At 39.0% G+C, this 72,089-nt stretch overlaps 5 protein-coding genes across 5 annotated transcripts; 4 read left to right on the top strand and 1 right to left on the bottom strand.

Moving 5' to 3' along the window:
• Positions 1-25,214: 25,214 nt before the first annotated feature.
• On the top strand, positions 25,215-26,711 carry LOC112803477 (uncharacterized). The gene has a single exon (XM_025846969.1). It carries the CDS (start codon positions 25,215-25,217, stop codon positions 26,709-26,711), a length of 1,497 nt encoding a protein of 498 aa, XP_025702754.1.
• A 2,383-nt stretch (positions 26,712-29,094) lies between these two features.
• LOC140184902 (secreted RxLR effector protein 161-like) lies at positions 29,095-29,850 on the top strand. Its single transcript, XM_072238101.1, has one exon. It carries the CDS (start codon positions 29,095-29,097, stop codon positions 29,848-29,850), a length of 756 nt encoding a protein of 251 aa, XP_072094202.1.
• Positions 29,851-35,761: 5,911 nt separating this feature from the next.
• Positions 35,762-39,864, top strand: LOC112801319 (WEB family protein At3g02930, chloroplastic). Its single transcript, XM_025843990.3, has 3 exons — positions 35,762-36,274; positions 36,900-37,194; positions 37,476-39,864. Exons 1-3 carry the CDS (start codon positions 36,258-36,260, stop codon positions 39,702-39,704), a joined length of 2,541 nt encoding a protein of 846 aa, XP_025699775.1. The 5' UTR covers positions 35,762-36,257; the 3' UTR covers positions 39,705-39,864.
• A 774-nt stretch (positions 39,865-40,638) lies between these two features.
• Positions 40,639-43,627, top strand: LOC112801321 (uncharacterized). The gene is made up of 7 exons (XM_025843992.3): positions 40,639-41,057; positions 41,225-41,326; positions 41,529-41,643; positions 41,793-41,908; positions 42,390-42,578; positions 42,660-42,802; positions 43,186-43,627. Exons 1-7 carry the CDS (start codon positions 40,930-40,932, stop codon positions 43,365-43,367), a joined length of 975 nt encoding a protein of 324 aa, XP_025699777.1. The 5' UTR covers positions 40,639-40,929; the 3' UTR covers positions 43,368-43,627.
• Positions 43,628-44,549: 922 nt separating this feature from the next.
• On the bottom strand, positions 44,550-47,177 carry LOC112801320 (transcription factor MYB41). Its single transcript, XM_025843991.2, has 4 exons — positions 47,045-47,177; positions 46,657-46,924; positions 45,379-46,113; positions 44,550-44,895 (listed from the first exon to the last, which is right to left on the bottom strand). The coding sequence occupies exons 2-4, from the start codon at positions 46,920-46,922 to the stop codon at positions 44,859-44,861; spliced, it is 1,038 nt and encodes a 345-aa protein (XP_025699776.1). The 5' UTR covers positions 46,923-46,924; positions 47,045-47,177; the 3' UTR covers positions 44,550-44,858.
• Positions 47,178-72,089: the final 24,912 nt, after the last annotated feature.

The raw sequence follows: 72,089 nt of genomic DNA on the forward strand, positions 1-72,089 counted from the left end.
CAACACCCAAATCAAGGCTCATCACAAGTATTCATTCACAATCACAACTATAACGTGGCAATGCCACTAACAATTCACATAATTCACCCAACATTCAAACATACCAATTCATGAAACTCGCATAATCAACAAAAATATAATTTTCATATCGATATCGATTTATAATAATTCTTAGTAATAAAATAATTTTAAGAAAAAATTCTACCTTGTTGACAGCGGTTCCCAATGTAACACCCTACCACACAGAGCTTTACGCTTAAGCCGTAAAACAGAGGTGGTGTAGTATTACGACCTCTATTATATATATATATATATATATATATATATATATATATATATATATATATATATATATATATATAAAATAGTAGTTGAAAGAATATAATATTCAATGAGTCTTGAAGGTTGGTTAAGCAAAAACATGAAAAATAAAAGCACAACACTCAAGGGTAACGATTACTTGCGTATGAAGAAAGTAGAGATACATGTATATATAATAAGAGTAGAGAGTCAATGATACAAAATATTTGAGCCATGGGCTCAGCCTGCTAAGCTAAGGCTGGCCAGAGAATATCATATACATACATATATAATCCAAATCCTCAAAATACTCAAAAGGGAGTTCTAGTTCTCCATAAAACCTCTATGAGGCACAAAAGCTAAACAGAATAAGGGAAAAGTCTACACAATACATATACATGTACATATACATCAAAATAACCCAAAATACAAAGTCCCAACTCCACTGTGACAGGAACTCCAGACGCCTAGCGATGTGCCTTTCAACTTGTATCTGATAATAACATTTGTATAGGATGAGAACCGGGGGTTCTCAACATGGTAAATGTGTCCACATATATAAGATATAAGGCCCCGGGAAAGTCAGAGGTGATCCTATAACTCCGATACTCAGATTTAAAGCTTATAGTTAAAGTTTAAAATCAACATACAAGGTGAGCCATCTAAGATACCCAGATTCTAACTTAATCCTAACTTAACTCTAACTTATGCCATATGTTTCTCGCCTTCCTCCCATCCTCTAAAACTCCAGTAGAACCACATAGACAAACGAAACAGACAAAGCAAACATAAGTAGGATACAGATACGGCAGGTAGCAATTATAGCAGGTAAGCATAATAATCACATAGGCAAGCCCAATTAATGCACAATCAAACAAAACACACATATGCATATGATGTATACCTTTCCTATTGGCCGTGAGCTCATGTATCGGTTACTTTGCCAGGACCCGACACACCCGATAGGTAACCTGAATATCATCTCTCTGACATGCCTCCACACTCTTGAGATATAATGCCCATCACACTCTCGAGATATAGTGCCTGTTACACTCATAGGATATAGTGACTGTCGCATTTCCTAGGTTAAAGTGTTCCCATACTCTTGGGATATAACGTCCGCCACACTCTCGGAATATAGTGCCCGACACACTCATGGGATATAGTGCCGGACTCACTTCTCAGGATAAAGTGCTCCCACACTCTTGGGATATAGCGCCCGCCACGCTCTTGGGATATAGTACCCGATACGCTTTACAACATAGAGAAAACTCAAACATACTCATCATCAATCATTCTCATTTATCATTATTCATTCAAGTTCAATATTCTTGTTCACCATGGCCAATACTCATTACATACTCAGCATTTCTGCACTTCTAAATCATACTTCACCACTTCACAAACTTTCTTCACTTCCAAGTTACCACTCTCTCAAGGTTTAGCTCCCTCACTATGTCTAAAACTAAGTTTTAGGGTCTTAAAAAGTAAAAATAGAGATTTAGAGGTTCAAAATCATGTTTAAATCACAAAACTCAAGTTGTTGAAAAACAGGGTCTCACGTACGTAGCCATGTTTCCGTGTACGCGACCCCTGCTCACGTACGCGAGCCTGACCCGAATTGATTGCTCACGTCGTGTGCGAGTGTCCGCGTACGCGACCCCTTAAATTCACATCCTCGCGTACGCGTGCACCCTCTTGCGTACGCATGACATCAAACCCGAATAGAATGCCCGCGTCGCGTGTGTGCTCGCGTACGCGAGTTCTGTAAAATGGCTAAAAATTGTTAAGTGCTGCAGGATCCTTTACACACCAAACTTTCGACGCGCATAACTTTTCTGTTAGAAATCATTTTTAGTTCGTTCTTTGAACAGCGTAAACTTTATAGACCTAATTTTTATTTAAGACAAGTTTGGAAAAGTTTGGGGGTTCGGAAGCCGAGTTATGGCTTGCCAAAGTTTGGTCAAAAATAAGTTTTTCTCAAAAATTATCAAACTTCTATTTTCAACAAATCACAATTTCTTACCAATCTTTCACAACTATACACAGCACTAACACATACCAAACCACACTTCAACACTTCACTTTCATATCATGATGTCCCATTCCACAAAATCATCAAGTCCAACTCCAACAATAATAATTCATGTTCATTAATCTCACTACAACATCAATCACCAACGTATCATTATAGTTTATTAAGCTATCACCTCATCAACTATACACCACATTCATACCTTTCACTAACATACCAATTATCCACATCAATCTAACCCATAATATATTGACTAAAATCACTAAATAGGCATCAAACACACAATTCATCTTATCCTGGGTCTTCTAGCCTATGTTTTCACAACACACTACATATTATATACAAGAAACTAAAACCATACCTTAGTCGATTTCTCCTTATGCTAAAGACACCTCAAATAAGCAAGGTCACAAGCCTCCACCACCAAAATTCAGCAACCAAAGCATAACTCAAGCTTCCAATTTTCACAAATATGCTCCAAATTACATATACATACTACCTAATTCATACCATTACATATACACACACAAATTCAATACCCAACCACATATAATCAAGGAATTCACTAGGATTTGAGAATCCTTACTTTATACATGCCTTAATCGAACAAAATCTTGCTAATTTCTTAAGCTAATTGGACCCTAGAACATCAAAGAATAAAAAATTTCAACACCCTCAACATTGAAATTTTCAAAATTGGGGAAGAGAGCGTTGAAACTGAAAATGTGGATTTCTTACTAAATTGAGTACTGGCTTTATAGAGTTTTACGTAGTGGTCATGTAACTGTAGACAGTGCGGCGATCGGAGCTTCGGATTGGAAGATATGATGAGATGAAACTTAGGGTTACGGTTTGAGGTTCTTCCCCCTTCTCCCTTTATGTTTCTAGCGTGAAACTCATAATGTGGGGAGAGAGAGTGGCTAAAGCCATTCATTAATGTGTTGTTGGGTTGGGCCTTAGGCCTAATACAGATCTGGTTCAACTGGTTTGGCTCGTTTGACCCAAATTTGGACCAAAACTTTTAAAATTAGTGTCAAAATTCGTATTTTAATTATTTCTACCTCTTTAAACTATAAAATTTAATTTTTTAATTTCTTTAATTAATTATTAATTTATTGACTAATTGTTTATTACTTTTGTGGGTTTTACACCCAACCCTTGAATTCTCTCTCCGATCAAAACCACGCCTCAACCAATAGCCCCAAGCCTCCACTAAGTGCTCCACAATCAACCCAAGCGTCTAACATGCACTGAAATAAATCAAGCACCCAAGCTACACCATATAATCTAATTACATCAATTATTCAAACATTTATACTAGGGTTTTCACTTAAAATGGGAAAATTAAAGAAAAAGAGTTTTCTTACCTTGTATCACATTTTCATGGGTCAAAACCCCGCTAGAACTCAAGGTTAAGCTTCTCTTAAACATCAAAATCACGATTCTCTCAACATCTCAAATCCAAAACACAAAATCAAAAGAGAAATAAAAAATGGCAAAAGAATCTCAAAATTTCTTACCACAATAGTTTAATAGAAATAAAGAGGAAGTCAAGACGAATGCATAGCCGCAAATAGATCGTCAATCGGAGCTCCGGATTGAGAGAAAAATGGAATTAAAGTAATAAGTGAATAGTATCGAGGGTTTGGTTCTCTCTTCTCCTCTTCTTCACTCTCGTGGCTCTCTCTCTATTTTGGGAGAATAGAATGCCGAAATGCCCTAAATGAAGGCCTTATATATCATGGGTTTGGGCCCATTTGTAATTTTAAGCCCGTTGGCCGACTTTGGGCTAAAATCTTTAAAATAAGTTCAACCAAGGGGGGAGACACATAAGTCAGTATCCACAACTAAGTAACCCCAGGAGGTGGGGGAGGAGGAGGTGGTATTGGTGCTGGAGCTGATGAGGTGGCGGTTCTACATCACAATGCTGCATATGTCAGACTATCACCCATATACTACAGTAGAATCTACGCATGCAATCTCTCAGATGTGTTTTAGGTCCACCTCCCTACCCTAGTTGACGACATATGGCGTGCTAGGCATGACATACTGTGTGTCTGTCAGAATCTATGTGGGTGCAGTAGACTGCTGATCCAATGGTGGTGGTGGTGAGTCACCAAAGTTGTCTTAGAACAAGTCATCCCCAAACTCCTTATACCTGTCCAACTCACGGATGGGACTTGTATCCACCAACGAAATAGATTGGTGGATAGGTGCGTGCAAGGTTCGATTCCTGTCACAGGGTGGTGTGCTTGCTAACCCAAAAGTTGCGCCACTCCCAGATGACCTTTCAACCAACAACTATGCATCCTCGCAATGCCATTTAGCATTCACCGAATACACCTGCCCCAAGGCAAAGAGGTCGTACCAAGCAAAGGGAGGCGAGTCAGGGAGTAAGTGTTAGAGAGCCAAGGGGTACAAGTGGTGGAAAGCCTCGTGGATCAGGTGCTAGACAACAGAGGGCAGTAAAGCAAAGTCATATGGCCAAATAGTGGAGGCAGAGGTTAGACATGGAGTCAGAGGAGGCGGCTGAGTTCAACAAGTATGAGGAATTTGGATGACTTGTTCTAGGACATCTTTGGCAACTCACCACCAACAGGTTATCAATCCATCGTACCCGCACATAATCAGACAAACACACAATATGTCATTCTTGGCACGCCATATGTCATCGACCAAGGAAGGGAGGTGGAACTAGATCACAACTGGACATTGCACGCACAGATATTACTGTAGTACAAGATAAGGGTGTTCAAATCCAATCCAAACCAAAGAAAACCAACCAACCGAACCGAAAATATTGAAAATTGAAAAATCAAAAACCGAAAAAATGACATTTTGCTATTTTTCTATGGTTCGGTTTGGTTTTCGGTTCTGGCAGAAAAATCCTAACCAAATCAAACTGAACTAGAATTCTTAAAAACCTAAAATAAACGAACCCCTCTAACCCCAAGGCCCAAGCCCAAACCTTCTAACCTAGCCGCCACTCTAACTCTAACGCAATAATGCCCTCCATTCTCCACTCCACTCTCAAATCCTCTCGCCCAAAACTTCTCCTCCCACACTCCACAGCGCCTTCGTCCTCTTAGCCTTGACGTTGCCAAACAACACCATCGCAGAGGCGCTTCCCTCTTCTCGGCGTGGCCCCCTTCCTCAATCCCTTCCTCTTACCCATGCTGTACACCACCTCTCTTACTCTCACTCATGCCCAAATCACAAACCTGCTCTGTGCTCTCTCACTCACGGTCACGATCTCACAGCTGCAATCTCCTCTTTCAGTCACAGATTTACAGTCCTCTACTCCTTTTTGTCGTCGATATTTAGCTGTCCAGCTGCCATCTTCTCAAATTGCAGCGCCTTCTTCTTTTGCAGTTCGCAGTATCGTCGTCTTCATAGTTTACAGCACTTTGTATTCGCATCTTTGTGATTCGCAATTTTAAATTATTTTTTGGATCTGACTATTTGTAATTAGTTTTGTTTTCTGGTTCTGATCTAATACTTGTTTATGTTTTGATTTGTTATTTTGATTTTTGGTTATGATTATTTGTTCTTGGTCATGAGTTTTTGTTTAAGGTTTTGGATTTGATTATTTCCTCTTGATTCTAATTGCATGTCTTATTCTAATTTTTTATTATAATTTTTTATATGATTATTTCTTTTAGATTTTTATTTTTGCTTTAGTGTTTTGATTTTTTTATGATATTTACACTAGATATGATTAGAACAGGATATTTTTTAATTAATTGAAAAAGTGAAAAAACTGAATCAAATTAAATCGATTTTAATTGATTTGGTTTGGTTGGCTTTAGAAAAAAATCGAATCAAACAAAACCAAAAAATTAATATAAAATTAGATCGGGTGACTTTTTCTTAAATAACCGAACCAAACCTCACCGTGAAACCCCTAGTACAGGAGTTGTCAGACTGATGTATCTAGCATGGTGATGCAGCAGCCAACACCTCATCAACAGCAACACCACCACCACCTCCTCATCCTCCTCCACCATCTGGGGTCACTCAGCTGTGGATACTAACTTATATGTCTCCCTCCTCAGTTGGACATAGTTACTAAGGATGATCATAGCCAAAGGCAACCTTTAGTGGACTATGGTCGGATGATAGATCCATAGTACTCTCAGTAACTGCGTAAGTATCCACAATATTATCAGAGGCCTACCTGCTAAATTTAACTATAACCGCCAATATGCAGCATCGTTGGTCATCTGCATCATCAGCCTCCCCTTCCCTCCCCATAGGTTATTATTATCTATTAAGAAAGTGTATTATGCTTATTTATATCTTAATTTGATATTGAGTATACAGTCTGAGACTATTTTACAGTTCATACTTATATTAAATTTATACTTTGAGACCATGTTTATTTATATTATTGGACTTTATTATGCTTGTATTAAGTATATTTATATAGTTGAAAGTTATTATCCCATATGTAAAACACGTATCTTGTCTTCGTTAAGCATAGATGCGTTAGTTACGAATGTGTCTCATTCCTCGCATAGACGAAATACGTTCATAAAAATTATAGTATTTTATCTCGTTTGCAAACTAAATATACTGCTAATTCTCCGTTGCTTATCTCATCTATGTTAAGGATGAGATACATTAATAATTAACTCGTCCATGTTGAAGATGAGATATGTAATAAAATGTATAAACGTAACGTAACTTTAACAGGTTTATTAGTGTAATTTTAATATTTATTTTATTTATTTAAAAAATTTACAAACCAATCATTTTATATTTATGTATAAATATTTGTATTATTTAATTTATTTTTAATATATATTTTATATTTAAAAATATATTTTTACAAATAATTAAATTTTAATATACATAGAGAAATTAAGTTGATGTTTCGGGCACATACATGTTGAGATAATAACTTACTATATAAATATTTGAACATGATCATAGTTAAAAAGTCATTACAATTAAAAACACAGAATTAAGTGGGCTAATTTTATGAACGACCTCTCAGATCAATTGATTTTAATTTTAACATAAATAATTAAATATACACCATGAATAGGCTTTTTTTTAATATGAAAAAATAACGTGTTTATTGTTTGTTAAAATGAGATAATTAGGTGTAATTAATTAATTATATATAGATGGACATTTTAGAAGGAACAGATCCGATATGTAGGTACTCCGTACTCAGAGAGAATGAGAGAAGGAGAGAGCGGGAACGAGTGTTTGAGGGCGAAACACAGAGGAGAATGTCGGCCATGCCGTCGGAAGAGATAAGGGGGAGAGTGTGGGTGGGGTGCATCCGGTGCCCAGGAGAATTTTTCACAAGAGGGTTTTTCAAAATCTACAAAGATCTCCTTTAGAGATAAAGTCATTGGTTCAGAGAAATCGAAAGCCTTTGCACTTGCAGGATCTCTATCTGGGGATAGTATAGCGACAGTGGTGGGCAAGTAGGGCGATCCCCAACCTCCATGTGTAAACTTCACTGAAGAAGCCAAGCTTTGTTTGGCAGAGCCTTATCGAGAAGCTTTGGTGATAAAGGTTCTTGATAAAAATTATAGTTACACAACTCTTTCACACAAGCTTCGGATGATTTGGCACATCAAATGTGGCTTTGATCTGCTTGATGTGGGGTTTGGGTACTTCACGGTAAAATTCGATGCAGGTGAAGATCGTGAGAAAGTCATGCTTGGTGGCCCGTGGTTGATTGAGGGACACTATGTTGCTGTAAAACCGTGGGATATAGATTTTCGGCCATGTGAGGAATCCTTTGGGTCTACACTTGTATGGGTTCGGATTTCTGGGCTCCCAATCTGGTGCTATCAGAAACAGGCCATGATGCGTATTGCTTCTGCAATAGGAGTTCCCATCAAAGTGGACTTAGCCAGTAAGTTGGCTGAGAGAGGACGATATGCCCGAGTATGTGTTCAAATAAATTTAGGACTGCCAGTGATCAAGCATATCATTGTGGAAGGCGTAACTCATGTAATGGAGTATGAAAGTTTAAATTTAATTTGTAACTCTTGTGCACGTTATGGTCATGATATGACACAATGCTTGGGTAGAGACTCTAGGGAAGGAAAGAGTGCTGATTCCGATGCCACCAAGTCACGAGACGGTACAAAGGCAGTGCCATATCCTGAGACCAAAATTAACAATTCAACTGAAGTAGAACCTGATGTGGTAGGTGGCGTTACTGGCGAGAATCCTGCACCAAGTTTGCAAAAGGATTTAGAGGCTAATAATTTGGAAGGAAATAATGTTGAAGAGGCTTGCATGCATGATGAACCAGGCTGGGAGCAAGTTGTGAGGAAAGATAAAACCAAGCTGGACCAGAAGCAATCTAACAAGGTCCAAAGAGGCACTCAATCCAGAACCAATTTGGGTAGAGTAATCAGGCCCACCATCCACTTCTCTCACACGAATGGATCCAACTCTTATCGCGCCAGGATCTGGTCATGAGTCAAGGTCGAACACAGCACTTTCCGTGTTGGTGAGATGTCGATCTCCTCAACCCGACACACCCCAGTGCCTTGCGGGTCCTCTCTTCGGAAACGACCAAGGCTAGGGTCCCTACAGAGCTCGCCAGTTGAGAAGAATGGAGGCACGGTGGTGAAAGCATCGTCATGTCTTCCTGCAACCGTGAAGGAGGTTGTTACCGTGGCGGTTCCATTGGAGAAGGAAGGCGCGTATCCGGCTGTTATTGCGTCGGTAGGCAGGAATAAGGAGATATTCCATGGAGATCCGGAAAACCTGAAGGTCACGGGAGTCACTTCTGCTGGGCAAGCCTCAGTTTGAGGTTGGTGAAGCACTTTGATTTCCTTGTTTTATAATTTTATATTTTATATTATGGATAGTTTAAATATAATAGCTTGGAATATTAGGAGTGCTTCTAATAAGTTAGCCCGGTGAATTGTAAAGAGCTGGTTAGGAAATTTAAACCTGTAATTTTTATTGTGGTTGAAACTCATTGTCCTTTTCAACACTTAAAACTGTTTTGGGAAAGACTTGGTTATCACCCTATTGGTATAGTGGAGGCGTCAGGACATAAGGGGGTATTTGGTTCCTTTCTACAATGCAGGGTGTTCACTGCAAATGGGTTGATGCTTTCGATCAGTGTGTTATAGTTGAGGTTCAGGTAAATAATGTGATTTGGAGGTGCAGTGGTATCTATGGCAGTCCTCAATTTAATACCAGAGTTCTGCTATGGGATTATCTTGTTACTCATCAGTCTTCATCTTTCTGCGGGCCATGGATTGTTCTTGGTGATTTTAATGAAGTACTATTCTCTCATGAATCTAAGGGTTGCCTCTTCTCGAGTCGTCATGTAGATCGGCTTGCTACATCTCTAGGGGATAGTAATCTGTTTGACTTGAAGACTATTGGAAGACGGTTTTCTTGGTACAGAAGGGTTAAAAATGGTGTTGAGGTGGCGAAAAAACTTGACCGGGTCTGTATCAATAGTGGCTGGCTATCTCTCTTTCCAGAGGCTTACGCAAAAATTTTAAATAGGTTTCAGTCTGATCATTGTCCTATCCTAGTGCGCTGTGCAGGTCATCCCCAACTGAAAAAGAATAGACCTTTTCGGTTTATTGCGGCTTGGACAACTCATCCGGAGTACAGAGATATTGTGAACCAGTCATGGTAAGCTGGCTACAGAGAGATGCATGGCAAGCTTTCAGAAGTGCAGAAGAACGCTTTGGAGTTTAATTCTAAAGTGTTCGGCAACATTTTCGTTAGGAAATACAAATTGGAGAGGCAGATTAATTTCCTTCAGAAGCGACTTGAAGTAATGGAAGATTTGTCTATACGGCAAAAAGAAAAACAACTGATTGAGAAATTTAATAACACGCTTGTGCAGGAGGAACTTCTATGGTTTCAAAAATCCAGAGAGCAGTGGGTAAAATTTGGGGATAGAATACCGAATTCTTTCATGTCCAGACTCTTGTGCGGAGAAAGCATAAAAAGATTCATGGTCTCTTTCTTCAAGATGGGGTATGGGAAATGGACCCGGATGTCCTTAGAAGGGAAGCTGAATCCTTTTATAAACACCTATTCTGCTAGTCGGAAGATGTAGACTTAGGTTGTCTTTGGTGATGTGCCGCTACCTTCCTTGAATGATGAAGCCTGTTGTAGCCTCACAGCGCCAGTTACTCTGGAAGAAGTTAAGTCGACCGTTTTCAATAAGCATTCTTTTAAGGCGCCGGGCCCTGATGGGTTTCAAGCTTTATTCTTTAAAGAATACTGGGAGATTGTTGGTTTTGATGTTTGGACTATGGTTCGTCATGCGTTCTCTGGTTTGGATATGGATCCAAGGATGATGGAAACTCTTGTTGTTCTTATTCCGAAGGTAGAAAACTCGGCTTCCATGAAAGATTTCCGACCAATTAGTCTCTGTAATTTAGTTTACAAAGTTATAACGAAGGTCCTGGTCAATAGACTTTGTCCCCATCTCAAAGAGATTATTGGGCCCCTTCAAGGAGGGTTTATCCCGGGGAGAGGAACCCTAGACAACATCATTGTAGCACAAGAGGTTCTCCATTTCATGAAGAAGACAAAGTCAAAGAAAGGCACCCTGGCCTTTAAGATTGATCTGGAGAAAGCGTACGATAGAGTGGATTGGGGATTTCTAAAACAAACCCTGGTGAGTTTTGGCTTTCCTCCTCTGACAGTCAATCTGATTATGCGTTGTATCACTGCTTCCTCACTGTCTATCCTCTGGAATGGGGATAGATTAAATAGCTTCACTCCGAGCAGGGGTCTTAGGCAAGGAGATCCTATATCACCGTATCTGTTTGTGTTGTGTATGGAGAGATTGTCTTGTTCTATTAATCAGCAAGTTGATAAGGGCTTGCGGAAGCCGGTTGCGATTTCTAGAGGGGGTCCAAGAATTTCTCATTTGATGTTTGCCGATGATTTGCTTCTTTTCTGTAAAGCTGAAAAACAGCAAGTTCAAACTGTAATGGTAGCTTTGGAAAATTTCTGCAAAGCCTCTGGGATGAAGGTTAATGTGGAGAAATCTAAAGCGCTATGCTCTAGGAATGTTTCAGCGACAAGAAAAGAGATTTTCACTGGAGTCTCCTCCATCAGATTTATCCAGAACTTGGGCAAGTATTTAGGGGTGAATCTTAATCACTCTCGAGTGACACACGCAACTTTCAATGATGTTCTGGACAAGATTCGGGGAAGGCTAGCCAGCTGGAAAGGGAGATTGCTTAATAAGGCAGATAGACTTTGTTTGCTCAACTCGGTAGTGACTGCGATTCCTACTTATCGTATACAAGTATCTCTCTTCCCTAAAGGGGTAACTAATAAGATAGAATTCATGATGTGAAACTTTCTATGGAAGGGTCAAGTTGATGGTAGAGACCTGAATCTAGTTAACTGGAAAGTGTTGGTCACCCCTAAGAAGTTTGGAGGTCTAGGAATTAGAGATCCTTTTTGTGCCAATATTGCTCTTCTTGGAAAACTAGTTTGGCAACTTTTTCACCATCCCGATAAGCTATGGGTTCAACTGTTGACGGAGAAATACCATTCTTCTAAGGATGATTGTCTTAGTCGGTCTCGAGAAAGGAGATCTTATATTTGGAAGAGTATATGTCGAGCTTGGGATATCCTGAAGGAAGGTTTTATTTGGTGCATTGGGGATTTGGAACAGAATTTTTGGTTTTCTAAATGGAGAAGAGAGGGGCGACTGTGTCAGGAGATGGATTATGTTCACATTTCTGATTCGGATCTCAGGATCTTGGACCTTTGGTCATCTGGATAGTGGAACCTTGAGAATATCTATTCTCCTCTGAATCAGTCTTTGCAGAGCAACATTAACTCTTACAACCCAGATGTTCAAGCTAGTTCAAAGGTCGGTTGGTGTTGGACTGGTGCAGCTTCAAAGGTTTATGATGCTCATAGTGGTTATTTGTGGCTCAGTAAGAAGATGTTTAGTTGGGAGGATAGGGGTAATTGGCTTTGGCTTTGGCGTCAACATATTCCGAAAAAGCACAAATTTTTGGCATGGCTATGTCTTCAAGAGGCTCTTCCTACTGCTGCATTTCATTTTAGTAGGGGCATTTCGCACACGGAGAGTTGTCCACGATGTTTCTCAGGTCAGGAATCGGTATTACATTGTATTCGAAATTGTCCAAAAGCCCAACTTGTTTGGCAAGCTTTAGGGATCTCCAATCAACCAGTGAATTTGATGAGTTGGTTCTTACATAATAGCAAACAACACCCCTTTAGATTCTTTTCTGGTCTCTGGTGGATTTGGTGTTCGAGGAATAACGAGATCTTTCATCCTCACGACCATTGGACCACAGACAAGGTGATTGATATGGCTTTGTCCTTGGAAAAGGAGCTCCGAAATATTTTTGAGTTGCAACGACTGTCTATCCCCTCAACCATTAGTGGCTCTTGGATTTCCCCCTCAGTGGGTACCTTTAAGATTAATTGTGATGCTAGCTATCCTGGCAGTGGTGCTCGAGTTGGTTTTGCTTGTGTTAGCAGAGATTGGAAGGGAAGGTGGCAACGAGGCTGTTTGGGAACAATTAAGAGTCGTAGCATTTTGCAAGGAGAGTTGTTTGCTATTTGGAGAGGCTTTCTTTTAGCATGGGACTCGGGACAAAGAGACATTATATGTGAGACAGATTGTGTGGAGGCTTTTACTATTGTCAATAATTTACAAGATTGCTCTGGGTTTATTGATCCTTTGGTGTTAAAAATTCGAGATATCATGTCTTGAAAATGGCGTGCTGATCTTTGGTTGATCTTAAGAGATGCAAATACAGTAGCAGACATCATGGCAAAGAGCGCAATGAGGACCCTTTCTCCCCAAGTGGAGCTTCCGTTGCCTTGGAAGGAATTTGAGAGTAGTATTCAGCGGGACTGCCTTTCTTAAGCAGTTTCTTGTTTTTTTCTCGTTCTTGGTTTTTTTATTTTCTTTTAAGTCACCAAAAAAAAGATCCGATAGGTGGCATGTTAGTTCAGCTTATAAGTTGCGTGTTAGCCACGTATCGCATGGAAAATGGATGCCAATGCAACATATGACCTGTGCATTGAATGTTTTTTCTGTTATCTGAAAGTTCTGCTTATAAATATGAAGTTCGTTACTATTTTATCTTATGGTAAAAAAAATGTTTTAGTGTGTTGATAGTGTAATGAAGGGTAATACAAATATATTGATGTATTATAACTGTGAAATTATATAAAATACACATGAGGGTATGAATTTATGTGTAAGAATTTGTTTTTTTTTATTATTCCACACGTTATATAGAGCTACAATATAGTCTTTATCAAATAATAAAAAATAATATTTTAAAAAAGATAAGTAATATTTTGTACAAAAATGTCATTATCGTATTTGACGGACTAATTAATACAATTTAATATTATATCCATCACTAAGAAGCAAATATGCAACAGATGTTTCATATTCATAAACAAACTCAAATACAAGAGACAAAGATTAAGTTGTATATATGTTGAGTTTCAACATATATTCTAATTATTTATTAATTATAATATTTATAAATTATAATGATATAATGTATATTATAATTATTGAAGTTACAATAATATAATATTTTAAAAAATAATATTCAAAATTATTTTTAAGTATTTGCAGAATATATAATTATTAAAATATTATAATTATTTATTAATTATAATAATATAATGAACATTACAATTATTTAAGTTATAATACTATAATATCAAAATTAAAATTATCTTAAAGATAAAATTTTGAAATTATCTTTAATTATTTGAAAAAATAATTAATTATTAAAATATTATAACTATTTATTAATTATAATATTTACAAACTAAAACAATATTATAAACAATACAATTATTTAATAATATAATATCTTAAAAAGTAAAATTCTAAAATTATTTTTAATTATTTGAAAAGTAATTAATTATTAAAATATTATAACTAATCCTTAATTACAATATCTATACAATAATTATAATATAATTAACATTACAATTAAAGTAATAATAGTATTGTACGGTTGGTTGGTTATCGAACGGTTCAGGTGGAGGTTTGAGGTGGTGGAGACGCCTTGATCTGATTGGTTGTAACGGGATCGGGCCAATTGGGCTGCCGGACTCTTGTTGTGGAGAGAGGGGTGTCACCTGCAAAGACACTCCGACGCTCTAGTCAGTTAGTGTGCAGGCGAGAAATAGCAGGTGGAATGTGTGACGTACCTTGGGGAAGGGCTGAACCCCCATATATACCGTGTCAGGGGTGGGCCCCGCAAGGGCAGAGTCCACCTTCCTCGAAACGTCCTTAGACAGCTGTGATGAGGAGCTGCCCTGGACGCGTGTTCGGGTCAGACTTCGTATGTTTTTCGCCCGACCGTCCGGGTCGGAGGGCCCATGGTCGGGTTGACCCATGCTGCTTTGGGCCAGGCCGTAACAGTGCCCCCAACGCAACAGTAATAGCCGTGTGGTCTGTTATTGGCGTGTTATCCCTTTTTCGCGTGTTGTCGTCAGATCGGCCATCCGTGGAGAGGACGCGATCTTTGCGCGCGTGTCCGTTCGTTGCTAAGGTGACCTTCTATCGCCTCGTTCCTTGCATAGTGCATTAAATGCTCATAATAGGTTTAAAACCCTTCGTGCAAAGACTAATATACCCCTAGGCTTTCGCGCTCCTTTTGGTGGTAGTTTTAAAACAGTTTTGTGATGCTTTTGGTATTCATTTGGCGTTTATCTTTTTGTTTCCAATCTAGCTATCCCCATCTTCTTCTCCCTCAGCAATTTCAGGGTGTTGTTCTTGTCTTCCTTTCAGATCTTTGCAATCAATACAGGTAATTATGCATCCTTTTTACCCTCTTTTTGTTGTTCTTTTACTTCTGCCGTTGTTTCCTTTTCATGCATGCTATTTGTTTAACTTTGCATGATGGTTGATCTTTGGCCTTAAGTAGGTGCGTTAGGGGGAGGTTGCCATTCTAGGGTAGATTTTGTTTGGGTTTTACCTTTTAGTCGTGTTTAATTTTAGTAGCAGAATAGGTTGAGTGTAGTTTCTGCGTTCACTCTGAGCACCCAACCTCTTAGACTAACTGGGTGGTGCCCCCATGTTGGTATGGCTCGCATCGCCTCCCGAGCTTCCCCTTCTCCCGCGGTGTACGACCCCTACGCCTGGGTGGTTTCCGATCTGAAGGACTCTCCCAATCAAATGGGCGAGGAGGAGCTCACCGAGTTCCGTCAAAACGAGTACTTATGCGGCGGAACCGACGAGGAGCCTAACTATGACGTCTTCGTCCCGGCTTCCCACGAGCGATTGTACGAGATCAATTTCAGTGCTCCCCGAGTTGCCGAATGGATTTGGTTTTATAAATCCATGTTTACTCAAGTGGGGGTTCGTATTCCTTTCTCCGCCTTCCGAATGGCGCTCCTTGGCAGGGTTTTCGTGGCACCGTCGCAGCTGCATCCGAACAGTTGGGCTTCAATCCGCTGTTTCAAGATGGTTTGTGAATATCTCGAGCTGCCGGTGTCCATGGATGTCTTCCTTTTCTTTTTCAACCTTACAAACCCTTCAAAGGAAGGGAAAGTGAGGAAGGGGTTCATGTCCTTCTGATCTGCCCAAGGTCGGAGGATTTTTGGTTTGTTTGAGGACTCCAACCACGGGTTCAAAGATAAGTATTTCAAGGTGCGCCCCGTCAAAGGTCGTCATCCATTTTGGATGTCGTTAGAAGGGGAACGCCTCATCCCGACGTATTGGAGCTTCGGGGCAGGGTCTAATGCCTTTATTAAAGTAACCTATAAGAGTATGTCCGCTGTGGACAAGAAGATTGCTGACGAGTTATTGGCAGTCTTCGGGAGGAATCATGTGAATCCTCACCTCCTCATGGGTGACCGGGAAGTCGGTCGGAACTATATTTGTGAGCAGTTTTAACTTGAGCTTTCCTTTTTGTTTCTTGCTTTTTTCAATATTCCATTGCGACTAAACAATCTCTTTTTCTTGTTACAGTGGGGATGTCTGCCGAGGTGACGGGTCTCCCTGACTTGTTCCAAACCTTTTTATGTGCGAGTGACGACGAGGTGGCCAATGAGAAGTCGACTGCCCCCCCAGAGGATAAGAGCAAGGCTTCTTCCGAGCTGGGAGTTGTGGCTGATGAGGTTGGCACTTCGGTTTAGGGTGCTTTAGCTCATGGGGATAAAGAGGTGCGTGTTTCCCCTTTTCTCGAAGTGGTCGGTACTGGGGGTTCGACGTCTAATCCAGTGACCGACGACGACGTGGAAGAGGTGCCCAATCTCAAAACGAGGAAAACATCCAGCAGTCCTAAGGGGGTCCTCACCGTGATGGAGAAATATTTTGACGCAGGGAATTTCATAGACGCTCAGTTGATTCCTGGCACTGAAGAGCACTTCCACGAGTCATCTCTGGCCGGGCAAGCGAGGTGGATGTATCGTACCCTCCTGCGTGGCGCAGTGATAGCTCGGAAGGCCGAGTTTGAGCGGTCCGGGATGGAATCTCTCCGTAGGAAGTTGGAATCTGCTGGGAAAGCCAATAATAATTTTAAACTCAAAATTGAAACTCTTCGGGAGCAACTTACTCAATCTAATGAGAAGCTCCAAACTGCCGAGAATAGGGCCTCCGCTGCCGAGAAAAAAACTGGAGGAGTCTGATGCCACCGTTTTGCGGCTTGTCGAGCGGGAAATGACTTTAGAGGGTCAAGTCGGTATGGCTTATGGGCGGGTGACCGCGCTAGAGAAAGAGCGCAATGAGGCCGTTTCGGCGAAGGAGGCTGTCGAGACTGAGCTCGCATGGTGGAAAACAAAGTACAAGGAAGTCGTTAAGCAGGCGAAATGTGCAATACTGGCGACTGAGGAGGCCCTTAAGGCTCAGGTCAAAATCGTTGCCCCTGACTTCGACACGTCGGCAATTGGTTTCTTCAAGATGATCAAAGATGGCAAGATTGTCGACATGCCCAGGAAATGACTTCTTATGTCTTGTATAACTTCATGAAATCTTTGTGGGTAGTTTTGCTTAGCTCTTGTGAACAATGATTTTTTGGGCCGTCTGCCCGGTTTATTGTAGTTAATACTTTCTCGTTTGTTTGGTTGTGTTCTCGCTATATTCACTGTTATTGGTTTGTTGTTTGCACATGTTCTACCGTACTGATGGTATTCTGGCTAAGCAAGGTCGTGGCTTTTTAGTGTAGCCGTTTGCCATCGTGGTAGCTGGAGGTCTCCCGGGGTGATCAGTCCCGGGACCGCATATTATTGTGTTGTTCGGTGCGCGTTGTGTGGGATTCATTTGCGCAATGGGTTGTCCAAGAAAAGTAAACAAAAGAAACAAAACTTTTGACAAGTATATTTTAGTCGGTAATTGCACAAAAGGTCTATAAGCCATATTAGAAAGTACAATCTCATGAATTGACTACTTAGCTCGTTTGGTCGCTAAATCGCCGCGCGCGTGCTAGGAGTAAAACCTTCTAAAGTTGCTCGCGTTCCACGTTCTTGGGATTTCTTTGCCATCGAGCCTTTCCAACTTGAAGACGCCTTCGCCAATCACCTCTTTAACTTTGTAAGGACCTTCCCAGTTCGCCGCCAGTTTTCCCTCTCCCGGGGTCGGTAGACCGATATCGTTACGCCTTAGGACGAGGTCGTTTGGTTCAAACTCTCTTTTGAGTACTTTAGTGTTGTAGCGCAGGGCCATTCTTTGCTTTAGCGCTGTTTTCGTCAAGTAGGCCATCTCTCTGGCTTCATCTATTAGGTCCTTCTCCACAGCTTCCCCCACTCCCTTCAAAAGTAGTCGTGGGCTTGGTTTCCCGATTTCCACAGGTATTACCGCATCTAGCCCGTATGTTAGTCGGAAGGGGGTCTCCCCAGTGGATGACTGCTCGGTTGTACGGTAGGACCAGAGGACCAAGGCGAGCTCGTCGGCCCAAGCACCTTTTTTATTATCCAACCGCTTCTTAAGTCCTAACAGGATGATCTTGTTTGTGGACTAGACCTGTCCGTTTGTTTGGGGGTGTTCTACTGAGGAGAACTTCTGTCTTATATCCAGGCCGGTGAGGAACTCCGTGAACTTCTTGTCGGTAAATTGTGTCCCGTTGTCTGAGATGACGACCTCCGAGATACCAAACCGTGTTATCACTTGCCTCCACATGAACTTCCTGCAATTGGATGAGGATATGCTGGCCAGCGGCTCGACCTCTATCCATTTGGTGTAGTAGTCAATGACGACTATGAGGTACTTGACTTGTCCTGGACCAACCGGGAAAGGCCCCAAGAGATCGACTCCCCATTGTGAGAATGGTCGGGAAGACGTTAACAAGCTTAGCTCGGAAGCTGGTGCTCTGTGAAAGTTGGCGTTCTCTTGACACTTGACGCACTTTCTAACGAATTCTTTAGAGTCTGCCATCATTGATGGCCAGTAGTATCCAGCTCGGATTAATTTTCTTACTAGGGCTTTGCCCCCTATGTGATGGCCGCAACACCCTTCATGGACTTCCCTGAGAACGTAGTCCGTTTGGTCGGGGTGTAGGCATTTCAATAGGGGTTGGTTGAGTCCTTTTCTGAACAACTGACCCTGAATGATCGTGTACTTGGCTGCTTCCCTTCTCAGTTTCTTAGCATCTTTTTCGTCGTCGGGGAGTTTACCATTTTCTAAGAAGCTGGTGATGGGATCTAACCATGAGGGGCTTAGCCTTGACAGGTGCAGAGTGACTGTCGACTCCCTCATCATACCCTGGATGAGAGATCGTTTGCCTTCTCCCGGTTTTGTGCTGGCCAGTTTTGATAGGAGATATGCCCGTGTGTTCCTCTCTCTTGGAATGTGGTGGATCGTGACCTCCTCGAATTTCTGGCTCAAATCCTTGACTTTCTCTAAGTACTTTTGTAATAGCGAGTCTCTGGCTTGGTAGCTCCCGTTTACTTGGGAGGTGACGACTTGTGAATCGCTGTATATTTCCAACTTCGTCGCTCCAACTTCCTTTGCTAGGGCTAAGCCCCCTATGAGGGCTTCGTATTCTGCTTGGTTGTTCGAAACGGGAAACTCGAACTTGATCGACTGCTCGTATACGACCCCGGCTGGGCTCTCTAGGATGATCCCGGTGCCCCCAGACGTCTGATTGGAGGCCCCGTCCACGTGGAGACTCCACCGTGTGCCCATCTCCTCGGTTGGATCTCCTGTCACTTCTACCAGGAAGTCTACCATTGCTTGCGCCTTGATTGCTTGCCGGGGTTCGTATCGTATGTCATATTGGGAGAGTTCAATGGACCAAGTCATCATCCTTCCCGCCAAATCGGGTTTTTGGAGTACTTGTCGGATTCGTTGGTCCGTCCTTACGACAATCTGGTGACCTTGGAAGTATTGTTTTAACCTCCGAGAAGAGGTCAAGAGTGCCAAAGCTAGCTTTTCCAGTTTGTTGTATCTTAGTTCCGCCCCTTGTAGGGCTCTGCTCACGAAATAGACTGGTTGTTGAACCCTTCCTTCTTCTCGTATCAAAACTGTGGCCAGGGCTTCTCCCGTTATGGCGAGGTATAAGTATAACGGCTCTCCGGCCTTTGGCTTCCCGAACACAGGGGGTGTTGCTAGGATTTCCTTGAAGTGTCTGAAAGCTTCCTTGCACGCGGGCGTCCATTCAAATGCTATCCCTTTCCTCATGAGGTTAAAGAAGGGTAGGGCTTTTGTTGCCGAAGCTCCGAGGAAACGAGATAACGAGGTGAGTCGACCTGCCAATCTCTGGACGTCCTTGACACAGCCCGGACTCTTCATTTGGAGTATCGCTTGGCATTTTTCAGGGTTGGCTTCTACTCCTCTTTGGGTTATCATGAATCCTAGGAACTTTCCAACTTCCATGGCGAAAGCACATTTGAGGGGATTGATCCTCATACCGTGTTGTCGGAGAGACGCGAATACATTTCCCAGGTCATTCAGGAGGTCGTCGGGCCGCGTAGTCTTCGCGAGGATGTCGTCTACATAGACTTCCACTGTCTTGCCTATGAGATCGCCAAATATTTTGTTCATCAGCCTTTGGTATGTTGCCCCTGCATTTTTTAGGCCGAATGGCATTACCCTGTAGCAGTAGGTCCCCCCTGGCGTTATAAATGTTGTCTTGTCCTCGTCAAGTCGGTGCATCGGAATCTGATTGTAGCCGGAGTAGACATCCATGAAGCTCAGATACCAGTAGCCCGCCGCCGCGTCAACGAGTGCGTCTATGTTGGAGAGGGGAAAACAATCTTTAGGGCATGCCTTATTGAGGTCGGAGTAGTGTACGCACATTCTCTATTTGCCGCTGTGCTTTTTTACCAAAACTACATTCGAAAGCCAGGTCAAGTAGTCTAGTTCCCGTATGAATCCTGCTTCTAGGAGGCTGGCTGTCTGCCTGGCCACTTCCTCTGCCCTCTCCCGCGACATCTTTCTCCTCCTCTAGGCTACCGGGCGGGCTTCCGATTTGACGGCTAGGTGGTGCGACATGACTTTGGGGTCTATGCCCGGCATGTCGGCCGGTGTCCAGGCGAACAAATCCCCATTGGCCCTGATCTTTTCTACCAGAGGCTCCTTCAATTCATGTGGAAGGTTTCTATTAACAAACGTGAACTTTTCCTCAGTGTCACCGACTCTGAACTTCTCCAGGTCCCCCTCTGGTTCCGGTCTAGGCTTGTCGTCAACCCTAGCGTCCAGGTCAGCCAGGAATACCCCCGATGCCTCTTTAGATTTCTTCCTTAGGGAGAGGCTGGCGTTGTCGCAAGCGACCGCCGTTTCTAGATCTCCCCTTATGGACCCTACAGATCCGTCGTCGGTAACAAACTTCATGACCAGTAGCTTTGTGTTGATTATCGCTTCAACATCGTTAATCGTCTTTCTCCCCAACATGATGTAGGCTGTGGAATCTCGGAGAACCACGAACTCAGCCATTACCGATCTTCGGCCTTGAGCCTGTCCCACGGAAATCGGCATAGATATCACTCCGTCTGGCTTGATGAAGTGGTCACCTAACCCAATGACCCCGTGCTGGTGAGTCGATAGGTCAGCGTCCCTTAACCCCAATGCGTTGAACACATTGTGAAACATAATGTTCGAGTCTGCCCCCGTATCGACAAGGATTCGTTTGACGAGGCCGGTTTTCATTCTGGCCGTGATAACCATGGGCGGGTTTTCAGGGGCCTCGTTGAACCATTGGTCTTCCGGGCCAAAAGAGATGGATGGGGGCTTCTTAGAGCTTCGCACCAGTGAGGAGGAGACCGCCAGGACCTTGGTGTCTTTCTTGTGCGCCGATCTCGACCTTGGCGCGGTCTTTTTGGCGGTTACTACGTTTATCACGGTGAGGCCGTGGTCTTTGCCTTCTGGCTCTTGTCGCCATTTCACCGACCGGGTCTTGCCCTCCTCATCTTGCTTGCGATGTCGTCTCCTCGACTCCCTTATAAGATGGGAGAATTCTGTTAGTTTACCATCCCTTATCGCTTGTTATAATGCGTTCTTCAGGTCAAAGCAGTCCTGTGTTTGGTGCCCATAGCCCTTGTGGTAGTCACAGTAGAGGCTCTTGTTTCCCCCAGTACGATCCTTGAGTGGTCGGGGCTTCGACAAGATTCCTTTCCCGGCTATTTGCTAATAAACTTCCATGATGGGAAGAGTGAGTGGAGTGTAGTTGGTGAATTTTCCAATCCGGAGAAACGGTCTGGGTGCCTTGCTCAGTCCTCCGTCTCTTGCTTGCTCCTTCTGTCTTTCTCCGTTACCTTGTTGCCTAGGTTGATTGTAGGAGGAGTGTCGTTTATTGGCAGCCACGACTTGGCTGACTTGCTCGTCATTTATGTATTCCTTAGCTACAGTTTGGATCTCGTGCATCGTCCAAACCGGTTTCGTGGTGAGGTGTTTTCGGAAGTCCTCATTGAGGAGGCCGTTCGTCAGACAGAGGCTGGCCACCGAGTCGGTTAAGCCGTCAATTTCTAAGCATTCGTCGATGAACCAGTCCAAGTATTTTCTGATCGGCTCCCCGGGCCTTTGGGTTATCCCAAGTAGGTTGATCGGGTGCTTTGCCTTTGCTATTCATGTTGTGAATTGAGCTAAGAAGGCACGGCTAATGTCCGAAAACCCATAGATGGATCCCTGCGGGAGGCCGTTAAACCACCGAATCGCAGGTCCTTCCAGGGTGACCGGGAAGGCCTGGCACCTCACATCGTCTCCTACTCCCTCCAGATTCATTCTAGCCTCGAAGGCCGTGAGGTGTTCCAGAGGGTCTTGGGTTCCATCATACCTCATGTCCATTGGTTTGTCGAAGTGCTTCGGCAACCAGACTTCGAGGATGGATCGGTGGAACAGGGCGGCGCCCATTATCACGGGTCGCCGTGTCCTCACAGGCCTCTCTTCCCCGTCCTCACGATCTTGTCCCGTGATGCGCGTTTCCCTACCTCGGGAGTAGATGATTGTGTCGTTTCGCCTTCTCGGGATAGGCAAATCTTTTCGGGTGCTTTCCGCTTCCGTTCTGGAAGCGGAGGCATGCCGGGAGCGACTCCGGTGGGCATCTCTCTCTCGGCTTTCAGGAGACGAGGAATAGCTAGGGTCGATGGTTCGTCGATCATGCTCCTGATCGGCTAGTTGTCGTTCCAGGTTCTGGACCCTATGGCGCAGCTCCTGCATTATTCTGGCGTTGTCGCCGCCAGTTCCTCCGAAGGGGCGTGTCTCTCGCGTCCTTGTGCGTGGTTCAGTGCGTTGCCGGGGGACCTTCGTTGCCCTCCCGGTGAGGCGACAGAGGCTGCCCCCTCTGCGCCGGCTGTCCGGCCTTGATCTCCGGTGCCTGGCATGATGTCCATTTAGGCGTCCCCACAGACGGCACCAATGTACGGTTGGTTGGTTACCGGACGGTTCGGGTGGAGGTTTGAGGTGGTGGAGACGCCTTGATCTGATCGGTTGTGACGGGATCGGGCCAACCGGGCTGCCAGACTCTTGTTGTGGAGAGAGGGGTGTCACCTGCAAAGACACTCCGACGCTCTAGTTAGTTAGTGTGCAGGCGAGAAATAGACAGATGGAATGTGTGACGTACTTTGGGGAAGGGCTGGACCCTCCATATGTACCGTGTTAGGGGTGGGCCCCGCAAGGGCAGAGTCCACCTTCTTCAAAACTTCCTTAGACAGCTGTGATGAGGAGCTGCCCTGGACGCGTGTTCGGGTCGGACTTCGTATGCTTTTCGCCCGACCATCTGGGTCGGAAGGCCCATGGCCGGGTTGGCCAATGCTACTTTGGGCCAGGCCGTAACAAGTATAATACTATTTGGTAAATAATTTAAATAGAATATATTTTTGATATATCTTCGTATTTTACAGAATAATAAACTATCAAAATATTTACCTGTAAATACACACCAATTATATAACTCGTGCCTTGTTAAAATTAATAAAGTAATGGGCAACACTAAAAATAATATTAACCAACTATGAAAATAGGGGAAAGAAACTTACAAATTCAAGATGTTCCAAATGATTAATAATATGCTCCGTCTCCAATGTATAATTACATATAATTTTTTTAAACACATTAGTAATTTTTATTAGATATAAACTAGCTATAATTAATTAATTACTCACAAATAAACACTCTCAAATAAAATTATCAGTTGCACGCACACGAAAAACGGTAATTAACTTTTTCTCGAAGATGTTTAATTTTATTACTATAGAAATACTTTGATTATTTACACACATATGAAAAATGGTAATTAACTTTTTTTTTCAAGATGTTTAATTTTATTACTATAGAAATATTTTGATTATATATATATATATATATATATATATATATATATATATATATATATATATATATATATATATACTTTTCTTGAAAGATGTTTAATTTTATTACTATAGAAATACTTTGATTATTTTTTTTCTTAACTTAAAAGTGGCAGGGATGATTTGCTTAATTCTCATTCTATGGAACAAAGTTTGAAAACCATGTAAAAGAAAAAGTACAAGACTTCTTTTTCTTTCCTTGGGCATAAGACTCATTTTCTTTTTGCATTAGTAATTAGTAAACTCAGTCGTATTTCTTTGGCGATTTATATGAATTTGTATTTACATTACGTGAAAAAAAAGCTTGTTTATTTTTTTTATTGGCACAAAGTTTGTAAATATAAATGTGAAGAATAAATATTAAATTAGTATTCGAAAAATTTTAGCGCTGATAAATTAGTATTCGACTTTTATTATTGATAAAATAGTTTTTGAAAGATTTTAAAATTTGATAAAATCACCCAACCGTGAAAAGATGACGTCACAATGAACAAAAAACGTTGATGTGATCGTCGGAAGAGAACTCCGACAACGTTTTCGGCAACCTCCTTCTTCTTCTTTGTGTTCACTGCTTCTTCTTTTTCAACACGCCGCTGCGTCCCCTTCCGTCGTGGCAGCTGAAGAAGAAGACTATCATGGCATGCCGCTAACTCGTCGCGTTCTTCGTGTTCGCCACTTCTGTAGCCAGATTGTAGTAGAGTAGATCAATAGCTTAATAGCATGTATAACAAGTTGTCCCACTTAGTAAATTAACATCAGTATTAGTTAGAGTAGAGTAAGGAATTTAGTTAGGCAGTTATCAAATGTGTGGCTCACATTGAGTGTATATATATCAGTTTACAATAATGAAATCATACTTTTTGCTTCTCTTTGCTATTTCACATTTTCTGAGTCTCCCTCTCTTGCGTGGAGCAACTCCTCTGCCTCACCACCACGCTCTGTAACCGAACAGAGTTTCCACATGGTGCGGTGAGCGTGGAGTGGCAAAAAGAGTGTAACCACTCTGCGCAAGATCACATCTTTGAGGAGATTTGTGTGAAGTAGTGCTTACACGATTCGATCATCAATGGAATCGAGCGTGGATAACGGAGAGGCGAATTCGGAGAACCAAGCATTTTCGGCGAGCGATATGCAGAAATTCGCACGCATGATGGCCCAATTCAACGCGTTTCAAGCACAAGCGTCAAGATCCAACACGAATTTACTGCAAGATTTGTCTAGTCACTTCTATTTGCACCCTAGCGAAACCCCTGGAATTTCACTCACGGATGCTCCATTAACCACCTCGAACTACCATTCGTGGTCAAGGTCAGCGACACTTTCACTCAATGCGAAGAACAAACTCCGATTTATCGACGGAACCCTAGTGAAGCCAGAGAGGGACGACCCTTCCTTCGGAGCCTGGGATCGCTGTAATACATTTGTTCTATCTTGGCTACACAGATCTCTCAGTCCAGAAATTCTCCAGAGCGTCTTATGGTGCAACAACGCTTACGAGCTATGGATGGACCTGAAGCATAGATTCGATCAAGGGGACCTGTTCAGAATTGCAAATCTGGAAGAAGAATTGTTTTCGTTGAGACAAGGTGAACTCACTATCACTTCTTACTATACTAAGTTGAAGAGTATTTGGGAGGAATTAGATGAGTTTAGACCTATTGCATTGTGTTCTTGCCTTCATAACTGTGAATGTGGAAAGAATCTTGAAATGATTAGAGAGCACAGAGAGCAGTCCCATCTAATTAGGTTCCTTCGAGGATTGAATGATCAATATGCAAATGTACGCTCCCAACTCATGCTTGTAACACCCTTACCAACTGTAGCAGCAGCCTTCTCTTCACTTTTACATCAAGAGAGACAATTGATGCACTCAATAGATCATGAAGCAAGAATGATGGCAAATACTGTCAATACGAATGCATTTGGGACTTATCAGAATAATGGAAGTAGTTCAATTAGAGGAAGAGGTAGGGGCCGTGGGGGCAGAGGTAAAGGACATGGCCGAGGAACACCAAAATTATGCTCTCACTGTGGCAAGACTGGTCACCTAGTAGACACTTGTTATTACAAGCATGGATTCCCACCACACATGCAAAGGAATCAATTCAAAGGGAATACTGATGGCCCAAGTGCCATGAACTCAGTAAATTCCATAAATGCTGCGAGTAATGAAGAGGGCAGCATTGAACCTTTAATCCAGAAGGATGAAAGAGTCAGTCTTGATGGGTTGTTTTCGGATAAGCAAAAAGAAGCCCTATTTGCCTTGTTCCAACAACAATGTAGTGACCCCCCAAATAATGGAAATTTGGCATCTGTACATGCACCATCCGCAAGTACCTTCTATCTTTTATCAATTTCCAGCCATATTTTAAATTGTCATGACTGGATTTTGGATACAGGAGCTAGTGCTCATGTGTCATTCTCACTCGATTTCTTTCCATCCGTTAAAACAATAAAACCTGTTCAAGTCATAATGCCAAATGGTTCTAAAGTTGTCACAACCATTTGTGGGACAATTTTCTTTTCAGCAAGTTTCTACTTGACTGATGTCTTATATATCCCTACTTTCAAGTATAATCTCATTTCAATTTCAAAAGCAGCTGATGCACTTTCTTGTTCCTTTTTGTTCAATGCACGATTGTGAGATTCAGGAGCGACTTACCTTGAAGACGATTGGAGCTGCTGATCAAAAAGGGGGATTGTATACAATGCGGATCAAACCTGTTTTGGCAGCAGCACCGAAACTGATGCATACAATAAAGGGTGATGTAGCTAAATCTGTGCCTCTTGTACACACACACACACAATATCATTCATACATTAGATGATGCAACACTTTGGCATCATCGTTTAGGACATATCTCATGTAATAAGATACAACAAATGAAAGTTGCATATCCATTCATTACATATCATAATAGTGATGTACCATGTTCTCCATGTCACTATGCAAAGCAGAAACGTTTACCTTTTAATGAAAGTCACACCAAATCTGAAAATGTTTTTGATCTAGTGCACATGGACATTTGGGGACCTATAGCTATACCATCTATTTCAGGCCACAAATATTTTCTCACAGTGGTTGAAGACAAAAGTAAATTCACTTGGCTATTTTTTTTGAAAAACAAATCTGAAGTCAGAAAATTGATTGAAAATTTTGTCCAACTTGTTGAAACTCAACACAATAGAGTCATTAAGTGCATTCGATCTGATAACGGTCAAGAATTTTTGATGCCCTCATTCTACCAAACCAAGGGTATTATACACCAAACCAGCTGTGTGGAGACTCCACAACAGAATGGGGTGGTAGAAAGGCGACATCAAGAAATCTTGAACGTAGCCAGGACACTCATCTTTAATTCAAACTTACCACTTTGTTTTTGGCACTATGCCGTGGCTCATGCCGTCCACATTTTAAATAGAACACCTCACATTAAAATAGCACCTTGTAGTCCCTATCAGGTCTTATATCATACCTTACCGGATATTAAACGCCTCAAGGTATTTGGTTGTTTGGTTTATGCATCAACTTTGGTTTCTCATAGAAGAAAGGTTGACACTAGAGCTAGAAAATGTGTTTTCTTAGGTTTTAAGTCAGGAACTAAAGGATATGTTCTGCTAGACACAAAAACCCACGAGATAATAATCTCAAGGAATGTGAAGTTTTATGAACAGTTCTTCCCTTTCAAAAATACCACTGGTCCATTTCTTTAAAAACAACTACTAACTATAAATCATATGAACATGTTGATCCTTTTCTCCACCATGATCCCACTTCGCATCCCTGCACTAATACACATCGGCTGGATAATATGGTGCTACCGGCAGCTCTATATCCGCCCCCTAATCCGTCTCCAGATTTTGATTACACTCACACACCAATGGCAGCATCTCAACTCACTCCTCATGCATCATCAACTACCACTAATTCACATTTTTCACCACATTTGCATTCACAAGATTCTGCTCATAGTCGCAATTTAGATACATCACACCCACCTATGCAGAATTCAGCACTGCCTAATGTGCAGCCAGAGGTGCGCCGATCCACTCGAATTAAACACAAACCTGCCTACCTTCAAGACTACCATTGTATGCAATCCACCACCACTGATCAACAGCCCTCCAGTCAATGCCACAAAAAATATCCTCTCTCCAATTATGTGTGCTTGAATTCCCTTTCAGTAGGTCACAGGGCCTTCTCGACTGCTTTATCTACTAACATTGAACCACAAAGTTATGAGGAGGCAATCACTCATAGTTGTTGGAAGAAGGCAATTAGAGATGAACTCAATGCTCTTGAAGAAAACAAGACATGGACACTGACTCCTCTACCCAAAGGAAAGAAGGCGATCGGTTGTAAATGGGTCTTTAAGACCAAGTTTAAGCCTAATGGTGAAGTTGAGCGACATAAAGCCAGATTGGTGGCGAAGGGATTCACCCAAACTGCTGGGTTCGATTTTTTTGATACGTTTAGTCCTGTGATTAAACTAACTACTTTGAGAGTCTTGCTCACCATTGCTTCGACTAAAGACTGGTTTGTGCATCAGCTCGATGTCAATACTGCGTTCTTACACGGTGACTTGCCCGAAGAAGTGTACATGAAGCCACCCTTAGGTCTTCAAGTCCCAATTGGTTCTGTCTGCAAATTACAACACTCTTTGTACGGCCTCAAACAAGCCAGCCGCCAATGGCACCAGAAATTATGTTGCGTGCTCATTCAGTTTGGGTACTCTCAGTCCAAGGCCGATAGTTGTTTGTTTACCAAGTCCACCGCTGCATCATTCACTTGCATCCTTGTCTACGTGGATGACCTGGTTTTAGGCGGGAATGATCTTAGAGAGATTGAGAGAGTGAAACACTTGCTTGATGACAAGTTTAAAATCAAGGATCTTGGGGAATTAAAATTCTTCTTGGGGCTCGAATTCGCTAGAAGCCACAGAGGCATAGCAATGTATCAAAGAAAATAGACATTGGACCTCCTTGAGGAATTTGGACTACAAGATGCAAAACCAATCACCACACCTATGGATTATACAACAAAACTGTCAAAGTCATTAGGGAATCAATTGCAGGATGTTTCTGCATACAGAAGACTGATTGGGCGGCTGATCTATCTGACAAACACTCGTCCGGACATATGTTTTGCGGTAAGTAAGCTAAATCAATACCTGGACTGTGCAACGGATACCCACTTCAAGGCAGCACTCCATGTCCTGAGGTATCTCAAAGGTGCTCCAGCCAAAGGTGTTCTATTCTCAGCTTCAGACAACCTCAACTTGACAGCATTCTCTGACTCCGATTGGGCAGCTTGTCCCGATACTCGCCGGTCTGTGTCTGGATTTTGTTTTTTCCTTGGCAAGTCCCTGGTGTCATGGAGATGCAAGAAACAACAAACTATCGCGCGCTCCTCTGCTGAAGCGGAGTATCGAGCAATGGCGCTCGCCACATGTGAAGGTACCTGGCTTTCTTTCCTTCTTCGAGATTTTCACGCAACACCTCCGACGCCAATTACCTTGTACTGCGACAACCAGTCTGCACTATATATCGCAGCCAATCTTGTTTTTCACGAACGAACAAAACATATCGAGATTGACTGCCACACTGTGAGAGAGAAGGTCCAAGAAGGCATTTTGAAGCTGCTCCCTGTTTCATCAGCAAATCAGGTTGCTGATATCTTGACTAAACCTCTAGCACCTAATCCCTTCTTGTCTTGTGAAGTCAAGCTGGGTCTGATCAATTTTCACACCCCCAACTTGCGGGGGGATGTAGCCAGATTGTAGTAGAGTAGATCAATAGCTTAATAGCATGTATTACAAGCTATCCCACTTAGTAAATTAACATCAGTATTAGTTAGAGTATAGTAAGAAATTTAGTTAGGCAGTTATCAAATGTGTGGCTCACATTGAGTGTATATATATCAGTTTACAATAATGAAATCATACTTTTTGCTTCTCTTTGCTATTTCACATTTTCTGAGTCTCCCTCTCTTGCGTGGAGCAACTCCTCTGCCTCACCACCACGCTCTGCAATCGAACAGAGTTTCCACAACTTCTTCTTCTTCAACACGCCGCTGCGTCCTCTGTCGCTAGACCGCCATGGAACGTCGTTGCGTCCCCTTCCACCATGGCAGTATCTCACCAGGTTCTCGTGTTTGCCGCTTCTTCTTCTTCAACACACCATTGCGTCCCTTCCGCGTCCCCTTGCTATGGAAGTACCTCGCCGTTGCATCCCCTTCTACCATGACAAAGAAGAAGAAGAAGCGTCCCCTCTGCCATGGTAGCAGCATTTCGCCGCTACGTCTCCTTCTGCCATGGAGAAGCGTCCCTTCTGCCAGGACAGCATCTCACTGCTGCGTCTCTTTCCGCCATGGCAAAGAGAAGAAGAAGAAGAAGAAGAAAAGGACCGGAAAGGTCGTCGGAGTTCTTTGCCATCTTCCGACGGTCATATCAGCGTTTTTCATTCACGGTGACAATATTTTTTTACGGTTGGATAATTTTGTCAAATTTTAAAATCTTTCAAAGACTATTTTGTTAATAACAAAAGTCAAGTACCATTTTGTCAGCGTCGGAATCTTTCGAATACCGATTTGATATTTTTTCAAATGTGAAATTAGTAAAAAAAAAAAAAAACTAGTTCACGTTAGTAGGTGTTGGAAGGCCAAACTATTATAGTTAAAAAGACAAATTACGTTTACCTAAAAATATTCAAAAAATTATCCTTTTTGTCATAAAGAATTTATCAATTTGTTTGAGACAGTTTCAACATCATTGGAGTTGCTAATGGAAAAACAAAATAAATTTCATATACTTTTATTAAACAAGAATCTAGAACAGGCAGAGATTTTTACCATCCCTACATCTTTTTCCATTTTCTTCCAACTCAAATAGAAAACAAAATCTGTTGTTACTACTTTTGAAAATCCTCGGTCACTTCACATACCGCCAAATTTTTTTATAATTCAAAAATTTTGAAAAGTGAATTACGTTATATTCTCTAATCCCATGGCATGCAAAGCTCAAATTAGGAATGACCACCTTTCCTAAAAAGAAGGGTCACATACCCACACCCAGGCTTCTGAGTCTGATAAAGTTTCCCATTTAACAACCCACACCTTGTTTGGACAAATAAAAAAAAAAAAACAAGACAACTACTATTTTAAACTTAAGAAAACTAATTAAAATATTCTCTTGAATTTAGATAACTGAATTATGGTGCTAAAAATAATTATTACTAACTTAACTATCAAAATTATTATTTTAATGTCTAATTTGAGCGAAACTTTCGCGTTAATCCAATTTCATAAGTAGTACATAATCTCAAAAGGTTCGATTAGTTTCTAAATTTTTGAACATTTTTGTTTTAGACATTAGAAAATAAAATAAAAACATTACTAATTAGAAATTACAATAATAATATTATATATTATACATGTGTTAATTTATATATTTTATCAAATATCAACCATGATATATAGATCAAATTATATAAACAGACTATTAGGGTTTTAATTTTATATGAATGTCCTAAATGCAAAGAACTAACATAAAAGTTCTAGAACTATGTAAATCGAAGCAATATAATTAGATTTATCTTGATTACATATAAATCGAAACAATATAATTCGATTTACTTTGGATTCATAAAAATCAAAGTGATATAATTCAGTTTACCTTGGATTCATATAAATCAAAGCAATATGATTTCATTTACTAAAGAAGCCCGTTATGTATATTAAATCGAACAAACTTGTTTCAATTTACAGCAACTGATAGAGCATGGTAAATCAAATATAATTGATTCATTTAATTCGATTCACTAAGGAGTATGTGCTATTTAAATAGGATCAGAACGTGTAGTGTTCAATAGAGTGGATTTCACAAGGGCTAGTGAGGGTAGTTTTTAGTTCTAGTGCACTATCGAAGGACGATTAAGAAAAAAACGCTAGAGGGAATAAAATTTATTGATAAGGATCCGTTGAGTGTCTTATCAGACCTTCTACGAGCTTTGTTGATTTTCAGAATACCATATTCCAGAAATTGGGACTGCATGGAGTGAAACGGGTAGAGAAGTTATTTTATAGAATTTCGATTTTCTGTTGGTCACGATGGGGTGAAGTACGACTCGTTTGTGATAGACAGTGATGACGATTTGCAAGTTTTATTTCACTGTTGTCGCCAATTTCCTGAGATGAGAACCCATAAACTATTGGCCAAACTTGGGATGTGGTCTCTAATTTAGGAGGATCAAACCGGAATCATCAATCGATGCCAATGGTAGCAGCCTCTAGTTCAACCCCCTGTTATTGCGTCTTTATCTCTGTCTGTAATGGTATCTGCGAGAGATTTGGTGGCATCTCTATCTTTCGCAGCTGATCTACACCAGGATGAGATTGTAGAAATATGTGATAACAGGAATACTCCTATTATGATTCCGGTTTCTAGGGAGGTTGGAGAACCAGATGCCGTGAAAGATGTATTGCGAGATGACGATGATGTGGAGTCCACCATAATTAATGACGATAGTGATGATCATCTAGGGAGGAGTATTTCTGTTGGGGCTGGTGGAGCATCGAGCTTGGAAACTCAACAGTACCCCCCACACTTTTCGACTCTACATTTAGAGGCCATGAGATAGTAGGGGGTTTGCGGATGTAGAATACGATTTCGGGGTCAGAGATTCATAGGATACCGTAGGTCTAGCTAAGTTCCAGGTTGGTCAGCAGTTTTAGGATAAAGAGAAAGCCATCTTATGTGTGAAGACTTATAGCATCCGCCATAGGTTGAGTACAACGTGTTGGAATCGAATCATGCCAAGTACTAAAAAAAGTGTAAGGAGTTCAGAAACAGTTGCAGATGGTTGATTCGAATCACTCTTCGGCAGCGGAAGAGTATTTGGGAGGTCAAACGGTATAACAAACCTCATACATGTCTAGCCACGTCAATTTCTAGTGGTCACAAGAAGCTTGCTTACCATGTGATATCTACTTTCATCCTTCCTATGATCAGAGCTGATGCAATTATGTCCATTAAGGTACTGCAGAATGCGACGGAAGCACATTTTGGGTTTAGACATATGTACAGGAGGGTTTGGTTGGCTAAGTAGAAGGCCATTGCGTAGATTTATGGGGATTGGGATGAGGCCTATAATGAGTTTCCAAGATGGGTACTAGGTGCAGATAACGATGCGAAGTAGTATTGTAGTACTGAAGACGAGTCTTGTGCGAGTTGGAGGCCAGGTTGATGAGTCATCAGCGTTTTTCCACCAACCTTTTTAGTCGTTCCCACTGTGCATCGATGCATTCAATTATTATAAGCCATTGGTGAGTATTGATGGGACCCACTTATACGACAAATATAAAAAAATATTGCGGTTGCGATTGCTCAGGACGAAAATTCTAATATCGTTCCTATTGCTTTTGCCCTAGTAGAAAGTGAAAATACAGAGTCATGGTTGTTTTTCTTGTCTCACCTATAATAGCACGTGACTCTTCAACCCAGCATTCTCGTGATATCCGATAGGCATAATGGAATCAAGGCCACCTTGGAGGTTCCTGATGGTGGATGGCTTCTGCCTACTGCTTATCGTGCATTTTGTGTTAGGCACGTTCCAGTGAATTTCGCACTGAGTTTCAAGGAAAATGATGCAAAGAGATTTCTAGTCAATACTGCTTACGCAAAAACTGAGGCAGAGTTTGATTATTGGTTTGATATTCTTCGAAATAAAGACCCAGCCATGTATGACTGGGCCAAGAGGATGGAGTACAATAAGTGGACTCAACATCGGGACGAGGGTCGTAGATTTGGCCATATGATGACAAATATATTCGAGTGTGTTAATTCGGTACTCAAGAGTGTCAGAAACATTCCAGTTTGTTCCTTTGTAAAGTTTACTTATGGGAGATTGGTGGAGCTCTTTGTATAAGGAAAGAGAGGCTGAGGCACAGTTGGAGACATGGTAGCAATTTAGTCAGCCACTGATGAATACAATAGATGCAATTTTGAAGGCATCAAGGTGATTCACGGTGACCTTGTACGATAGGGATAAATTTTTGGAGGCTTGTACAAACTGTCTTCAGCACTCTCATATGAATCATGAGAGTCATTATCATTATCAATTGGAGTTGCCTTAACTTGCCTTCCGATCTTGTTTTGGTTGTATCTTTCACCTTCTGATTAATGTTATTGGCTGGTGAAGGCTTGGCAGAAACTTTAGCAGCTTGGGGTTTAGTCCAAGGCTTGGGCTGATGGATGGACTTTCTTATGGGATTATGTGTGGACTGAGGAGTGGGCTTCTGTGTGGGTTGAGGAGTTGGTTTAAGTGTGGGCTAAAGTATGGGTTGAGGAGAGGGTAACTTGGTGGGTTGAGAGTTGTTCCTTTTTGGCTGAGAAAATTTTTTTGTGGTCTTACAATCTGGTTGAAACTTTGCTTCATTGTGGTCCTTATTCAGTTTCTATGGGAGTTCAGGAATGGTTGACAACTGTAGTACATCATCATCATCCTCACCCATGTAGTCAACCACGTGTGGCTTAGAAACTACATGCTCAAAATAGATGTTCATGAGGTGATGATTCCTCCTGCAGTCCTTAACCAATGCCAACAGATCAACATCATTTTCTAGCCTCCTCAAGCCATCGTCCAGACGTGTTCCAGGAACCTTCCACAAGGAATTGTTCATCTCAGCATATCCTAACTCCTTATAATATCACTTCACAAAAAACGCATATAGAGTGTCTGCTTCTACACCCATTAACACTTCAGTATTATCTGGTTCATAAAACAGATATCCTGATTCATCTGTTTTGAACTTTCCACCATAGTGAAATACAAAGGTCCTAGGGAGACCTTCTATCTGCAACCAAAATAGCAACACATTGAACTATTGGAATTTTTTTTTTCAAAAACAAGCAAATCAGAGTCATCATCAACTACAAAAATGAAAATAAAACACACACATGCAGCTATACAGAACACAAACATTGCTCTCAAATCTCGAAAAATAGAATCATTCATGGGTCACCACGCAAGTCCTAAGCCTGAATATATTTTTCAAACCCTAACATTACAAACAGTAACAATGGATTTCCAACGATCATAGAAGTACATTCATCAACAGATAAAACCACAATCAATCGCAGAAAATAACAAAGAAAAGGTAACCTACCTCTCATGCAAGGCGATGGTGTGCGCTCTTCGCTTGACCAAGGTTGTTGCAAACCGGTCACCTTCAACTCCAACACAATGTTGTCGTCGGTCTAGGTTGATAGTCGCTGTTCAATGCTCCGTCTTTGTGGAGGTGAGAATCGAAGATGAAGGGATTAGAGAGATGTTTTGTTTTCAGAAGAATGATAGAATTAGAGAGATGTAACGAAACAGGTATGAAAAATGAAGCGTTGTAAGAGGTGATCAAAGAAAATGACGCTGTTTAAACTTTTGCTGACATGTGACACTAATAGCCAAGTAAGCAAATGATAATATCGTTAGTCAAATATTAGACGGAAGGACTAACGTTACCAATTTTAAATTTTTTGAGGATAATTTTAATTAATTTATTTTTTTGGGGACCAATTTAAAGATCAAATAATCTTTTAGGGACTAATTTGACTATTTATTCCATGTTATCTTTATCTAACTTTTTATGGTGAAAATGGTGTTTAGTTAAAAATGCACGATCAGGGTTACTTTTGTCATTTCAGTCTCTTGGAGCTGAAGTGAAGATATCTACGCTCAGAATCAAAGTCAGAAGTAAAACCACTGCCAAGAAAGAGTGAGAAAAAAGAAATCAGAAATGGGTTAAGGCTTAAGAGAGAGAAACTGAAAAACTGAAGGAAAATATTTTTATCGCAAATTTGGAAACCAACTCAAACTCAAATTATTTGGTTCAGTTTTTATGCTCTGTAAACTCCTGCTTGCCGGTTTTTCTGTTTTTGTCATCTCATTCATCCTCATCATCATTATCTTTCTTCCAAAAAATAATTATTTAATCCCAGGAACTCTTGGAAAATGAAAGGAACCGTCTTTTCTGTAAACTGATCCCATTCTTATGATTTTGTTCTTCAATTTCTACTTTTTCTTACAATGTTGGTAGGAAGTCCAACATTCTTAACCCTGAAACTGACAACGTAAGAGTTAAACCAAACGCAACCCATTCCAATATCTGCTTTTGTTAGGTCGCTACATTTCTATCACAATGGCTTCAAAATCCAGGTAACTCAAGTTCTGTTGTTTCTGGGTTTCATTTCCATTGTTTGAAGATCTGGTTTCTGGCTTCTTCTGTGAAAAGCTTCATTTTTTTATATGGTCTTTTTTGTTTGATCTGTTGTTCATTGTGGAACGTGTTTTCGACCTAAATTTTTCAACTTTAAACCTATGTTTAATCCCCGCTGCATTATGTGTTTGAATTTTATGTGCTTTTTTGGCTTTCTGTGTAGTTTCGACGTGAAATTTGCATATGGGTTTCACTTTGTTTTCTTCTCTTTTTTTTTTTTTTTGGTTTGGTTTTATTATTTCGTCTTGAGTTCTGAATTCTTGTACACCTCATGCTTTTCTTAAAGCAATAATTTCATCACCATCTCCTAATCTCAACCCAAAAATCTTCACTTTTGGTTCACAATTACTGAATTACTAAACCCCATTTCATTTCTCATGCTGGGTGTTTCTGTTTGTAGTGAGTTTGGTTTGGCATTGTTTTCAGATGCTGAATTTGGCCTTAGATCCATACCATATGATTTTCGCAACTGTTTGATTCTGTTATTTATAGCTTCTGGTGTTTTATGTCATGTAATGCAGTATTGATGTGTATTGACATTATGATTGAAATTTTTGGATCCAGTTTATCTGAAACTCCCAACAAAGGAACACCGGCTACTCCCAAGAAAGCAGCATCAGCCACTCCCAAGAAAGCACCATCCACCACTCCCGGCAAAGCTGCTTCAGCCACTTCCAATAAAGCATCCCCTGCAACTCCAAGAGTGAGCAAACTCAGCAAGGGAGTTCCCAAGTCAGAAGCTGAATCACCATCGCCTCTGCAAGCTTCTCGCCTTTCTGCAGAAAGATCACCGCGAACTGTGAATTTGAAGCCCAATTTTGAGCGAAAATCACCAAGGCCGGTCACCACCCCGCCTGATGTAAGTCATCTCAAATGTTGAGATGGGTCATGTTTGATTTAATGTTTAGGCACGATTTCCTGGATTCTGTTTTAGGATGAAGCATTTGAACTTGAAGTCTTTGAATGTTTGATTTCTCTACAGTAGTGTAATAAGTAAACATTATTAGCCTGGTATTTGCTAGTGAATTGCTGAAGATCTTGTGGTAGTTGATAAAGTGGGAAAATATATATCTTAAGTCCTTATTTGAATTTGATTATCTGTACTTAAAAATATGCTTATTATGTTGTTTGATTTTTCAGAAACTACAACCACGAGCTGCTAAGGGTTCAGAGTTGCAGACCCAGTTGAATCATGCTCAAGAAGAACTAAAGAAAGCAAAGGATATGCTGGTTCAGGCCGAGAAAGAGAAGGCAAAAGCACTTGATCAGTTGAAAGAAGCACAGAAGCTGGCCGAGGAAGCAAATGAGAAACTCAGAGAAGCATTGGTGGCTCAAAAGCAGGTTGAGGAGGATTGTGAGATTGAGAAGTTCCGAGCTGTTGAGTTGGAACAGGCTGGAATTGAAGCTCAGAAGAAGGAAGAAGAATGGAAGAAAGAGCTTGAAAATGTGAGGAGCCAGCATGCCGTGGACGTGGCTTCTCTTCTCTCCACCACTCAGGAGCTTCAGCGGGTTAAGCAAGAACTCGCCATGACTTGTGATGCAAAGAACCAGGCACTGATTCATGCTGATGAGGCAACAAAACTTGCTGAGGTTCAAGCAGAGAAAGCAGATAATCTTTCAGCCGAACTGAGTTATTTGAAAGCCTTGCTAGATTCAAAGCTGGAAACCGAGGCTAGTGAAAACCAGATTGTTTTGAAGCTAAAAACAGAGATAAAGGTTCTCAAAGAAAAAATTGAAATGGAGGCCAAAGGTTACAATGAGAAGTTGACGGAGAAAGAGAATTATATTGAACAGCTTAATGTGGAACTTGAAGCTGCAAAGATGGCTGAATCTTATGCACATAGTATGCTTGAAGAATGGAAAAATAAGGTTGAGAAACTAGAAATGAGAGTTGAAGAAGCAAATAAATTGGAGAGATCTGCATCGGCATCTTTGGACTCCATGACAAAACAGCTTGAAGGAAACAATGATTTGTTGCATGATGCCGAATCTGAAATCACTAGTAGCAAAGAGAAGGTAGCATTATTGGAAATGACTATTGGGAGACAAAAAGGAGATCTTGAGGACTCAGAACGGCGCCTTCTTGTGGCTAAGGAGGAAATCCTTGAAATGTCAAAGAAGGTCAAGTCTCTTGAATCTGAACTCAAAAATGTTAAGGAAGAGAAAGCCCAGGCATTGAGCAAGGAGAAGCTTGCAGAGTCAAGTGTGCAGATCCTATTAGAAGAGAAAAACAAACTCATCAATGAATTGGAGATATGTAGAGATGAAGAAGAGAAGAGCAAAATGGCAATGGAAAGCTTGGCTTCTGCATTACATGAGGTAACTGCAGAAGCTAGAGATGCAAAAGAAAAGCTTTTAGCCAACCAAGCTGAACATAAAAGCTATGGGTTGCAGGTTGAAGATTTAAAAGCCGTTTTAAAGGCTACGAATGAAAAATACGAGTCCATGCTCGATGATGCACGACGTGAGATTGATGATCTTACATTTAGAATTGAGAATTTGAAGGAGGACAACGAGAGCTCCAAGGCAGAGTGGGAGAAGAGGGAAAATCATCTAAGCAACTGCTTAAAGCAAACCAAAGAAGAGAACACGTCTCTGGGAAAAGAAATAGATAGGTTGCTTCATTTGCTTAAAAAAACCGAGGAAGAATCTAGTGCTAAGATGGAGGAAGAAGCTCAACTGAAGGAAAATCTAAAAGAAGTGGAGGCTGAGGTGATCCACCTGCAAGAATCACTGAAAGAAGCACAGGCGGATAGCATGAAATTGAAGGAGAGTTTGTTGGATAAAGAGAATGAGTTTCAGAATGTTTTCCAGGAAAATGAAGAACTCCGAGCAAGGGAACTCGAATCTATTCAGAAGGTGCAGGAGTTATCTAAGCTGCTTGAAGAAGCTACAATTAGAAAAGACAGCAAGGATAATGAAGATCTTTCAGAGAGCGAGAAGGACTACGATTTGCTCCCTAAAGTAGTCGAATTCTCCGAAGAGAACGGACATGGACATGGAGGAGATGATGTATCGAAAGAAAACAAGTCTGAATCTCCGAAACCAGAGAATGTGAATGGAGAAGTGAAGCAAGGAAAAGATGATTCAGTAAAAGTTGAATTCAAAATGTGGGAGAGCTGTCAGATTGAGAAAAAGGAGTTATCATCTGGGAAAGAACTAGATCCTGAACCCTTTGATTCCTTTGGGGAGGAAGTTGTTGACTCAAAGAACATTGGAGTCAATGCTGCCACCTCTGTAGAGAACAAGAGTGATGGTGAAAGCCAAAACGAAAGCTCACCATCAAAGGAACAACAATTCAAGAAGAAGAAGAGATCACCACTTGGCAAGCTTGGAAGCCTGTTCAAGAAAAAGAGTGGTAGCAAATAGAACAAACAAACAACACATTTTGTTAATACTCCACTTTGGCAGTTACATATTGAACATCAAATTGTTTGCTGCACCTATTTATGGTTTTATGATGATGATCATATCTGCTTGTAATATTGTTTAGGATTTTTCTTATCTGATCACATTTTTATTTCTTTTCTTCTGGGGTTGGCAGTAAGTTATCATTTACACAAGTGTGCACACCAAAAATAAACTGATAAACTGAGTGAGGCGAGAAGCAATTGGAAACTAGAAAACAGAATTGATAAGTGAATTGGCAATCCCATTTCCTACAATTTTCCTAATATAACACTACCTTATACAGTAGCTTCAAAATAAGTAAATAAATAAACGAATAAATATTTAACTATTTACGAGCATATAAGTATATTTTCGAAAACATTAAATTTTAGACAAGGTATTTAGTTTTTAACAAAATTTTATTATTTAGAAGTCTTTAAAAATTATTGTTGTCCAATAAATTGGTCTTTTTCTCATTGGCAATCAAATTTTTAATATTCATATTACACAAATAAATTTTTAATAAATTTTATTAAAATATTACTCTAAAGTAAATTATTCCCTTTCAAAACGATAAAGAGATTCATCTATCCAATGAAATTAATTTTCAAGGGCTTTAGAAAGAATAAAAAATTGTTATCCTATTAAAATATTCAAAGAACAATATTATATCACCAATAAATATTATTATTTTTTTTTATCAATATTTGACTAATAATAATTTTTATCTGTATTTATAAGAATTTTACACTAAAAAATATATATTTTACACTTATATTTATCAAAAAATTTTTTACATAAATAAATATAATATACATCATATTTTTTAAAATTTATATATATAAATTAATAAAATTTATTTATTAAAAATAATTTAACATTTATATTAATTAAATTATGACTAAAAATACTGAAAAAAAAAAAGTAAAAATTACTTAGTACCAAGAGTTTCTCATATCAAAATTTGAGATTTTATTCATATATTTGAATTTGATTACTTGTTCAATGTTTGCTTAGCAGTGAAGGCAGAGAATGATAGAGTGATAATAGTAGCCAGCTGAAACCTTAATACTTAGTTGAACTTGAACAGTGATTTTGGGCACACAACTGAATCTATTTGGCTTTGCCCACTCAACAAGAATTCGAACCAAATCGCAATCGCTCCCCATTTCTTTCTTCCAGTTTTTGGCAGACGAATTTATCGATGATGTGGGCAGCGATTATCTGCGGATTGGTATTCTACAAATTGATCAAACGATTCTTCTACGACGACGACATTTTGGACGTTGAAGGATCTGATCACTCTTCTGCTCTTTTCTCCGTCGCCGATAGGTCTCTTTTCTTACTTCTCTTTCTTATTTTTTTTTTTCAATCTAGGGCACGAATTTTCCTCAAATTTTGAGAAATTTCAACTTTTTTTATGAGGTTTTCAATCTCAGTGCACTTAATTTTCTAGCTTGTAGAAGAATTCGACGTGACTTTAATGTTTCGCATTTCAGGGTTCAAAAGCTTTACGGAGGAAATGTTTATGTTGGTCTTCGAATTCCAGATGCTGATACTAGTTCCAGACAGAGCATTGACATAGTTCTTGTCAAAAAAGAGTACTTTCCTTTTTTGATTTTCATTTCTTGTCAATTCAATTGTTTGTTCGCTCTGACAGTGTCACTGTTCTTGTTTGATTAATGGAGAAAATGGCATACCCGTGACCCTATTTATTACTTCTTTCTGCATTTACTTGCTGAAGTTTCAAATAATCAGTTATATGATTTCATTCCTTAAATGTCTCTGTTTCTGATATTTCAGGGAGGTAGTTGTGATATCCGTGAAGAACTACTCAGGGATTTTAACAGTTAATGGGGATGGTACTTGGGCCTGTGAAAAAACAAGCAGCCATAAAGTAGAGCGTCACCCTGATCCTGTGAGGAACTGCATCTCTTAAATGTCTTTGTTGCTACAATGCTGGTTCATAGGGTGGCTTGAATCAGAAACTAATATCAGATGGTTATTAATTAGTATGAACAGGAAAGTGACATGGCTTGATTGCTTTCTGTTTCCTGAACTATGTAGGTGGCAGAAGCAAGAAAGCAAGCTTCTATCCTTGAATCATATCTTGAGCAAAGAGGAGTAGCTTTACCTGAAGGATACATATCTTGTAAAGTTGTACTTCCTAACCCTAAATTATGGTATGATTTTGAAACTTGTATAATTGTTCCTATGAGCTGTGTTAAATCTCTTCTAATATTTTCAAAGGGTCACATTTTCTGACCTGTGGGTAAAAAAGATAAAATGAAAAACTTCAAATCATGTATAAGAGAAGAAAAGTTGATGCTTGTAAAAATCAGAGACCCAAGTTTACTATTGTGAAGCTTGATGTGGTGGAATGGAATATTTGGAGTCTGTTATTTTTGCTTCTAATTTCTAAATGATGAGGCTGCGGTATTAGATAATGATAAACATGATAATAAGGAGCTAGAAGAAGATTAAGTTATAACAGTTAACATAGAGGATGATGATAAATTGCATTTTGATCTATTTTGGCTTTATCTCTTAGAAGTTTTTGTTAGTTGTAATGTCATGTAAGTTGCTCGTGATAAATTGTTCTTTCTCTCTATTATTTTAACTTTCCTGTTGATGTATTTTGTGTTTCTTCATTTGTATTTGCAGTACCATTGCAGCAAGTAGTTTGCCATCTGAAGTAGTTACCCATGATGAATGGGTACAAATGAAGCCTGGACCAAAGAATATGTTTTCCGGTTGGGTAAAGAATCCCTTTCGTGCTGGGAAGAAGGATATGCAAGAATCTATCCAACAGAATCTAAATTTTGTCCTTAGCACAGCTCCAATATGGGACAGGTTAGTTCTCATTTATTTGGCATCATTTAATGCTTCCAAATCAGACTTCTTTACTAATAAAATAAATTGCTTGGCCTGCAGGTTGGAACTGAAGGCCAATAAGTACGTGTTGGGTGAGTTCCTCGAATTTAAGGGCAAGCAAGAAGATCTTCAGGCTTTGAGTCAGATTAGAAGATCTAAAGTTGAGCGTATTACAGTCCAAAAGACAAGCATGTTTGGACTAGGTAATCTTTTCGAAATAAATTATGAACTATTCTTTTGCTTTCCAATGATCTTTAGCTGTGTAAACAGTTACCTCTCTCTTAGAGTTTATGAATCAAAATCCAGAATTGGGGTGTAAAATTTCTGTGAGAGGATAAGATTGACTTTCCTACATATTCTAACATTGACTGTTATGCACCAATTGAACTAATAGATTATCTAGATACCATTAGGAGGCTATATCACTGTTTATTAATGCTTATGTTATTCCTATTCCAACGTTGAATTTCATTTATATCATGGTTTCAACTGGTAGCTACTTGTCTTTAGTGGAGGGAGGCAAAGCTTTCTTTAGTTTCATTGTTATAATTTGCAGTTGCTTTGATTAACATTGTATGGTTTGCAGCTCCGTCTAGGCTCCAAGTGTTGTATGCATTGCGCGACTATAGAACTGAAGGGGCATCAGAAGCAGAGTGGAAAGAGGTGACTGTAAGATCAAGCACTGAGATCATCTTCCAGCTCGAAAATTCTTCGAAAGTCCGAAAGTTTAAGCTCTCATCAGTGATCTCTCTGACTCTTAGCGCATGACTTCGCGCTCCGATCGGAGAAAGGTTGTGGTTTTTGCTGATGGCATCCGCCAGTCTCTCTCTTTCTCTCTTTGCTGAATGGATGGGATGGATACACGTATATTATATTTTAAACTTTGCATGGAATGGATTTAATAACTTAATTATGGTCACATGCATGATACAATGCCTTAGAAAATATCTGAGAGTTCAAACGTTTGTTTCTTATACATAATACGTGTTACTGTGTATATTAATGAAATTAACAGTTTCATTTGCTAACTAATGCCTACTTCGTCTTGTTGAAGATATCTCCTTTGTTCGAAGAAACAAAGAAGCCAAATAAGAACGTTTGGCTATTATGAACGGAACTAATCTTTTGGTTCTTCTAGTCACACTAGTACAAATATTACATCTTATTATTTTTATTTTTTCTAAAAATATTTTATATATATTAAAAATCAGTCATCAAATAATCAGCTATCAGAATAATCAAATTTGTTGTAATAGAATAATAAATCTGTAATATATAAATAATCAAATTTGTTTATATTAGTATAATATTTTTCTTATGAGATGTCAAATATGTGTTTTATATGTTAGGACTATTTGGTAGATAGTTAATTTTTTTAGATACACTTACCATTATTATTTTTCTGATCGGTTTTTTGCCTTCTCTACTGGGTCGAAATCAATAGAAAGAGTCGTACCTAACTAATAACAAAAACTATTGACTTTGTTTTATAAAAAAATGTTGATTATCATGAACACGGTATAGAAGAAAGATCATACCCACTTCACCTTTTGAGTAAATTATACCATTAAATAGATTAGATTTTCTATGTTGCTTCCTAATTAATGTGAAGGAGAAATTTTGTTGCATAAACAAAATATTTTATTAGGCAGTGTTCCCATCATTTAATAGTATGAGCAGTTAGACTTTGAGTTTTGTCCCCTTTGTTGCCTTATTAGAATTTAGAACCTATTTTTACTTCACAGGTCACAACATATATGAATGTGTCATTTTCAGTTGTATTCATACTTTCCATTTCGTGTCTTAGTCTCTATAAAACTAATCCTTTGATATATTCACTCAATTTTGCCCGTTCTTCAAGTTTCAACTTAAGTCTTCGTTCTATTTAACTAATTAATCTATTTATTTTCTCTACCTCTTTTTTCTCTGGCACATAAAAAGTGAAACAGGTAAATATAATTACTGTATTTTATATTAAAAAAATAGATAAATGATTACATCATAGGGCCTAAAGTCTGTAAATCATTAATTATAATAATCTACATGGCGTACAAGTCCGTATCATTATACAATGGAAGTTCCTATAAAATGTGAATGAAAAGATAGAAGAGAAAAAAAAAAATTATATCCATGGTCAAATAATAATACATATGAAACATAATATACCTAAATGAAACAATATGTTGATCCTACAGAACAATGATACAATCCCATTATTATTGCCTTGATATATATTATAAACATCAAATTATGTGATCTTCATTGGACTGTCGACCATGGCTGGTTAGATTGTTGGCTACAAAATAAACAGAAAGTAAAAGAAAAAAGAGAAAAATAAGTTAGCTATACAAAATTTATATAATAAATAATCAGATAAATTAGAGAAACAAAAATTTTGTTTCATTACCAAATTAATCACTATACATATATATATTTTATCCAATACTTAATTATCAAACTTCATCTTATAACAATGTAGCATAGTTGTTAAAAAAAATAAGAACAATAAGTGCAAGTGGAGATTAACTAAAAAGTTTATGTTAGGTAACCGATAATTTTTTTTAACAAGATAAGCAACCATCAATCAAATTAAAACACATTATACTTTTAAATTATCCACCTAAACCTTAGTATTAGAATAAGCATTCGCACACCTAGTGAAATGAACGCATTGTTTAATATTTTCATTGTCTATTTATACTTTTCCTAATTAAAAATAGACACAAAATATAATAAAAAGAAGAAGGGAAATTAAAGCAAATAAATAAACAAAACTTACTCAATGAAATCTTTCCAATACGCATCATTTGGATCCACATCCATGAAATCTCCCCAGATTTCAAAGGTGGAATTACTGTTAATATTATTATTATTATTATTATTCTTGGTTGGAGAAGAAGAAGAACGTTCAGGTGAGGCTGAAACTGAAACCAGATTTGGAAGTGAACTTGATGGTGTGACTGTAGTAGTAGTAGTAGCATTTGTTGAACCAAATTGTTCGTCAAAATTCTGAGACTCACTGCAATTACTGCTATTATTATTGTTTCTGCTACCATTCATCATCGTCATCATCATCTGTTGTTGATCAAAGTTTTGGAACTGATTCTGAGATGAAGAAGCAGCTGAATTTGAAGCATTATAAATAATGTTATGAAGGGTAGAATGGTCATTTACATTCAACCCTAAACCTTCGTAAAGAAGAGTATCTGGCAGTGATAATGATGATCCAAGATTATTGAGTAAATTTGAGGGTGCAGGAGGCATGGGTTGAAGCATGTTTTGAAGGGTTAGAGCAGTGTTGATTTGATGATTAGGGTTTGTGAAAGTGGTGACAATGTTAGCAGCAGCAAGAATGTGTTGGAGATTGGTAAGGAGATTAAGGTGATCTGTTCTTGGACGGTGTGTCATTGGATCTAATCCCATTTGAAGAAGCTTCTTTTTCAAATGTGTGTTCCAGAAATTCTTTATTTCATTATCTGTTCTCCCTGGCAAATGACTTGCTATTGCTGCCCACCTATCATCAATAATAACCACTTCATTATTTATCTAATTAATTCATAAAGTTTATATAATATAAGAAAAAATTTAGAGAATTAATTATAATATAAATTAATTAAGTCAATTTTTTTATTTTTGTTTCAAAAATCCGAAACATTAGGACAATAAACTATGCCATTTAGAGAATCTGCGATCTCTTAGGTGAATATAGAGAGAGTATGTCATTTGAACTATAATTTATTGGCTTATTTACTAATAATGTTCAAAAGATAATAAAAAATCAATTTAAATAACTTAAAATTATTTTATTTAATATTTATTAATTAGTTATTATCTTCTTAGTATTATTATTATTATTATTTAGACTGTTGGTGCATGGAAAATTAAATTCTTAAAGTAGGGAGTTTAGTCCAAAAGGATAATAATTAAATTGAAAAGGTTTAGTTTTCATTTCTAAGTACCTCTTTAAGTACGTCAATATTAAAAAACAAACTGCTATCAGTTTATTTGATCTAAATTGATAGTTATATATTTTGAAAGAGTGAAATTTAGAAATTACTTGTTGCCAAGAACCGCATGCAAGTTGATGATGAGTTGTTCTTCTTCATCAGAGAACTTTCCACGTTTGATATCAGGTCTGAGGTAATTAGTCCACCTTAATCTGCAACTCTTGCCGCATCTGTTCAATCCAGCAAGCTTTGGAAGGGCTCTCCAACTTCCATGGCCATGTCTCTGAATGTAATCAACCAATATCTTGTCCTCTTCTGGTGTCCATGGCCCCTTCTTCAATCCACTTTCATCACTGCTTCCTGTTCTTCCCATCATCACTATTAATGTTCCACATACATAAATATTGTTAGAAATAACATAAAGTGTACGATCATATATATCATAGGGTGTATAGTTTCCATTAAAAAAAAAGAAGAAGAAAGCACAAGAATCCAAACCTTTGATCAATGTAAGTGAAGTGGTGGTGGAAGATAGAAAGTTGTAAATTGTAATGGTTGGAAGAACTTGAAGATTTACCAGACAAGCTAAGTTGTTAATTGTCTCCTCTCTCTCTTAATATATAGACATAATATATATAGGGTAGTGATGAATGAAGTTTGGAAATTTCAATGTTATATCTCACTGACTTTTTTGTCTTGTCAGGATATATAGCAAATTCCAAGTTTGTCCTCTCTATATGTTTCTGACAACATACAAATTTTATATGATAATGACCTTATTAATTACTTGAAGGACCAACTCTGAGACACTATCATTAATAAGGTGAGAAACGTATATAATCATCACCAATGCACTTTATTTTGATAAAAATTCACGCACAGTTATTTTTTTTTAAGTTGATATAATTAAAAATTGTTAAATAATAATTTTAGTTAAATTTATTAAATTATCTAATAATTATTTTTAAATATTTATTTTGCATGAAAATAACTATTTATGAAAATATATTTTTCTTAGAATCATGGCATGATGGCATGCAGAAAATAGAATTAGAATGATAAAGCAATATTCAATGGATAAGAATGTATATTATTATGTAATGTAATAACCTACGTATATTGTTCAGAATTTCAACGTAAGCTTATGTAGTAGGTAGCAAGATAAGACATATATATATATATATATATATATATATATATATATATATATATATATACACACACTTGCTTATATGCATGCATGTATGATGATAAGTTAAGCGTCGTTGATTTCTATCTTGTCTACATGGCAGAGGCTAAGAAAGAACACGTCAGCAACAACAACGAACTTAAACTACCAACAATGGGGTAGGTTTCCACGTGTCAACCTCACATTTTTCATGGCCCATTTCGAGAGACGAAATTTTGCCTTTGTAAATATCGATCGATGTGTGTGTGTGCATGTATATAATGTATAACACTTTGTTTAAGTTTTATAATAACGTTTACAATTAGAACTATATAATTAACATATGTTTCGTGTGTCATGCAAACTATATACATAATCTGTCAGGTCCACAACTAAACCCTAACACATTATTCCTAACGAATCCATCATGGGTAACAAAACACATACATATGTGTCATGCTCTACTTGGGTAAGCGTTACCCTTTACATTTTTTTTAAAGCTCCTACGTGTATATATTGGTAGCTGTACGTTATACTTGATAGAGCGGCGTTGCAGAAAAGGGCAAGGATGATATATTTTGGTTATGCTATGTTACAACTAAAATTAGCTATTAAAGTTAATTATTAAAGTCAATTATTAGTATAAAATATATATTAAAATATAAATATATATTGAAAATAAATTAAATTATACATACAAATATACATTAAACATAAATTAAACCATACATGTATTTATATATAAATAAATACATTGGTAGCATATTTTAGTGGTTAATACTCGAATCCACAACCTCTAAATGAGTATGAAAATGAAAATTATGCCATTTAAATTATAATTGGTTGGCAAATTTTGTCATCCCTAAACATGTATAATAATACAAAACAAATCAACAATTTTAATTTATATATATTCAATATTTTTATTTTTAACTATCTAACTTGATACTTTTAAACTAATTTTTTTAAATATTATAAATAATAAATTATGTTGATCCTATAATATTATTATATAATAAAATATATGTTCGTTATACCAGTATTTCATGTTAATAACTTAAGGTTCGAAAAGGATTTTGGTGTAAGATAAATAATTTAACCTAATAATTATACTAATAATTGTATTTGTGATTGAATCCATAATTTAGAATTTATAACTTTAAAGTCATAGAGATAATATATGTTAATGTATTTTTTTACATATATTTAATTATATAATGTTATATCGATAAAAAAATATATATTTGACTTTATAGTGGACACTTCAAAAATCAAAACACAAGATAGGAGTATAATTAATGTCTTTGTATCAATTCAATTAGGTGGCTACAGTAGAGAAAATTTTATTTAGTCCCCATGAACATTATATTATTTCATGGATGTCGATAAATTAATGAAAGAAGGTAGTGATGAAAGTAGTAGGATGAAGTAGACCTTAACCTCATTGTTTTTTATATGTATGTATCTTAGACTTTGCGAAGTCTAAAAGTTTCTATAACGATGGAAACGTTGTCAATAGGATGGAAACCAAAGAGAAAAAAAAATTATGTCAAGTATACATAAAAAATCAGTCAATAAATTAATTATTTATATAAAATACATATTAAAATATAAAATATATATTAAAAATAAATTAAATATTATATATATTTATACACAAATATATAATTATTAATCTTTTGTGTGACATAATATCTTTGAAAAAAGAAAAAAAAAGTGTATGATCTACACATAATAATATAGTATATACCAAAAGCTAAGGCATATGCAGCAGCTTTCTGTTCAATCATATTAGGTATTACAAGTGAAAATCATTTGCATAAAACCTTATTTAATTTAAACTTCAAAGGAAATAATCATGACACATTTAGTTTATTTAGTATATGGTCCGACCCTCCTCATATGCGTATCTCGTAGTAGGAATTATTATGTAATGCCCTATTTTCTTTGGTCTAATCCATATCCATGAGTTCTAAATTCTAATTGAGCAATAATTATGCCTCTGCCCTTTTATGTTAGGTGGGGTGAGAATAACTTTGAAGAATAATAATGTCTTAGCAGTACGACTAGGTATTTTTTTTTCAATTTTTTATCACAGTAATTTAAAAAAATTAAAATAAATATATTTAAATAAATTTGTTATTTTTTTAATTTAAATCTAAATTTACAAAAACAGATTACTTAAAATTAAAATTTAAAATATAAAATTTAAATCTTATAAACAGTAAAACATTTTAAATAAAAACCTTTGAATATTTCAAATTAAATTTTCACAGTAAAACCTTCTCTTAATAAAAATTTAGAGCTGCGTTCGTCTCCCCTCCTTATCTGATGATGCGTTCGTCTTCTTTCGGACCACGCACTTTTTTCGCGACGATATCCTCCATCGGTGATATGTATCTATTTCTTGACAATGTGTAACTCTCATGTTTCTTTTGTCGACCTATTGTCTCTTCTATTAACGAATCTCACGAACCCTACTGTTCATACCCTGGCCCAATGCAAAGGCCCAGGTCCAACTAAAAGGCCTAATCTAAGGGATTAGAGCCTAGCTAAGTGCCGACCTTCACATAAGAAGTCGGTGTCAACCACGACTTAGTCTGAAGAGGTCGGATGCGAGATTAGCTGGCAGATAAACACTCATTCAAATGAGTAACCGCCCCTAAAATCTCTCTAACCGCCTCATGAAGCCATATCTTAACCTCCCCAAGATAATAGGGACGGTTATCACCCTAAAGATACGGCACTACACCAACGGTGGTTATTGACTCACCACTATAAATACACTGACACCCCTCAGGTATGAAAAAAGGTCCAATACTCTCTAAGACCTGCTTACGCCCTTGCTAACTTAGGCATCGGAGTGTCTTTGCAGGTACCACCCCCCATTCACACGCTAGCACAAGTCGGACGTAGCCTCCCGAGTTGCGGACCTACCCGGAGTTCTCCTCCATCACACACTTGGGCCGCCAAACGCCATCCGTCGTATTAATCTCCGGTTACCTACCGTAACATTGGCGCCGTTGCCGGGGACCCGCGAGATCATCCCTCGATGGCAGATAGATCCCATGAAGAAGGCCATGTCGAAACAGATTCTGAGCAAGAGAATCTAGACATGGGCAATGACAATGAAGACACAGCCCAACATCAAGACAATGATCAACACAGAGAGGGTACCTCCGGAGTAAAGAATCCGAAGGTAAATTCCTCAGAAGGGCGTGAATCAGAAAAAGGCGGACCAGCTCACGTAGCTGAACTAATGGGACTGGTCCATAGCCGCCTGGAGCAACTAGAACAAGAGCGGGAAAGGCAAAAGGAAACCGAAAGGTACCTTAAAGAGGAGATGGAACGACGAAAAGAGTTAGAAAGAAAACTCTTGCAGCTAGAATCCTCCCTCAAGAACTCCCGCGATGAAGGAGAAGATCAACTCCCGGACGAAGAAGATCCTTTTAGCGAGGACATAATGAGGGCAAAAGTTCCAAGGAACTTCAAAAGCCCTGATATGGACCTCTATGATGGAACTACGGATCCAAAGCATCATCTTAGCAACTTCAAAAGTCGGATGTATCTAGCTGATGCCTCCGACGCTACGAGATGCAAGGCTTTCCCGACCACTTTATCGAAAGCAGCGATGAAGTGGTTCGATAGCCTTCCCCCAAGATCCATCACTAGTTTCGAAGACCTCTCAAGGAAATTCTTGATGAGGTTCTCAATCCAAAAAGATAAGGTAAAACATGCACCGAGCCTCCTGGGAATAAAACAGGAGGTCGGAGAGTCTTTACGAGCCTATATGGAAAGGTTCAACAAGGCATGTTTAGAGATCCAAGACCTGCCCACGGAGGCAGTAATAATGGGGTTAGTCAACGGACTTAGAGAAGGCCCCTTCTCACAGTCCATATCCAAAAGACACCCCGTTTCGCTAAGTGATGTACAAGAAAGGGCCGAGAAGTACATCAACATGGAAAAGAATGCAAAGCTAAGAGACCTGAGTTCGCGACCTGGAACCACTTCCTCCTCTAGGGAAAGAGAAAGGGAAGTCAAGAAGAAGGAAGAGCTCGGTCTCGAGAGGCTCAGGAAGTATCACTCTTATACTCCCCTAAAGACTTCTATAGTGGACGTATACAGAGAGATTTGTAACACTGAAAGGCTGCCACCCCCAAGACCTATTAAAAATAAAAAAGGGAGAAGTCGCAGCGAGTATTGCGAGTACCATAAAATATATGGTCACTCCACCAACGACTGTTACGACCTCAAGAATGTGATAGAAAAGCTGGCTAGAGAAGGTCGGCTTGACAGATATCTCATGGAGAGGTCGGACACCCATGGAAAGAGAAAGCGAGATGATATGGACAGGAGAGATCCTCCACCACAGACCCCTGAGAGACACATACACATGATCTCAGGAGGATTTGCGGGAGGAGGAATCACTAAATCTTCTCGCAAAAGACATCTCAAAAGAGTCTATCAGGTCGGGGAAGAGACACCCGACCTCCCTACTATCTCGTTCACCAAAGAAGATGGGCAAGGGATAATCCCCGGGCATGATGATCCCGTGGTGATAACTATGATCCTAGCCAACGCCCATCTCCACAGAACCCTAGTAGACCAAGGAAGCTCGGCGGACATCCTTTTCAAGCCCGCCTTCGACAAGCTAGGGTTAGATGAAAAAGAGTTGAGGGCTTACCCCGACACCCTATATGGGTTAGGGGATACGCCAATAAAGCCACTGGGATTTTTACCCCTTCACACCACCTTTGGAAAAGGGGAAAAATCAAGGACTCTGGGCATAGACTTTATAGTCATCGATGAAGGGTCAGCTTACAATGCCTTAATCGGCAGAACTACCCTTAATCGCCTTGGAGCAGTAGTATCAACTCCTCACCTCTGCATGAAATTCCCGACTCCAGGAGGAATAGCAACGGTGAGGGGAGATCAAAAATTGGCAAGGAAGTGCTATAACGAAAGCCTAAATCTGAGAGGAAAGGGCAAAGAAGTCCACACCGTAGAGTTAGGTGGAGCAAGAACCAGAGAAGAGCTACGACCCCAGCCGGTAGGAAAAACCGAGGAGATACAAGTCGGAGAAGAGGAAGGAAAAAACACTTACATAGGAGCCAACCTAGGGGAAACCCTAAAACGAAGGTTGGGTGAACTCCTAAGAGCTAATTCCGACCTCTTCGCCTGGAAGGCTTCCGACATGCCCGGGATTGATCCCGAGCTCATGTCCCATAAGCTCTCGGTTTACCCAAGATCCCGACCTGTACAGCAGAGAAGACGCAAGCTCGGCCCGGAGAGGGCCTCAATAGTAGAAGAGCAAGTACAGGTGCTCCTGGAAGCCGGCTTCATCAGAGAGGTCAAATACCCAACGTGGCTAGCCAATGTAGTGCTAGTTAAAAAACAAAATGGTAAATGGAGAATGTGCGTCGACTATACCGACTTGAATAAGGCATGTCCTAAGGACCCTTATCCTCTACCGAGTATTGATACCCTGGTAGACTCCAGTTCAGGGTACCAATACCTATCATTCATGGACGCCTACTCGGGATATAACCAAATCCCGATGCATGAACCCGACCAGGAGAAAACATCGTTCATCACACCAAAAGCCAACTATTGCTACGTGGTCATGCCATTCGGACTTAAGAATGCAGGAGCCACGTATCAAAGGCTGATGAACAAAGTGTTTTCCCCCCATTTAGGGAGCTTAATGGAGGTATACGTCGACGACATGTTAGTAAAAACCAAGCAAGAAGTCGACCTCTTAACCGACCTCTCACAAGTCTTTAACACTATAAGATTGCATGGGATGAGACTAAATCCCGCAAAATGCACCTTCGCAGTAGAAGCATGGAAATTTCTAGGCTTTATGCTAACACAAAGAGGGATTGAGGCCAATCCCGACAAATGCAGAGCCATCCTAGAAATGAAAAGTCCGACTTGTTTGAGAGAGGTTCAACAGCTCAATGGCCGACTTGCAGCCCTCTCCAGGTTTTTGGCAGGATCGGCACTAAAATCCCTTCCATTATTCTCCCTATTAAGGAAGGGATGCCAGTTTGAATGGACTCCGGAATGTGAGGAGGCGTTCCAAGAGTTCAAAAGATTCTTAAGCCAACCTCCTATATTAACTCGACCAATACCGGGGAAAGACCTCGTCCTATACCTATCCGTCGCAAACAGGGCTGTATCATCAGCCCTGATCAGAGAAGACGAGGTCGGGCAACACCCGGTCTATTTCACCAGTAAGGTTCTACAAGGTCCTGAGCTAAGGTACCACAAACTAGAGAAGTTTGCTTACTCCTTAGTGATAGCCTCACGAAGGCTACGACCTTACTTCCAGGCTCACACAATAAGAGTCCGTACGAACCAGCCCATGAAGCAAATCCTTCAAAAGACGGATGTTGCAGGGAGAATGGTTCAATGGGCGATAGAACTCTCCGAGTTTGATTTAAGATATGAAACTCGGACTGCAATTAAAGCCCAGTGCCTCGCCGACTTCATTGCAGAATACGCAGGTGAACAAGAGGAAAAACCGAATACATGGGAACTCTATGTAGACGGATCCTCCAACAAGATGGGGAGCGGCGCAGGCATAATATTGGTAGATGGAAAAGGAACCCAGATAGAGGTCTCCTTAAAATTTGAATTTCCGGCTTCAAACAATCAGGCAGAATACGAGGCCTTGATTGCCGGATTAAAGTTAGCAGAAGAAGTTGGCGCTGCAAAGGTGATGATCTACAGCGACTCACAAGTGGTGACTTCCCAAATAAGTGGAGAATATCAGGCGAAGGACCCCAATATGAAGAAATACTTGGAAAAAACCTTGGAACACCTTGGGCACTTTGCGGAAACCGAGGTTAAGCACATAACTCGGGATCTAAATAGCAGAGCTGACGCCCTGTCCAAGTTAGCAAGTACCAAACCCGGAGGGAACAACAGAAGCCTGATTCAAGAAACCCTCCAAGAGCCCTCGGTATCAAAAACAGAAGATGAACAAGAAGTACTTGAAGTAGTCGGCCTAAACCTCGGATGGATGAATCCCTTAGTCGAATACCTGAAATTCGACATCCTCCCCAAAGAGGAGAAAGAAGCTAAAAAGATCCGAAGGGAAGCACAACATTATACTTTGGTGAGAAATGTCCTTTACAGAAGAGGGATATCAACACCATTGCTGAAGTGCGTACCGACCTCAAGAACCACCGAGGTGTTGGAGGAAGTACGTAGTGGGATCTGCGGAAACCATCTCGGAGCAAGGTCGCTGGCCAGGAAAGTAATCCGAGCAGGATTCTATTGGCCGACCTTGCAGAAAGATGCAACAGACTTTGTGAAGAAATGCCAGCCATGCCAGATGCATGCAAATTTCCACGTTGCGCCACCAGAAGAGCTCATTAGTATAACTTCCCCCTGGCCTTTCGCAAAATGGGGAATAGATTTATTAGGTCCTTTTCCCCAAGCACCAGGGCAAGTCAAATACTTAATCGTGGGAATAGACTACTTCACGAAGTGGATAGAAGCAGAACCATTAGCCACCATCACCGCTCAAAGAAGTCGCAGGTTCCTCTACAAAAAATCATCACAAGGTATGGAATACCTTATTCCATCACCACAGATAATGGAACCCAATTCACCGACGCCACCTTCAGAAGTTTGGTAGCCAGTATGAAAATCAAGCATCAATTCACCTCGGTAGAACACCCCCAAGCCAATGGGCAAGCCGAGGCAGCTAACAAAGTCATACTGGCAGGACTGAAGAAGAGATTACAGGAAGCAAAGGGAGCTTGGACGGAAGAGCTCCCTCAAGTGTTGTGGGCTTATAGGACAACCCCCCAATCCGCCACAGGAGAAACACCCTTCCGACTAGTCTACGGCGTAGAAGCCATGATTCCTATAGAAATCAGTGAGCAAAGCCCAAGGGTAATTCTCCATGATGAGGTCGGAAATGTACAAGGGCACAAAGAGGAGCTTGACTTGCTCCCCGAAGTCCGAGAAAATGCCCAGATAAGAGAAGCGGCATTAAAGCAAAGGATGACTACCAGATACAACAAGAAAGTCATTCGAAGAACATTTACCTTAGATGACTTGGTCCTAATCAGAAACGACATTGGAGTCAACAAATCAGGAGATGGAAAGCTCGCCGCAAATTGGAAAGGGCCATACAAAATCAAGGAAGTGTTAGGGAAAGGTTATTATAAAGTAACCGACCTGGATGGCACTGAGCTACCAAGGTCGTGGCATGCTTGTAATATGAAAAGGTACTACAGTTAGAAGCGAACTCTACTCCCTGATGTACTCTTTTCCCAGCTTCATGATTTTTTCCCAAAAAAGGGTTTTTTCTGGAGAGGGGTTTTTAACGAGGCATCATAGTAGAGGCTAAGGGAAAATATGCTGTCAAGACCCTTAGTAGCAAGAAGGTACCTTCAAAATTAATAAAGATCTTTTTCATTACTATATTTCTCTTAAATATCCTCCTTTATTTTTTATAAGTCTTTCTACGAAACGCGCCGACTTAAGCTCGACAAAGCGTGAAAATCCCATGAACCGACCTAACATGGTCGTCAGGATGAAACGACGAGGTACAAGTCGGTGTAAAGAGGTTATATGAGTTGATCGTATTAAACTCGGGAATTATCCGACTCCTAAGTCGAAAGGAAATCCGAGTAAGGCGAACTCGAAAGAGCTCCGAGTAAAAGAAAACCGAGCTCCGAGTAGATGAAAAACGCATCACAAAAATAACCTAAGTCATAAAAACTCACTAAAGCAAAGTTGAGTGTAAAGGATAACAAAAGAGATATGAAAACCTGAAAAAGTTTAAAGTTTGCATACAAGCCTTTGCACGAAAAAGGCTCAAGAAAACAATGCAAGCTAACAAAAGGTTTTTTCGAAAAAGATCAAACATATCCAAAACAGAAAAGCATGTGCGCGCGCAAGGTAACTTAAACCCTTATCCAAAAAAGGGCATTTATTTCGTTAAAACCCTTATCCAAAAAAGGGCACAGATTGGAATGTTTTGTTTACGGCCTTAAAAGGCCAGAAGGAAATTGTTCACGACCACCAGCAAATAAATAGAAGTTTAAAAAAGGGGGGACCCACAGGCCGGGCCCCCATATAGCCATAAAAATAAAGAAGTCATTTTTTGGACGGAGTAGAGGAATCACCACCACCAGGAGGAACACCACCAGGACCAGGAGGAGGAGCCGAAGAGGAAGTCGGGGCAAGGATTGAAGAACTCGGAGCGTCTTTGGAATGAGGAGGAGACTCTATAATCCTCTGTCCCCGAGTCTTTAGGTCTGACTCGGAAACGACCTCGGGGACAGGAGGATCAACAATAGCGCCATCAATAACTACCTTGTCGGGATGTAAAGGAGAAAGGTCCAAGTCGGGAGCGATGACTCTGACTTGTTCCAAGAAAATTCTCCAAGACTCCTCGGCGCCCTCGGTGATAGAGTCCTCCAACTCAGTATAAGCATTCCGAGAGTTCATCAAATCCTTCCTCACCTCCACCATATCTTTAAATAAGCTTTGATAACTTTCCTGGGCTGCCTTCCTCAGATTCGCCTCCATAGTGCACTAGGCTTGCAGCTGGCTCTCCTTCTCCTGGAGGACATCTCTCTCCTTCCTCAGTTTGTCCCTCTCCACCTTCAACTCCCTCTCATGTTTTTCAAACATGAGAAGCCTCTCCTCCAGCTCCTCAACCTTTGGGGAAGTCCCCAAGGAGCTGAGGGGAGTCTTCTCAAATATGTCCAAAAGTTTGCCACAAACTCCCGCCGCCCTAAAGCTTTCCTCGGCCAGAGCGGTAAGGTGGTTCCGAACAGAAACATCATCCATATTGATAAGAGGATAGATGTTCTTTCGGACAAATGCAAGAGCATCCGCCTTAACCCCACCTTCCCAAGAAGGGCCAGACTCTGAAGTCTTGCGCTTCTTCTTCTCCGGCTCGGAAAGTAGCTAGGCAGAAGGGAATGGTCGAGCCAAACTTGAGGAGGAGGAAATAATAATAGGTTGAGAGGGAGTACCCACATTTTTAGGAGGAGGAGGGGGAGGAGGAGGAGAGATGACCGCCTTGGCACCCCCGGACCTAGCCCGGGATTTCGCTTTGGCCTCCTGGACCCTCTGGTAGGACTCTTGAGCATTCTTTTTTACCATATCTACAAAAGAAACAACCAAGTTACAAGTCGGTAAAATACAAGTCGGGCAAAACAACTCGGAAATAAGAAATGCATGCACTACCTATGCAAGATTGAACAAGAGCCGACGTCCCCTGAAGGATTTTCCTCGTATCTAAGTATGGGGCTCTCCCCCATGCTTCTCGGAAAAACCCCACAATGGCCGCCTCCACCTCGTCTAGGTCATCTAGACCAATCTTTTCGCAAGGGGAGGCCGGCAACCAGTAAAGAGGAAAGCGGGGGAGGAATGCTCGTCCAGAAAAAAGGGGTGGTGACCCTCTACGGCTTGAACTTTGAAGAAGAAGTTTTTAAAGTCGTGGAAAGATTCATCAAAAAGGGTGAAAATCCTCCGACCTTGAATGGCTCGGAAGGATACCCATTGTTGTTTGTTGTTTAGCCCACTAAAGGGCTTAGTCATATGAAAAAGATAAAAGAAAATTCTCAAGGAAGTCGGAAAGTCCAGAGCATGGCTTATAAACTGATAGATCTTCAAAAAACCCCAAGAATTGGGGTGAAGTTGAGTAGGGGCAACTTTACAGTGGTGCAAAACGGATATCTCAAAATCGGAGAAAGGAAGAAAAACACCCAGGCGGGTGATCATACATTCATACATGAAGAAAAAATGAGGGGCCGCCTCATTAACTCTCCCAAAACAGACCCGGTCTTCAGGACCCGGGGTTATCAGTTCATATTTGGGCTCGTCCTCCTCCGAAGTACAGAGCCTATGATGAGTACGGAGGTGAGTGATGAACTCAGCGTCGACCAACGGTTCCTCCCCAAGGACCGTAACGTCAACCCACTGAGAAAGAATGTCTATAGAAGCCATTTTTTATATAAAGAAAAGTGGCAGAAACCTACAAAAGGGAAAAAGAAAAAGAAAATCAAAAAACACGGCCCCTAAAGAAGAGAGATTCGAAACTAGAATCTATAGGCCAACCTATCTACTCGCAAAACAAAACATGCAAACATAAGGCATGACATGGAAAAAGCAAAACTAACCTTTATCCGGAAATGAAGGTTGGAGAAGAACAGGAGTCTTTGAACGCAAGAATGCAGCACGAACAAGATAAGAAGAAGTTTTGAAAGATTGCAGAAACGGAAAATGGAAAGAGAGGGAAAGTATTTATAAATAGGCTAGGGGGCATAATGGTAAAAAACGAGGCAGTCATTAATGAGACTGCACCGTTACCAAAGTTCTCAATCCCTAAACAATCCCTCAACGGACACGACGCTTGAATTGACGTAACTGTCAGAAACTAAAAGTCGTGAAAATCACGTCGGTTTCCAAGACCCGTGTTCTTTCAAACAAGTCGACTACGCACCCGAGTTGAATACTTGAACCCAAACTTTAAAGAAAATTTGGGCTCAAGTAGGGGCACTGTTCATACCCTGGCCCAATGCAAAGGCCCAGGTCCAACTAAAAGGCCTAATCTAAGGGATTAGAGCCTAGCTAAGTGCCGACCTTCACATAAGAAGTCGGTGTCAACCACGACTTAGTCTGAAGAGGTCGGATGCGAGATTAGCTGGCAGATAAACACTCATTCAAATGAGTAACCGCCCCTAAAATCTCTCTAACCGCCTCATGAAGCCATATCTTAACCTCCCCAAGATAATAGGGACGGTTATCACCCTAAAGATACGGCACTACACCAACGGTGGTTATTGGCTCACCACTATAAATACACTGACACCCCTCAGGTATGAAAAAAGGTCCAATACTCTCTAAGACCTGCTTACGCCCTTGCTAACTTAGGCATCGGAGTGTCTTTGCAGGTACCACCCCCCATTCACACGCTAGCACAAGTCGGACGTAGCCTCCCGAGTTGCGGACCTACCCGGAGTTCTCCTCCATCACACACTTGGGCCGCCAAACGCCATCCGTCGTATTAATCTCCGGTTACCTACCGTAACACCTACTTTTTTCGAATTTTTGGATGTGTGTATTTGTAGTTAGTAAAGTTTTTTGTGACTCATTTATTCATTATGTCTATGATATTTATTTTAGATTTTTGTATTAAAGATTTTTTTGTACTATCCTATTTGATTTATTATAATTTATTTTTTTCATAATTTTTTGAGTGAGTATAGGATTCTTTCTTTTTTTAATAATAAAAAGTTTTATTTTTTTTAATTTATGCATAATATTAAATGTGTTTATGGTGTTTTTTATGTATTTGTGTTGAGAATTTTTTTTACACTATTCTATTTACGTAAGATTTGTAATATTAAAGTAATTTGAATGTGCAAATATCTAATTTTGAATGTGTTTAATTTTATTCGAGGAGAGAAAGTTGCGTGATGCCCCTGCTATATGAGCGAGAGAGCCCGAAAAAAATACAGTGATAAACTGACAATAACTTTACGATAGAGAAAAGAAAAAATAAAATAAATACTTTATTATATTAATAAGAAGTTAAAAAAAATTTAGTTGATAAAATTTAAATTAAATCTAATTAACAACTTGTTTATCCGAAAAATAAGAATACATTTTAATTTAAAAATAATTAAATAATATTATTTAAATTAAAAGATCGACCAAAAACTGAATTTCAAACTATATGTAGTATTTTTGTATACTATATTTTTCAATTGTAACAACTCATGATGATATATACTATACATTAAAAGTCTTAAAGGTCGACGCTTGCTAAAGACTACTGTATGGTACGGTAGCTAGTGCGATTGATTATAATAAGGTACATGCTTAATTTATTAATAATGGAATCAACTCTTTTTTTTTGTCAATATCAATTATTTTTTAAAAATTATTTGTTTATTTTAAATTCTAAACACTAATTATTATCTGTACTTACTACTTATTATTAATTTATTTGTGTTCCGAATGCTACATATTCTCTATTTGAACTACCAATATTATAATGTATAATAGAAATTTAATTATCTTTAATACAATGCATCTTAGTAGTTTTAAATTAATCTCTAACTAATCTGGAGTGTTTCCGTAAGAATTTTTTTCCCTTTTAATAATTTACATCCGATCCACTTTTTGATACCTTCCCACATCCATTGACCCTGATATTATGTAGTACACAATAATGCAATATATTGTAAATGCAATGAATAAATATTGAAGGAAGTAAGTAATCAATCATATGGCATAAAGATATTCCATATGGCGGCATATGGTTTAAATTTAGATATAATTATTTTTTATTTTTATAATCTTATTAAATTTATAATTAATTTTTTATATTTTTTAATTTGATTATTTTTAATTTTATAATTAGATCTGTATCAGTATATATAAAAAATATTAAATTTAATAAAAATATTATTTATACATCAAAATCAACTACTAATGTATTTATATATAAATATATGTATAAATATATATATATGATTTAATTTATTTTCAATGTATATTTATATTTTAACATATATTTTATACTCATAACTAATTTTGGTGACTGATTTTAATATACACATAACATAATTCTAAATTTAATTAAATATTTTTTCATAAATTAAAAGTATCTATAATTAAAAATTAATTAAATATTTAACAATATATTTTAAAAAAATATTCTATTAATTTTAATATTTTTAATATTAAATTTTTTTTATAAAATTAAAAATAATATAAAAATTTAATTAAAAAATTTATAAAAATTTAATTATAAATTTAGTGATAATTAAACTTTAAATATAAAAGAAGCTTCGAGACGTACGCAAGTCACTGCCCATGTCACTGCCTTCTACGAATGTCAAACATCATTATTAATTTATAATTCAACAAATAGATTTAAAAGAAATTAAAAATGATAGCATAATATATACGAAATATGTCTAAAATAATTTTTTAAAAATATTTTTTAATAATTAAAATTTAATATATATAATTAATTAAACTGTGTTATTTTTATCAAAATTAAATTAGACAAATTAATTTGACCAAAGAATTGGTAAATTAAATTTTGAATTAGTCTAAATTAATATTTTTACAATATTCTTATTATAAAGAAGGACTAAAATACTCTTATTTTATATATATATATATATATATATATATATATATATATATTGAAAATCCTAAATTCTAATTATTCTTTTTTTTCTATGTGGTCATAGAATTAAAATTTAGGACTCTCAAAATTAATATATATAAAATAAGAATATTTTAATCATTTTTATAATAAAAATATTATAATTATTTTTTTTAAAAAATATTAATTTAAACCAATTTAAAATTTAATTCATTAATTTTTTAGCTAAATCAATTTGTCCAATCTAATTATGACAGAAATAATACAATTTAATTAATTATATATATTAAATTTTAATTATTAAAAAATATTATTTTAAACGTTTTTATTCAAGTGGCTCCTAACATATATTTGTGTACATTGACATATATTCTATCAAATAAATATAATTACTATATCTTAAGCGCAATAATGAGCTGTTTAAGAATTACCGAATCATCCTGCTTGAACCACATGCATGCACAATGTGATATTGGAGTTTCTTCTCAATTTACCATATTTTTTTCCAATTAATAATTAGTATATTCTTTAAAAAAAAAAAACATTCTTGTAATTTTTAATGCATCTACTATTTTGTTTACTGATTATTAGTTAAAAAAGAAGGTTGATTCTAATATCTAGCAAAACCGATATAATATTAAGCTCAAGCTATCTTGGTCAATATACATACTAAACCTTGTCGAAACAGTTTTGACCGCTATACAAGATTGAACATATAAAAATATATATATACTAGTGAAGTAGGACTTGTATTTGATATTGTTTTCTTACTGTAAAACTACTACGAGTACTATTATATTCATGAGTGAATCCAAATTCTAAAAGGAAGACAGGCTATAGCTAGACTTAGACAGTCAACTAATGAAATCCACTCGTAATAAATTTGGATTCGATACACACATAATGAAGTTTTAAACCTAGTATATTGTCATTTTAGAAGGGTTTTAAATTTTAATTTGCAAAATATCAACACAACAATTTATACTAAAAGTGTCAATTAATGGGAAAAAAAAAATCCTAGGGTATTGGATATAAATTATTAAATAAAGCGCTTCATAAGGGAGAGGAGCATTTTGTTGGAGCTGTTTATAAAACAAAAATATTGTAACTATATATTTGTTTCTAGACACATTGAACAGTGTGGGAGTCACCATCATTCATGGTACAATTAGTCAATGTGGGGGTTAAAGGGATGGTAGACCTTAGTGTTGTTGCTAGGTTTTCTCCCAACATGACCTCATTATCCATTTTCACAAGCCACTTTAATTTGTTTAGGTTTTGCTTGTTTCCCCTTGTAAGTATTTTATCTCTGCTAATAATCAATTAAGCAATGAAAACCCTTTTCCTTCTAAAAGGTTTCGTGTAAATGGAATATTTTACCAATGTCAATAACAAGATCTACCATGTGTTACTTGTTGAGTTTGATTTCTTTCAATAGTTAGTTAGTTAGTTTGCTTAATATATACAACATACAAGCTATTACTTGTAAACTTCATACATGCTTATTGCTACAAATAGACACATTTCGTTAAATTTAAATATTATTGTTAATTGGATCATCAGAAGGGATTGGTCATTGTTCTCCAACTAAAGTTGTTCAACACATTAGTCCGAAAATAATAATCTGTTTAGAAAGTCGACTCCATCACAACCAATAATCATACCATCATAAGAGTTGGTGGAAGGAAAAAAATTCAAGTAAGAAATAGATTTGCCGAAGGAAGGTTATTACAAAGTTAGTTGAGAAGATGCAATACGACTTTGAACCCTTTTATGTATCACAAAGTTGCATCAATATTATGGTCATCTTAACATGTTGTCTCTTATCTCTTACATGGTTTAACTTTTGCTTTCTAAAACTGCTGAGAAATCAAAGAAAATAATGTGATCATAAAAAAAGTTAAAATCATCGGGGGTGGAAGATGCCTATGCCGAGCATTTCATTCAGCATGACACGGCGCAGGTTTTCAACGAAGAAAACAACCCACGAAAATTCGCATGACACGAGAGACACGATAGAGTGATAAAAAAAAAAATTACGATTGCTTTACTCAATAATTTGAGAGTAAGGTTGAAGAATGGCATAAGTAGTGTGGAAATCATTTGAGAAATTGTTCTGGACCCGCTGGGTCAAATCGGCCTGCTAACCATAAATTTCTAAGGAAAAATTATTCTAAAGTACCATTAAAAACCTTTTATTATTAAAAAGGATTTTTAATACTAAAATTATTAAAAAGAATAAAATTTTTTTATAATATTTAAAAAGACGAATTAATTTTTTTATAAAAAATAAATATATTTTTAATTATTTTTTATTTATTTTTTATAATTTTTATGTTGATAAATTTTATTTCTCTTAAAATTTTAGTGATTTTTATTAATTATTTATTTATTTTTATTTATTTTTTTATTTTCATGATCTTTATCTGACGAGAAAAAAAGACAAAAATCATAAAAGTAAAAAATAAATAAATAAATGAATAATAAAAATTACTAAAATTTTAGAAAAAATAAAATTTGTTAATATAAAATTTAAAAAATAAATAAATAATAGTTAAGAATTAATATTTTAATAATTAAATATCCCTAACGATCTTTTAGAGTAATTTTTTATAAATTAATTAACATAATTAATCCCAAGTGAATATTCATACATATCAATATAGTGTTGAAAATCATACAGCATATATTAAAGATTATAAAAAATAAATAAACAAATGGTTAAGGATATATTTATCTCCTTATAAAAAGATTTGATTTTTCTTCTTAAATATTATAAAAAGATTTGGTCTTTCTTAATAATTTTGATATTAAAGGTCCTTTTTAATAATTAAATCTTCCTAACGGTCCTTTAGAATAATTTTCCCAATTTCAATTTCTAATCATAATTTAAATTTAGATACTTTTTTATTTTAACAAATAAGATAAAATAAGATAACAACTCCAGACTATATAAAAGGGGCTAAGCGCTCCCTCAGGTACGACATATATCTTTAATTCTCACCTACCTCTTAGATTTATTCTGACTTGAGTGTTAGAATATCTTTGCAGATACTACCTCCTGCCGTTCCAAGAAGATCCGATCCTATCATCACCCTGGGCCAGTAAATCCTTGATCCATCTCACTACCCATATCAGCAGCTTCTAGTACAATGGCGCTGTCTGTGGAAATTTGCCAAGTCTTGACGACATGACGGACAAACTCAAAGAGCGATCCTCAAACCTTCACCATGAGTTAGACCCTCCAAACTTGACGGGCAAGCCTCAGAACGACGTTTCCCCGCCGACCAACGGGAGAACAACCAACACTGTGTACCGCCAGCCAACCTCTGACAGGCAGCAACCAAGGAAGGACGATAACCAACTCAATAAGGCCAGAGCAACTGACAGTCTAGGAGAGAAAGCGATCTAGATTATTTAAGAGCTTTATCAAAAGGTACAAACCCTTGAAGGCCGGGTTGCTTCCAAGGAACGATACTAGCCAGACCATGCAAGCCAAGCAACCTCCAGAAACCGATTACGGCATGAAACCAAGAACGAAAGGTCACCCGAATGGCAACACGGGAAATGCTAGGACCGCAGTGCTTCCCGAGAGCCAGAGCGCCGACGATGATAGAAGGCACCGACGGGATTCCAAGAGGACAAGAAGCGAGCACGTGATAATGGGAGTCACCCCGTTCACCGAGAAAATCCTGAAAGCCAAGCTACCAAAAGGTTTTGACAAGCCGACTAACATGAAATAAGATGGAACAAGAACCTACAGGAACACCTCACGACCTTCGAGGCTAGGATGAACTTAGAAGGAGCCGTCGATACGATTCGATGCAGAGCCTTTCCGGTAACCCTTGCCAGCCTCGCAACTAAGTGGTTTAATGCCCCCCAACGGCTCGATAGCTAATTTCGACATTGTCTCCATAAAGTCTATAGCATAGTTCACTACCAGAATCACAAAAGCGAAACATCCGATCAGCCTACTTGGAGTAACACAAAAGTAAGCCGAACCCATAATAAAATACCTCGATAGGTTCAACGACGAGTGCCTAATGGTCGACGAGCTCACGAACTTTGTAGCTAGCCTCTGTCTCACTAATGGGTTCATGAGTGAAGATTTTTGAAGGCACCTCACCACCAAACCAGTATGGACCATGCATGAAATCCAGAACGTTGTAAGGGAATATATAAATGATGAAGAGGTAAGTCAAGTCGTAGCAGGCAATAAACGGCAGCACGACAACACGCCACCTCAAAATAATCCACCATCCAAAGACAACTTGAAAGAGCACTACAAATCCACCGCCCCCAACTGACTACCTAGGGTAGGAAAATTCATAAACAACACCCCTTATGGATTTTAATCACGGAGATCTAACACCAGATAGCGAAACGAAGCATCCTCCCGAAGGCCTGACAATTGAAAGAGTGGATAGGCGGCAATAAAATCCTTACTACAACTATCACAGAGGATATTGACACAAGACTCATGACTGCTTTAACCTAAAAGAGGCTCTTGAACAAGTCATTCGAGACGGCAAACTCCCAGAGTTTGCCAAAATCATTCGAGAATCCATGAAAACCTAAAGGGAGAGATCGTAGGAATGGGAAGGGAGCACCCCCAGGATATTAAGCCAGGCCAAGCAAGAAAGCCCGAAAATCGACCCGACGATCATAGTGAATGTCATCACTGGGAAAAATGCACTGGAAAAATTCAAGTCATCACTAAAAAGGGACCTTCGAGTACTGACAGTAAAAGACGAACAAAGAACCCTTACCCTCCCGATAACGTAACGTTCTCTCCCGATGACTGCCAGAATGACACGTCGAAGAAAGGCGCCCCTTTTGTCATATCAGCCAGGGTTGGAACTGGTCTGGTTAAGCGTATACTTGGGGACAACGGAGCCGATTCTAACATCCTCTTTTAAGGAGCTTTCAACAAGCTAGGACTTTGAAGCGAAAATTTACATAGCCACCAAAACGGGGTAACTGGGCTCGGGGATAATTTTCTCAAACCGGACGATTCCATAGCACTACTAGTCACCATTGGATCCGGTAACCAAAAAAATACCATGCTCTCTGAATTTGTAATCCTAAAAGATTCCACGGCATATAACATCATCCTAGGAAGAAAAATAATCAACGACCTCTCCGCCGGCATATTTACCAAGTTCCTCATCATGGAGTTCTAAGCTGACAACGGAACCATCAGAATGATTCACCGCGACAGAGAAATTGCAGTGGAATGTGATAACACTAACTTGGCCCTACGAAAATGATGCCGAGTTGTGACAGGGATCTTTATCGCCGACTTGGACGCATAGCAAGGCGAGCAACCCAAACTGAAAACAAAGAAAGACATGGAAAAGATATAGAGAGGACAAACCAAAGACGAGTTCACATTCATCAATAAAAATTTGCCATTTGACCTAAAAACCGACCTCGTAAAGCTCCTGAAGCAAAACAGAGGCTTATTCGCATTCACGCTAGCCGACATGCCAGGAATAAACCTAGATCTTATGTCCCACCAGCTAGTCGTGGATCCCAAAGCTAGACCAAGGCGCAAAGAAGAAGGAAATGTCCATGGACCGAGCATTCGAGGTAAAGAGGCAAGTCAAAAGTCTGCTCGAAGCATCCGAGAACTCCCCTATACAACCTGGCTGGCCAACGGCGTGTTGGTTAAGAAGGCAAACAGCAAATGGAGAACGTGCATCGACTACACGGACTTAAACAAAGCTTGTCCAAACGATGCCTTCCCTCTGCTAAACATCGACGGACTAGTAGATACCGCCTTGAGACACCGGTACCTCAGCTTTATAGATGCATACTTCGAGTACAACCAGATACCCATGCACTGACCAGACAAGGAAAAGATCACGTTCATAACTCTCAAAGGCACATACTGTTAGACATTCATGCCCTTCGGATTAAAGAATGTCGAGGCCAACTACCAAAGGCTCGTCACCAAAATATTTAAAGACTTCTCAAGGACTAAAATGGAGGTCTATATTGACGACATGCACGCCAAGACATAAACAGACAAAGAGCTCATTGGCAACTTCAAACTTATACTAGACACCCTGAGGAAGCACTGGATGCGCCTCAACTCGACGAAGTGTGCCTTCGGAATGGAGGCCAGGAAATTCTTTGGCTTTATGATAACACAGCGCAAAGTAGAAGCGAACCAGAAAAAGTACAAGTCCATCCTTAAGATGAGTAGCCCCGCAAATCATAAGGATGTCCAAAGGCTAACCGGCCGACTCATCGTACTCTTACATTTTCTCAGAACTTTAGCTCAAAAGACCATTCCATTCTTCAGACTTATGAAAATAGGTATAAACTTCAAATGGGAACTCGAGTGCGAAGAAACCTTTCAACACTTCAAAAAAGTGCTAGTAGAACCTCCCATACTCTCAAAACTCAGAAAGGGAGAGACCCTGTACCTCTACTTATCCATAACGGAAGATGCGCTAGCAACGGCGCTAATCTGAGAAGACGAGCAAAAGATGCAGAGTTTGATCTACTTCATAATTTGGGTTCTCCAAAACACAGAGACTCGATACTCCAGACTCAAAAAGCTCGTCTATGTGCTACTAATGGCATCTTGATGTCTTCAGTAGAGCCACCTGATGAGCGGATAATTTGTACGCTTTTTGGCATTGTTTTTAGTATGTTTTTAGTATGTTCTAGTTAGTTTTTAGTATATTTTTATTAGTTTTTAGTTAAAATTCACTTTTCTGGACTTTACTATGAGTTTGTGTGTTTTTCTGTGATTTCAGGTATTTTCTGGCTGAAATTGAGGGACCTGAGCAAAAATCTGATTCAGAGACCGAAAAGGACTGCAGATGCTGTTGGATTCTGACCTCCCTGCACTCGAAGTAGATTTTCTGGAGCTACAGAAGCCCAATTGGCGCGCTCTCAACGGCGTTGGAAAGTAGACATCCTAGGCTTTCCATCAATATATGATAGTCCATACTTTTCCCAAGATTTGATGGCCCAAACCGGCATTCAAAATCACCATCAGGAATTCCAGCGTTAAACGCCGGAACTGGCACCAAAATGGGAGTTAAACGCCCAAACTGGCATAAAAGCTGGCGTTTAACTCCAAGAAGAGTCTCTACACAAAAATGCTTCAATGCTCAGCCCAAGCACACACCAAGTGGGCCCGGAAGTGGATTTTTATGTCATTTACTCATCTCTGTAAACCTTAGGCTACTAGTTCTCTATAAGTAGGACCTTTTACTATTGTATTTGACATCTTCGGACATCTAGTTCTTAGATCAGATCTTGGTTCTTTTGGTTCCCTCTCTGGGGCCGAAACCAATGATCACTTTTGTTCTTATGTATTTTCAACGGTGGAGTTTCTACACACCATAGATTAAGGTGTGGAGCTCTGCTGTACCTCGAGTATTAATGCAATTACTATTGTTCTTCTATTCAATTCCGCTTGTTCTTTGTCTAAGATATCACTTGTTCTTCAACTTGATGAATGTGATGATCCGTGACACTCATCATCATTCTCACCTATGAACGTGTGACTGACAACCACCTCCGTTCTACCTTCGATTGGGTGAATATCTCTTGGATTCCTGATTGCACGATGCATGGTTGATCGCCTGACAACCGAGTGCTCGCCTGACAACCGAGCCAACCATTCCGTGAGATCAGAGTCTTCGTGGTATAGGCTAGAACTGATGGCGGCATTCAAGAGAATCCGGAAGGTCTAACCTTGTCTGTGGTATTCTGAGTAGGATTCAATGATTGAATGACTGTGACGTGCTTCAAACTCCTAGCAGGCGGGGCGTTAGTGACAGACGCAAAAGAATCACTGGATTCTATTCCGGCCTGACCGAGAACCGACAGATGATTATCCATGCTGTGACAGAGCATAGGAACATTTTCACTGAGAGGATGGGAGGTAGCCACTGACAACGGTGAAACCCTTGCATAAGCTTGCCATGGAAAGGAGTAAGAAGGATTGGATGAAGACAGTAGGAAAGCAGAGAGACGGAAGGGAAGGCATCTTCATGCGCTTATCTGAAGTTCCTACCAATGAATTACATAAGTATCTCTATCTTTATCTTCATGTTTTTATGCATTCATCACCATATCCATTTGAGTCTGCCTGACTAAGATTTACAAGATGACCATAGCTTGCTTCATACTAACAATCTCCGTGGGATCGACCCTTACTCGCGTAAGGTTTATTACTTGGACGACCCAGTGCACTTGCTGGTTAGTTGTGCGAAGTTGTGTTAATGCCATGGTATTGAACACCAAGTTTTTGGGGTTCATGACCGGGGATTATGAGAGTTGTGAAAAGTATTGTTCACAATTTTGCGCACCAAGTTTTTGGCGCCGTTGCCGGGGATTGTTCAAGTTTTGAGCAAGCTTTTGGTCCGGTAACATCAGTGCCAAGATCCGGCAACAGCACCAAGTTTTTGGCGCCGTTGCCGGGGATTGTTCAGTTTGGACAACTGACGGTTCATCTTGTTGCTTAGATTAGGTATTTATTTTTTTTCGAAATTCTTGAAGATGAATTCTAGAGTTTCATGATGATTTGTTGAAGTCTGGCTGGCTGTGAAGCCATGTCTAATTTCATTGGACCGAGGTTTCAACTTATCATCACAAGAGCTTGTTGATCTTTATCAATCTTGCTTTTGGAGCAGTGATTTGCTAAGGCTTGGCTGGCCTTTGGCCATGTCTGGTGTTTTGGACCGAAGCTTTCTTTGAAAGCTTGGCTGGCTGTGAAGCCATGTCTAATTCCTGGACCGGAGTCTTAGACTAGCATTGCACTGATTCCTGGAATTCTCATTAAGAATTTTGATATCTTTTTCCACTTAATTTTCGAAAAACACAAAAAAATTACAAAATCATAAAATCCAAAAATATTTCTTGTTTGAGTCTAGTGTCTCATGTTAAGTTTGGTGTCAATTGCATGTTTCTGTTCTTATTGCATTCATGCATGTGTCTTAAGGTTCTTCAAGTAATTCTTGATGATTTTCGTGCTCTGATCTTTGAATTCTATTGACTTGAGTGTCTTGTGTGTCTCATATGCATTCTCATTTTGTTAGTGTCAGTAGTATACAAACTGCTAAGTTTGGTGTCTTGCATGCATTGTTATTTGATTCTTGTTGCATTCTTGATTTGTCCTTATTATTAAAAATCCAAAAATATTTTTAATTTGTGTCTTTTCAAGTCAATAATACAGAGAGTTGAAGATTCAGAACATTCAGCAGAGGAATTGCACAGAAAAGGCTGGGCGTTCAAAACGCCCAGTGAAGAAGGACAGACTGGCGTTTAAACGCCAGCCAGGGTACCTGGTTGAGCGTTTAACGCCCAAAAGGGTAGCATTTTGGGCGTTAAACGCCAGAATGTGCACCATTCTGGGCGTTTAACGCCAGGATGGCTAAAGGGGGAAGATTTTGTTTTCAAATCAAATTTTTTTAAGTTTTCAAAATCTTTTCAAAATTAAATCTTTTTCAAATCAATTTTTCAATCAAATCTTTTTCAAAATCAATTTCTTTCCATTTTCAAAGATACTTGCTACCAATTAATGATTTGATTCAACATTTCAAGTATGTTGCTTTTTCTGTTGAGAAAGGTTTAATGTTTGAATCATATCTTTTCTTGTTAGTCAAGTTTTTAATTTTCAAAATCAAATCTTTTTAAAATGTTTTTCAAATCATATCTTCTCAATCACATTTTTTTTTAAAACCAATCATATCTTCTTAACCACATCTTTTTCAAAATAGTTTTCAATCAAATCTTTTTGATTTCTAATTTCAAAATCTTTTTCAAAAATCACTTGATTTCTTTTCCACTTTCAGTTTCGAAAATCAAGTAGTGTTTTCAAAAATGTTTTCAAAATCTTTTACTTAATTTTCGAAAATTACTTCCCTCCTTCTCACATCCTTCTATTTATGGACTAACACTATCCCTTAATGCAAAATTCGAACTCCATCTTCTTTGATAAGTTTGAATTTTCTACTTCTGTCTTCTACTCTTCTTTTCCTCTGACACTTCAAGGAATCTCCATACTGTGACATAGAGGATTCCACATTTTCTTGTTCTCTTCTCTCTCTTATGAGCAGGAGCAAAGACAAAAGCATTCTTGTTGAGGCTGACCCTGAACCTGAGAGGACCTTGAAGAGAAAGCTAAGAGAAGCCAAAGCACAACTCTCTTTAGAGGACCTGACCGAATTCTTCAAAGAAGAAGAACA

This window comes from Arachis hypogaea, chromosome 5 (assembly GCF_003086295.3).
Source record: "Arachis hypogaea cultivar Tifrunner chromosome 5, arahy.Tifrunner.gnm2.J5K5, whole genome shotgun sequence".
Classification (NCBI taxonomy): Eukaryota; Viridiplantae; Streptophyta; class Magnoliopsida; order Fabales; family Fabaceae; genus Arachis; species Arachis hypogaea.

Coding starts and splice junctions, on each gene's coding strand:
- LOC112803477 (XM_025846969.1), top strand. CDS start 25,215: ATGATGGCCCAATTCAACGCGTTTCAAGCACAAGCGTCAAGATCCAAC.
- LOC140184902 (XM_072238101.1), top strand. CDS start 29,095: ATGGATTATACAACAAAACTGTCAAAGTCATTAGGGAATCAATTGCAG.
- LOC112801319 (XM_025843990.3), top strand. Junction 37,195..37,475: donor CGGTCACCACCCCGCCTGAT/GTAAGTCATCTC, acceptor TTGATTTTTCAG/AAACTACAACCACGAGCTGC.
- LOC112801321 (XM_025843992.3), top strand. CDS start 40,930: ATGATGTGGGCAGCGATTATCTGCGGATTGGTATTCTACAAATTGATC. Junction 41,058..41,224: donor CTTTTCTCCGTCGCCGATAG/GTCTCTTTTCTT, acceptor TTCGCATTTCAG/GGTTCAAAAGCTTTACGGAG. Junction 42,803..43,185: donor GACAAGCATGTTTGGACTAG/GTAATCTTTTCG, acceptor TATGGTTTGCAG/CTCCGTCTAGGCTCCAAGTG.
- LOC112801320 (XM_025843991.2), bottom strand. CDS start 46,922: ATGATGGGAAGAACAGGAAGCAGTGATGAAAGTGGATTGAAGAAGGGG. Junction 46,114..46,656: donor CATGCGGTTCTTGGCAACAA/GTAATTTCTAAA, acceptor TATTGATGATAG/GTGGGCAGCAATAGCAAGTC. Junction 44,896..45,378: donor TATTGGAAAGATTTCATTGA/GTAAGTTTTGTT, acceptor TTTATTTTGTAG/CCAACAATCTAACCAGCCAT.